Source organism: Diceros bicornis, unplaced genomic scaffold (assembly GCF_020826845.1).
Source record: "Diceros bicornis minor isolate mBicDic1 unplaced genomic scaffold, mDicBic1.mat.cur scaffold_181_ctg1, whole genome shotgun sequence".
NCBI lineage: Eukaryota > Metazoa > Chordata > Mammalia > Perissodactyla > Rhinocerotidae > Diceros > Diceros bicornis.
In genome coordinates, this window is record NW_026691078.1 from 639,593 (window position 1) to 711,681 (window position 72,089).

The 72,089-nt window shown below is 45.5% G+C and overlaps 1 long non-coding RNA gene across 2 annotated transcripts; it reads left to right on the forward strand.

Moving 5' to 3' along the window:
* Window positions 1-7,221: 7,221 nt before the first annotated feature.
* On the forward strand, window positions 7,222-37,812 carry LOC131402597 (uncharacterized). 2 transcript variants are annotated; one of them, XR_009218805.1, is made up of 3 exons: window positions 7,222-7,941; window positions 10,754-11,053; window positions 37,483-37,812. It is a non-coding gene; the product is annotated as an uncharacterized LOC131402597 (long non-coding RNA). The 2 variants fall into 2 exon arrangements; XR_009218804.1 differs by lacking the exons at window positions 7,222-7,941; window positions 10,754-11,053 and adding an exon at window positions 36,859-37,109.
* Window positions 37,813-72,089: the final 34,277 nt, after the last annotated feature.

Here is a 72,089-nt window from a genome sequence, read left to right on the forward strand (position 1 = left end):
CTGCGTTCCCTCCAGGGGCTCCAGGGGAGGATCCTGCCTGCCTCTTCCAGCTTCCGGTGGCCCCAGGCATCCCTTGGTTTGTGGCCACATCACTCCAGTCTCTGCCCCTGTCTTCACACGGCTGTCTTCCCTCTGCCTGTCTCTTCTTATAAGGACCCCAGTCATTGGATTTAGGGCCCACCCTAATCCAGTATGATCTCAACTAATTACATCTGCAAAGACCCAATTTCCAAATAAGGTCACATTCTGAGTTTTCAGATGGATGTGAGTTTTGGAGGGACACTGCTCAGCCCCCTCCACCTGTCAGTTGACGCTAGTCACGCCTGCCTCGGGGTATGGTTGGGGGTCGGATGCTCGATGCTGACCCAGCGCCAGGCGCACCTCCGGCTCCATCGGTGTCTGCCTTCCTGCCCCTTCCCTGCCGCCGAGAGCTGAGACGGAGGAACTGCTAAATCTGGGCTCCATCGTGAGCAGGACAGCCGTACTTTCTGAACATACTACCTGGCAGTTGGTCTGAATATTTGAAATCAGGACCACTCCGGAAGATCTGGGGTGCCTCATTTATTGAATTTGATGTTAATTTGCATATGCAGTTTTGAAAACCAGTCGCCGATGGTTTCATCCTGGTTGGTTGTCATTCAGGAGCCGGGAGAGGGTGCTTTAGAACAAATAGACAGCAAGTAGGAATGTGCACCTGCTGGGCAGCCTGCAGCTTCTGTTTACCCTGCAGGAAGATGAAGAACCTCTAGGCTGGAAGTCGAGGCCCACTCTTACTGGCTGCCACCTCCCAGAAGATTCATGACTTTGCACAAGTTGCTCATCTCCAGGGGCCTCAATTTTCACATCTGTAAAATGGCTATAATGAAAGACCCTGCCTCTGCAGCCTGCAACGGGAATTAAATGCCTTCTGTGGAAGCACATTTGTAAACTGCAGGTTGCTCTGTGTGTGTGTTGTTTTAGAATTGCTGTCCAGTGACTATGGCCTGTCCTCCTGGCTGACCAGGAGGCTGGAGTCCGTGCTTAAGTCTCAGGAGCCACATCCTCTCTGGGCTGCTGTAGACTCTTGTGGATGAGAGGATGGAGCCCGCACTTCCTGGTGACAGGTGAGAGTGAGCCGGGGCCCCCACTGCCTTCACTTCCAACAGTAACTTCGAGTCCTACTCCTGTCCCCATTTACAGAGGAGGACACTGAGGCTCACAGGGGTCAGTTACTTGTCCACAGGCTTAGCTCTGGTGCTGAAATGTGAACCTGGTTACCCTGGGTCCCAAGCCCCTGCACTGTGTGTGTGTCAGACTGGCTGCCAGCAGAGATGGAACCCCCAGCCTGCCCAGACAGCTAGTCCCTGCCAGCCCCAGCTGGCACGTGTCTGTGGCGTTTGCAGTTCACCCAGGTCCTCCCTGTGCCTGATGCCGTGCAGCCCTCAGCGTCTCAGGGAGTGGTGGGGGGTGCTGCAGGTGTCCCCATGGGACTGAGTGTGAGGAAACAGAATACCTGCCACGTCCCCAGGGCCCTGCTGGCTAAGTCTTTGATCTTTCTGTGTCAGTTTCTGCATCTGTAAAATGGGAACGAGACTCTGCTGTCTACTTCACAAGGTAATTACGAGGGGGCGTCCGGCCTGCGGGCTTGGAGAGCTGCGCAGTGGGTGACAGGGATCGAGTGAGTGGCCAGGTGGGGGTCCAGAGAGACTGCCCACGGGGCCAGGGTCAGTTCACCCTCTTCCTCCTTCCCCACCCCCACCATGTTACCACTTATTTTGCACCTTCTGTGTGCCCAGTTACACGCATGTGTGGGCCCTGATAACCCTTGGAGCAGAGCTGGGATCCCTGCTGCCGGAACAGGAAGCGGGGCCCGGAGCTCTTGAGTAGGAGGTGGGGGCTCACAGCGCAGAGCCTGGCTCAGACGGAGCTGGGTTTGAACCCTGGCTCTGCCTCTCACGTCCACATTCAGAGGTTCAGTTCGTCGTGTGCAGAACACGCCTGACAGCGACTCCTGTCTCCTGGGAGGTCTCCGGGGTTCAGTGGGATGACGTGCTCGGTAACCGCCCGCTGTGTCGGTGCCGGCGGCAGAGCAGGACCGGAGGGCAGAGCTGGTAGGAGGGCCGCGGGGCTGCTGTCCCTCCCGCTCCCGGAACGCGGGCTGGGGCTCCGGTCAGGCAGCCCTCAGACCGCTCGGAGAGGCTCTCTCCGAGGGGCGCCCCGGCCTGTGCTTAGAGCGGCCTCTCTCCTTTGGTGGGAGCCTTATCCTGCCGCCAGCTCCTGCCACCTGCGGCCACAAAGAAGCAAAGGAAGAGCGCGGCCCTGCGTCAGCGTTCTCGTCCTGTTATGGCTTGACCCCTGCTCGTTACCGCACGTGGAGTTGAAAAGTCCTGAGGGCTAGAAGGTGTCCGTGGCCAGCTGGTGGATAAACAGAACCCAGAATCCTCCTCACGAAGTGGGTGGGGAAGGGGCTGTGTATGCTTTGTGCTCTGGCGGGAAGACCCGCGAGATTCCCCGCAGTTCACGGCCGCCCTGTGGGGAGTGGGCTTTTCTCCAAGTAGCGTCTTGAATGCCGTGATGCACTGGTCAGCTTTGCTGTGGTAACAAACAGGCTCTGTGCTCGCCACGTGCCTTCCCGTCGGGGCCTTCAGACCTCGGGCTGTGGCCTCTGTGGCTCTTGCTCCCTTTCCTTTGGCCAGAGCAGGTCACGTTGCCACGCCTGACAGCAGAGAGGCCCTGAGGGTACATATCACAGGGCGGGGATGGCATCCCCCCAAGTTGTGTAGCTGGTCAACAGACAAGCCGCCTGCCCTGGTGGCCCCTTTGCACACACACTTCCCGTTACCCCTGTGAAGTCCTGGAGCCGAGGCCGCGAGGCGGCAGGAGGAGCTGGACGCGGGTGGCCTCTGGGTGGACGCAGCTGGGTCCACGTCCTCCCTCTACAAGCTCTTTGTCCCATGGGAGCCTTTCCCGCCTTGTTCCCTGTGCCCCAGTTGTGGCGGGGTCCCCTGCTCCTCAGATGCCCAGCCCTCCCCGCTCCAGGCCTGTGTGCTCTCCCAGCTCCCAAGTTGGGCTCGCCCATCGGCTTGGGGTTTAACCGTCCGTCCTTCAGGTTGCACCTCCCTGACACCCCACGGCCCTGGGCCCCTGTTTTGTGCCCTCGGTACCTGACTGCTCTGGTAGTTACTGTTGAGTGGGGGCTGCGTGAGGTGGGGCCGGGCCCACCCCTCACCCTTCCCTGATAACTATCCCGGCTCGCCGGCTCTCGGCACACATGGGAACTGGACAGGCTGGCCTGGCCTGCGGGGGACACGGCTGCATGTCGTTTGTAATGGAGTCCTTTTCCTCTGGAGCTGGGAGCATTTCAAGTGGCTTTTTCATCGATGGCTCCCGTTTAGATGCACGGTAAATATTTGTTGGGAGACCAGTTGGTCATGCGGCCAGTATTCATGGAGTGACGGGCGTATGCTAGGCGCTGGGCGCCTGTGGCCGAGGCTTGTGATGGGCCTGCGAGGTGCAGAAGGGGAGGTGGCCCGGATTTACCATCATCGTCACCATCATTATTGTCAATAAAAGTCATCTTCACCCCCCAGAGGTGCTTGTAGGTCCTCTGAACCCCACCCCCTCCCTGCCTATTCACCTGGTCTGTGCCATGTGGCAGACCTGGGGGATGTGGATGTGAAGACACAGCCTGAGGGTGAGAATGAGAGAGAGAACCGAGAGCTGTCAGCAGCCGCGTCCCCTCATGGGCGCTCTGGTGGGAGCCTCTGGGTGACGGTGGCAGCTCCAGAGAGGGAGCACCTAGGTCCCTCTGGGAAGCAGTATGATGTGATTTCCTCATTTTACAGATGAGGAAACTGAGGGTAGAGAGACTGAGCGACCTGCCCAAGGCCCACAGCCCGTGTGGGGCCGCACCAGGATTCCAGAAGCATCTGCTTGACTCCAAGAGGCACTGTTATCCCCACTTTACAAATGAAGAAACTGAGGCCCTGAGAGGTCAAGTAACTTTCCCAAGGCACCCAGCTCCTGAGTGGCGGCACTCAGATCCCCACCAGGTCTCTTGACTCCAAAGCTTTCCCTTTCCCCCCGGGTGCGCTGGCTCCCAGGGACCCTGGAAAGTCCCCGCGGCCAGGGGAAGCAAGAACTTGCTGCGCAGTCCTGATCTTGCTTGGCTGGTGTGCTCTGGTGTTTGTACTGCCCTCTCTCCTCCTGATGCCCCCTCCCCTCCGAGTTCACAGCCAAGATGCACTCCTGAAGGACCCACCCCTCACGTGATAGCCACTGTCTCGGTATTCACTACGTGTGTGCAGTTTGAGGGAAAAACGAGGAGTTGGACTGGTGAGGCTTTCGTTTTGGGTCCGAGTCTGGGGCCTGCTCTGACTTTCTGGGCGCCCTCTGGTCCATTTTGAGGGATTGGACGAGACCCGAGGGGAAGCCCGGACCTCGGCCCGTGCGGCAGGTGGGCGATCGCCCGAGAGCTTGGAGACACCGTCAGACACGCTGTGTCTGCTCAGGGTCGGGCAGGCCAGAGGCCGGGGTTTCCTCAGATGCGGGTTCTCGGCCGAGAGGACCCGGTTCCGGGGCCTGTGGGCCGAGCCGGCCGTTGAGTTTCCTCACCGGCTGTGAGGTCCTCCTCAGCACGAGCACCAGCCATGCTTGGAATGGCCTCGGTCGCAGGACTGAGCCATGAGCTCGGCTCTACTGCAGAGTCTCAATTCCTTCTTTTATAAATTTTTATTTTAATCGTATTTTTATGCAATACACATGCATAAAGTTTACCCCCTTAACCGTTTTTAGGGCTCTGAGAATGTGCCCTTGTTCGGCCCTGTCCCCACTGTCCTCCCCACCAGTTCCTTCCGGAGCATTCCCTCTGTCCCGGCATGCACAGCAGTGGTGTCCTTACCTGCAGTGTGGCTTCCGGTGGCTGTCCAGACGCTTGCAGAATTCCCGCCTGGAAGGGGCGTTAATGGTGCTTCCTAAGACTGCAGAGGAAGGGAGTGACGCGAGCTGAATTTTGGCTTAACCTACAGAACTTCCTAAGAGTCAGGTATGCGTGGAGAGAACCGACTGCCCCAGAGGTCACGAGCTCCATCGCTTGACCTGGTCGAGAGCGAGGGACGCTGGTGAAGAGGTGTTCGTGTGAGACCAGGCCCAGCGGGCTCCCCACCCCCCGACTAGGAGCCGGGCCTTTACCACTGCCAAGCAGTCCCTCTTGTTACCCCGCCAACAGCTTCATTTAGAAACCCGTTTCTTAAGTTACTCAGTTGACAGGTTTACTAAGTGCTTTTTTGGAGGATACCAAAGAAAGTGAAGATGAGAGTCCTTGGCAACCCCTTTCCCCTCTACACCCAGCTGACCCCCTTGGCCAGCACAGAAGAACCAGTGAGGGCGGCCACTGTCACCTCCTGTGTCCCCAAGTGAGTCCTCCTGCTTACGTGCCTGGATGAGGCCAGCAGAGCTAAGAGTCAGGCCTGGTCGGGAGGCCAAATTTCAGGGTCCCTGAGGCTCTGTAGGGAACTGCCCCTTCGTGGGTTTCCTGATCCCCCGTCCCCGGTGGAGAGGGCAGCAGCCATCTCTACCCACCTGGATGCCAGGCCCCCAGCCCATTCTCAGCTTCTTCTTGGTCTCTCCCATGGCTGTGGCTGTAGGAGCCTCCGCCGCCTTCTCCAAGGGGAGGGACTGCCCCCTCCCCAAAGAAGGTCATGGGGACATAATGAGATGTGACTGGACCCTCTGTGGGAAGTTTTCCTCTGTCATCTTTGTCGTTTTATGTTCTGTTCATTTCACGTCACCAAAGAATGAACCAGTCGCACACAGTAGGTTTTCAGACGCCGGAATCCCTTCCCCTTTCACGTGTGTCGAGCGCCTGTGACGCACCAGGTTGCCAGGTCTGGGAAGTGATCAGACTGCTTTTTCTTTTACCTGTTTCAGAGAATTTTTGTAAAATGCATGTCAGGCTTTTTTGCCTTCTCGGCTTAGCCCTTTCTGTGCACCAAGGCTGAAATTCTGAGTGTTGATGCTGGAATTGTGCCCTGGCCCGGAACACAGCCCAGCTGCATTTCTCCGGACAGTGTGGTGAGGCTGTCCCCGCCAGTCATGGGCGGGACCCTCGTGACAGCCCTGAGGGGTGGGCAGGCCGGGCTCTGAATCCCAATTCAGGCCCCACGTTGGCCGTCGCAGCTTTCCTACGGAGGCATACGAGCTCGCCCCCGATGGTCAGTTAGTGGACTTGGCCTGTTTTCTTCTTGTCAACACAGCATAGATTTATTAAATAATATTGATTAGAATTTTATATTATGGTAAAATATACATAACGTAAAATCTACTGCCTTAAGAGTATAATTCAGTGAGGTTAAGTCCATTCACAGTGTTGTGCAACTGTCACCACCATCCACCCCAAACTGAAACTCTCCCCATTAAACACAGCTCCCATCCCCCTCCCCCAGCCCCTGGTGACCACCGTTCTACTTTCTGTCTCTCTGACTCCTCTCGGGACCTTGTGTAAGTGGAATCCTACAGTATTTGTCCTTTTCTGTCTGACTGCTTTCACTTAGCATAATGTCCTCAAGGTGCATCTGTGTTGTAGCATGTGTCAGTGCTTCGTTCCTTTTTAAGGCTAAATGGTACTCCATTGTATGGGTAGACCACCTTTTGTTTATCCACTCATCAGTCGATGGACATTGGAGTTGTTTCCACCTTTTCGCTATTGTGAGTCATGCTGCTCTGAATGTGGGTGTACAGGTATCTGAGTCCCTCCTTTCCGTTATTTTGGGAGCAATACCCAGAACTGGAATTGCTGGATTGGACTTTTGCTTTTCATCCTGGACAAACCCACGGCAGAGAGGATAGGCCTCAAGGGCTGCCTGGGTCATCTGTGGGGAGCTAGTCTAGGGGTGGCCACCTTCCATCAAGCCTGCATCCTGTGACCCAGGGATCCATAGTTTTGACATCACCACCTTCTAGGGAACTTGCGTGTCTCCTGGCTGGCTTCCCCGGCCTCTGGCAGATCTCCGCCCTGGGGACCTGGGCATGGGTGGAAGTGGCCACCAGCAGAAGCGTCCATGAAGCCTGTTGGCTCTTCAGTGTGCACTTTACGAAGGGGCGTGGACGTGTTCTAAAGGATTTCTCCCACTAGAGATGTGTGTTGACATTAAAAATGTAGCCCGGTTGTGGTGGTTTGTGCAGACTTTATATTATGTGATTTTTTTCCTTTTTTTTCTCTTATGATGATTAGGCAATGCAGGTGTGGGACCGAGTCCCCCGAGTCTTCTTGTTCATTAACAACAGCTAACATTTGTGCAGCAGTGTTTCGGTGTATCAGGCACTGCCACGTACCTTAACCCCTTGGAACGTCACATTTTACAGGTGGAAAAGCCGAGGTCTGAGGGCTGGTGGGCCTCATCCGAGGCACCGTGAGAAAAACCCAGAGGTCGAGGGCCGAGTGGAGTTGGGAGGCCGCTTCTGAGAGCCTTTATTACCTGCTCCCATGCCACAGCTGCATCTCACTCACTCCTCGAGCCAGGGGTTTGGGAAAGGCATTATTGAAAGGTTCCCCAAAGTCTGCTAATTAAGTGGTTCTTTAACTGTGATGCTACTGCTAACTTCAACAATGGAGTCTTTTCCTAGTTTGCAGAAATGTGCAACTTGTAGCAATCGACAGAACTTTTTCAGTTAAATTCTTTTTCTGGCATTAATAATTCTTAAACTTTCGGTATTTGGGCTCTAGCAGAGGACAGAATGTCATAAGGAGCAGACAAAAATTCGCAGACAAAAATTTACAGTTCGTCAACGATTATTTGGAAGACGAGGGAGGACTTCTGAGAGTGGCCTTGTTTCTTATTTTTGCACGTGGATAAGTGCAGTTATATTTTCCATAGTCAAGTTTTTCCTTGATTGTATCATGGGATTGAATTCGTCAGTAGTTCATGGTGTTCTGCAACAATGCCTCTAGGATCTGCTTCCTGGGTAAGTTTGACAAATGCCTACTGAATCCTCCAGGAATTCCCGCTTCATCATTCCCACTGGTTGAGTCCTTTTTCTGACAGGGAACTCACTACCTCCAAAGCAAGTCCATCCCAGGCCTGGACAACTGATCTTAGAGTGGCCCACCTTATTTTGAGGTCCGTCAGTTCCCATCCTTCCATTCATCTCTCTACCCACTGGGGGAGACCTTTATGATGCATGGACCACTAGATGATGGAGTACGTGTGTGAGTTTTGGGGGGGGAGGTCCAAATTAAGAATTAATTAAGAATTAAGAACTAACCGTAAGCCTCAATGCCTGCCCTCAAGGAGCTCCTCATCACCATGGGGAGCAGTTATATAGCAGCCTGGGGACAGCCGTGATGACCAGAGATGGCAGCCATCAGTGCTGCAGGAGGTCAGAGCACAGGGTGGTTCTTGCTGTAAACCCTGACCCTGCACAGCTCTCCATGTGACCTTGAGCATGTTATTGACTATCCTTAAGCCTCCATTTGCTCACCTGTGAGGGGAGATAATGCAAGCACTTGCCTCGTAGAACTGGGAGTATGAGGTAGAGTGATGGCCGTTCGGAGCCTGGCACAGGGCCTGGCGCACGGCGAGGGCTCAGGAGAAGTGAGTTCTCATTGTGTCTTGAGACCAGGCCATTTTCTTCCAGCGATGAGCTTCCCAGACATCCATCTCCCCGGTGGCCCGCTGGCCTCAGCTCTCACCTCTGCCCCCAGCTCACCACAATCATCTGGCTAATTTCACCTCCTAAATATTTCCCTCACTTTTTCCTGCCTCAGCTACTCCAGTTCCCACTCAGCAGCTCTTGCTTGGAATATTCTAGCAGCCTCCTAACTGCTCTTTCTGCCTCCAGTGTCTGTCTTCCATGCTGTTACCAAGGTTGTTTTTTAAAGTTTATCCCTTACTTTAATTCTCTGTGCTTAAAAACTGTCTCCCACTCCCCGCTGCCCACAGCAGTACCTTCCAGCTCTTCCTTAGGCTCAGATAGAGCTGCTCTGCTTCAAGCTGGGGTTGGGGCCTGGAGCCCCACCATGCAGACTGCCCTCAGGCCCGACTCCAGAACACCGGCAAGTGGGAGACACCTGGGCCTGCAGGGGACACAGTCTGGAAGCCAGGGACTTGAGGAAGAAGATTCAAAAAATTCTTTGTAATGGATAGACAGGGCCTTTCATTTTCTGGCCACAGGTCACTTCTTCAGCCTCATCTCCTGACATGAAACTATTGACCATTTTGCAGACAGACTAGATGCCTGTGGGTCACTGAGCCTTCTTCACTCAGGGCAGCTCTCCTGGCTGGGCACCCTTTTCTCTTTAACAAGGTCCTGTGCATTCCCCAAGACCCAGATCATCTCCTTACCCTCAAGAAACGCATCTCTGGATTCGTCTGGATTGGATCATAGTGGTGGTAGTGATGGTGGTGGTGGTGGTGGTAAGGATGGTGGTGATGATAGTGGTAAAGGTGATGGTGAGGATGTTGATACTGGTGATGATGATGGTGACAGAGGTGATTGGTGATGGTGAGAATGGTGATGTGGTAATACTGGTGATGGTGATGATACTGGTGACGATAAAGGTGATGGTGATGATGGTGATGGTGATAATGCTGACGTCAGTGATGACGATGGCAAGTACCACTTATTGACTACTTTCTACGGTATGTGTGTTTTCTAAGTTATGTTACTAACTATCACAACACCTCTCCACTCCCACTACGGCCTGGAGGAAACAGAGGTACCAGGAGCTAGCACCTGTCAGTCATGGCTTTGCTACTTTGTGGCAGATCAGACTCCTCAGTAACAAGGAGATAATGAAGGGTGTTACCTGTCTGCCTCTTGGGTGCACACAGTTACGTTTTAATTAGTGAACTGTGGGCGTGGGTGTGCCTTAGAAACTGCAAATGTGCTGGAAATGTTTTTGCTGTTACCTTGTGTCCCTGAAGACAAGATGCTTGTGTGTGTGTGTCAAGGAAAAGCAAAAAGCTTTAAAAGTTCTAAAGTCACTGAGGTTGACACCCAAGCAGCAGAGTCCCTTGTGCACCTAGGATGCCCTCCTGGGAACCCCGTACACAGTTAATAACAAGATGATGTTTCTGGAAACAGAAAATGTTTCCAACATTACTTTGAAAGACTGTGAAGCTCAGACAGTATCTTCCTGGGCAAGTAGATCTTGTGTTGCAGTTATTTTTGTGACATCTGCTCTCACTGAGTAGGTATGGAAACCCCAGGTCAGCTCCTTGGAAGTTGTCTGTTCTTCTTCGGGTCTGAGCCTGCAGTTCTGTTGGCTGCCAGCAGGTCACACTGAGGTTCTGGAAGGAAATCACAGGAATAGAAAAGAATACACAATTTTTCTTGAAAATTAAAATTTTAAATGGAAAAGAACAAGATAAACAATCCTGCCACCCTACAAATGGAATTGATAAATTATGGAGCAAGATTTAAGTACAAATCAGCATACATGTCAAGTACTTTCATTGACATAATTGCTACTTATCATACTTAATGTGTATTTTTTTTTTTTTTTTTTTTTTTTTTTTTTGTGAGGAGATCAGCCCTGAGCTAACATCCGCCAATCCTCCTCTTTTTTTGCTGAGGAAGACGGCCCTGAGCTAACATCGGTGCCTATCTTCCTCCACTTTATATGGGACGCCGCCACAGCATGGCTTACCAAGCAGTGCGTCGGTGCGCGCCCGGGATCCGAACCAGCGAACCCCGGGCCGCCGCAGCGGAGCGCGCGCACTTAACCGCTTGCGCCACCGGGCCGGCCCCTTAATGTGTATTTTTTAACTCTCAGGTGGCCCTTTACTTTCAACTACAGTGTTTGCAGGCTTTGCAAAGACTCAGGCCCTGACTGGACCTTCGCTCAGCGTCCCCCAGAGCCTGCCTCTTGCCCGTCTGCATCTGAATCTCCCGGGAGCTCCATTTGCCAGCAGGTGCCTGGTGCCGCCCCATACTTGCGGAATGAGAAGCTCCACCACTGGGCCCAGGAGTGTGTGTGACATGCTCCCCACAAGATCCTGGAGCCCTTGAAGTGTGAGAACCAGGGCTCTGGGTGAGGATGACCCTTTCCCTGGCCGCCTGAGAAAAGGGAAAGGTGTGGACAGCATGATTCTTCAGCGTTTATTGGATCTTTTCCTCTTTTGTGATGATGATGGTGGTGGTTATCGTGGTGATAGAGATGATGGTGGTGATGATGGTGATTATTGTGATATTGATGATGGTGATGATGATGGTAGTGGTGATGATGGTGATTATTGTGATGTTGATGGTGGTGGTGGTGGTGATGTTGGTGATGATAGTGATTATTGTGATATTGATGATGGTAATGATGATGGTGGTGGTGATGGTGATTATTGTGATAATGGTGATGATGATTATGGTGGTGGTGGTGATTTTTGTAAGGATGGTGGTGGCAATGGTTGTCATACCTTGCTAACTTCAGGGAAAGATTGAGGAGATTGGGGTGTGGAAGAGGGGCCCAGCTCCAGGTCCTCAGATTACTCACCTCACACACTTGGGTAAGGTGTGGAAACGTTCTGAACCTCATTTTCCTCACCTGCAAAATGGAAGTAATAATATCTCCATAAGCTATAAGACCTGTGCAAATATTGGTGGTTTTATTATTAAAACTCAGAACTACATTCGATTTTAATTAAGTCTTATGTAAAGGGATAAAAGGGGAAAGAGGGCTAACCGTTCGTCAGTAGTCTGTGATGTTAGACTGTTTTCACTTATATTTTATGACATTGGTATTTAGACGTTTCTGTTTGTCTGCTTTGGTCTTGCTAAGTTGAATTTTAAAGCGTATTTCTTCAAAAATTTTTTTAGAAACAGAAAGTGCAAAAGATAATCTGACAGGCCTCCTTACCTGCCCTGTGGTGGGGTGTTCAGGAATAGGCCTGGGTCCGGTGTCCCACGCCCCGGCTGGTCCAGGCTTGTCTGCTGATGTCTGGGTGGCCCCTCCTCAGTCTTTGCTGCAGTTTCCACGCAGGGGCCCTTGACACTCCTGTGCTGCCGGTGAGCCCCCTGAGCCAGGTGGCCTGGACGGCTGGACCTCCCTGAGAGCCACCAGCCCAGGCTGACAGGCGAAAGGAGCCCAGCTCTTTTTCCCATTTTAGGTTATTGAATACATTTCTCCCCGATTTTGCCTTTGCTTAACGCAGATCAGATGTTATCTTGTCTACTGGAGCAGCGTTTCATCGTTCCGCTGACTTTGATCTCGTCGTCGTGTTTAGACCTCTCCCCTTGCTGGCGTCTCCTCTTAGCCCCGGATGCCTCCTTCCTGACATAGAGTCTGCTGCTCCTGTAATACATACTCACCCCTAATGAGCTACTTAAAAAATAAGCATTGATTTCTAGATAAAAATCACAATTAATTTAAATACCCTCTGTAAACCTTGTTACAAAAAATTGCCAAAAACACACAAAGTCTGAAATTAATTAAAATCGACAGCCTCCTTTGATGCGGGATGTGCTTCTCGTTTTTTAGTTATGGATGTGAGCTGTGTGGATATTGCTCGGGCAGAAGCAGTGGCTGCGAGAAGCCAGGTGGGGAGAATTTGCTGGAAGACCCGCTGAGTTGCCCGGCAGGAGGGGGAAGAACGGGGGGTTGTAGTTGTCCAGACCTGGCTGGCAGCCCTCCGTACTCTTACAGTGGTTGGATGACCCTCTGAACCTCAGGTTCCTCATCTGTGCAATGGGTTCAGTCATACCAGCTGCACAGGGTCTCTGGAAGGTGATGGCGAGGATGATGTTCAGAGTCAATGCTCATGCTTTTCCTCGCCCTTCCTTCCTCCCCTGTCTCCCTGCCCCAGACCAGCCTCGGAAGGCTTACCCTGCACATCTGTTGTTGCAGTCTTATTGTTTCATTCATTCACTCACTTCTGCCATGAGATAAACAGAAGCGTGGCAGGAATCAGAAATGGCAGGGACACTGGACAGTTTCTCTCATCTGGGCAAAAACACTGGGGCTGAGAGTGGGGAGGTGACTTTATCTGGGCCAATCCTAGAAGAACCGGGCAAGAACCCGGGGTTCCCAACCCCTAGCTGGCGCCATTTTTGCCCCACCATACTCCTGTCCTCTCGGCAGGTAGGGTGATCGGGGTTGGCATTTGCCGAGGCAGAGGGAGCCCCCTAAGGGCCACAGCTCTGCTCCTGGTGTAACAGAAGCCCCTTTCTCAGCAGTGGGGAGGATGTGTAGGGGCGAGGAAGTTCTTCAGCAGGATTGCTATAGTAACCGATGCATTTATATGAAGTTACATTCATGGTCAACCTTTTGTCAGTTTCTCTTCCACGATGCTCAGAATCACTCAGCGTGTCCTTGAGCAGAGCACCCCGTAGGCTTCTATTCCCTCATTGGTGCCTGTGCAGCTATTATGTGGGGCCATGGAGGAGCCAGGGCCCCCCCCGCCCCCCCACTTCTGAAGGAGCACAGGTGCAGGGCCAGACCTACCAGGGACCGTCCTTAGGTGCTGCTCTTCACTGATCACAAATGCTGGGCAGTTACTCGGCATCTCTTAGCACCCTGGTTTCCTCATCTGCAGGCAGGGGAGTCACATACACCTCATTGTTAGGCTGTTGGTTCCTTTGTCCATTGAGCCGGGGGTTTCCTGAGCACCTGCCGTGTGCCAGGCCCTGGGGGAGGGCTGGGCAAACAGACCACAGCGCAGGGTCCCTGCCCTTGACAAGCTCATGGCCAGGGAACAGATCAGATGAGGGCACCCCAACCTGATGAGTGAAAGGAAGGGCTCAGAGGTCTGAGGGGACCTGAGAAGGAGCCACCAGTCCAGCCGGGGGCTGCAGGAGACAGTGTCCGTGAGAGGTGACACAGGAAAAGTACAGACTTAGTGATGGCGGGTTCTTGCCTCCCCCCTCTCCCCCTCCTCCCCCCCCCCACCCCCTTCCTCCCAGTCCCCAGTATTACCCCTCTGTCTCCCCCTGTCTTTGGAAGCTTTGGACAGTAAAGGCCGGTTCCTCACCAGATTCCTTGGTCCCAGAGACAAATAAATGGCAACCTCCACCCCCCCCCCCCGCCCCCATGTCCCTGCAGATGGCGGCTACAGAGAACAGAGAACAAAGCTTGGGAGTTATTTATTTCTCACTTTGCAGAAATGTTTATTTGAAAGCAGCACGGTAAGGTGGGATGGTTTGATTTGATTAGCAAGTCTAAATGTATTAGCGGGGAGACAGAAACGCTTTTACAATTAGCGGTAATTAGCTGCGCTGATGACTCTGGGTGGCCTTGCGGGGTGACAGATGTGCTTCCTGGTCCCCGTTAGGCTGGGAGGGCACTTTCCCCTTGTGAAGGGCCTCTTGTTCCCTGGGGGCGTGGGACCCCAGCCCCGTCGCTTCACAGAGACGCGTGTGCCGTACCCGCTTGTGTTGTGTAAAGTGACTTTGTGGTTTTCTGGGGGGGGGCAGTGGGCCTGACTTTTGGGGAGCCGGCGTCCTCTAGGCTGCCCTGATTTGGCACCACCGATGACAGCAGCAGTGGATTCCTTTGTACCCTGCTCATCTCTTTATGGGTCCCTTTATCACAGCCCAGCCCTCCAACCCCCGTCCCTCAGGTCTCCCTGTGGGCTCTCTCTCCAAGACTGGGCCTCTGCCGGGTCCAGGCCCAGCTGGCTGCTGCGAGGACGCCCTCGGGTATGTTTGTGGGTGTTGCCGGATGCCTGGTAACACTGTCAGGTGTGGCGTGGACTCAGACACTGGGACTATGTGACCGCCTCTTACCAAGTCAGTTTATCTCAGTGTGTATTGCAGGGACTTTGAGCAAGGGTCGGGGGGTGGGTGGAAGGGAGACACCCATGTCTCTCCTGTCCCCCAGGAGTTCCCGGTCTTCCGATGGGGGCACCAGACACGCAGACATCCTGCAGAAGGAAGCCAAGTGCTTCCCGTGGGGTGATGAGGATGTTTTGGAACTTGATAGAGGTGGTGGTTGCCCCAACTTTGTAAATGTACTCAATGCCACTGAATTGTTCTCTTTAGAATGGTTATTTTTATGTTATGTGAATTTCATCTCAATTAAAAAAAAAAGAAGCAAAGTGCTGAGATATTTTGGAAATGCTGTAGACTGGGCACATCTCAGAGGCTTTAGTGGGATGAAGTTTCTGAAAAACTGAGCTGATAAATGGAGATGATCATGGAATCTGAGTCTGGCTCTGAGGTGGGAAAGAGCCAGAGGGGTGAGGAGAGGAGGGGCGTGTGCAGTGAGTGCCAGGGGCACAGTGAAGCCCCAGGCCCGGGAGGTGTAGCACGTCCTTTGGGCAAGAGTGAGGAAGAGGCTGGAAAGACAAGTGGGCAGAAGGGAAACCATGTTTCCTTTCTGCCTCTGGCTGCCCTCCAGGGGCTGCAGGAAGGGGGCAGTGTGTGCATCTTTATGGCTGGAAGGAGGCTGCCCTGCAGCCCCACTGCCCCACCTGCCCTAAGGTGCCACCCCCGGCTGTCGTGCCCGTTAGAGACCACGGCAGCCTCTGGAGCGTGTCTGCCTTTTCCGTGGCTTCACGGGTGGACCTGGCCTCAGCTGCAGTGTCTGCCAGGGCTGCTTGGAGAGGCAGCCCTCAGACGGCAACTCCTCGCTGTCCCCCACAACCCCAAACGGTCAGGAGGATGCCCTGGCCTCTGGATCTGTGCCAGGCTGGGACCAGGCACTGTGGGTGCAGCAGAGGGAGACGGACATGGTCTGCCCACAGGGGGCTGTCAGTCTGGAACTGCCCGAGGCTGCGTGGTGGGGGTGTCTGAGGGAGCTGGAAAGGGATACAGCTTGAGGAGATGCTTTCTGAACTCAAAGTGCAATTAGAGTGTAAGGGATTATTTTTATCAGGGCTGGGGGGTGGCAAGGAAAATGTTTAGCTGTGAGCTGGGAAAACGTGCACTCCTGCAAAGAGAGGACTCTAGGTGGGTGGGCCTCACTCAGGGCCTCCGAGCAGAGACCACACAGGACACTGGCCTGTCCAGTCCCCCAAAGGAGACGTGTTTGGTTCCTTGGAATGAAACCATGGTCCAGAGTCTTCCCAGGGCATGATGGGCAGACAGGCCTTCCTAGAAAGGGAAAAGAAGAGTCCATCGACATGTGAAAAGATGCCCAGCCCTACCCGTGTCAGGGAAATGCCAGCGAAAACCACAGCGAGCTTCCATTTCCTCCTCATTAGATTACACTAACTGAGGGAGCTGCCGGTGCCCAGGGCTGGTGAGCATGTGGACCAGCCAGAACTCTTATGAAGTGCTCGTGGGCCAGAAATTGGAGAATTTGGAAAACAATTTAGAGTTACCTAGTAAAGCTGAAGATAGATACACGTATCCTGTGACCCCAGAATCCCACTTGTAGGTATATACCTTAGAGAAATTCTTACACAGGTGTACTAGGAGACCTGCACATTCCCAGCAGCTGAAATAAAACAAAACAAACAAAATGGTGAGGACTGAGATGTCTACTGACGGTAAATAGATAAATAGGTTCATGCGTGCACAGTACAGCTGTGAAAGGGGTGAGCCAGGCCACATGAACCCGAGGAACGTGTCATTGAGTCCAAATAGGAAGTTGCAGAGGAATACTTTGGTATGACGCCATTTATATAAAGTTAAAAAACATGCAAAACAAAACAGTATATTTTTTGATAAACATATTTGGTAAACTATAAAGAAAAGTCAGGGAAGGATAAATATGAAATAGTAGTTACCTGTGCGTGGGAGGGGATGAGGAGGGTGTGCAGGGGTATTTCAAAGCTTAGTTCATTTTCTTAAGCTGGGTGCTATGTATACGGATGGTATTGTTTTTCTTTAAATGTTACACATATTTTATTGTTTCTAATATCTCTTCGGTACTTAATAAAACACATGTACATTTTTAAAGTGAACCTGCATGTATGGGGCATCCTGCCTCAAACCCGCAGAGAGATTCTGGGCTTTAGAGCAGGCAGACAGAGGGGTCAGGGCTGTCCTTGGCCATACACTCTCCGGGGACAGGGCACCTTCCAGCTTCCCAGAGGAAGAAAGTTGTGTGACGTTTGGAAACAAGACAGAACGGTCAACAGTACATGAAACCAGCTGTGTAAATTGTAAGACATAAGTCATAAATTTGCTTTTTTCCCCCTAAAGTAGCGAAAAGGCCACATTTTTAATTTTGTTTCTAACCGAGATACATTCTGGAAATGAAGCAAAACCGATTAGCGCCCTCTCTTGGGCAAGGCGGGGTGGAGCCCTGGCGTCTTGGGCGGGAGGAGCGGCTGGGCCGCGTTGGGTCAGCACCGCGGAGAGCGCCTGCGCTGCCTCATTCTCTGGTGTGGGTGGGCGCGCCTCGGTGAATGGGGCAGCTTTGGGGAAGGAGGGTGACTCTGGAGACCTGGGTTGGGATCCTGCCTCCTGCACGTCTCAGCCGTGTGGCCGTGGGCAAGTCTCTTAGGGACCTGGAGCCTCAGTTCCCTCTTGTTTTCCTTGGAGGAGGAGATGAGGCAGGGAAGGTGCTGCCATGGCACCCAGCACGGGCTCCGTGCTCTGAAGATGGTCGTCCTGGCTAGCAAACCCATTGTGCTGTCGGAGGGGAAGGGGCTCCTTTACACAGCACAAGTGGGTCCGGCACACGTGTCTCTGTGACGTGCCTCATTGGCCAACAGGGTGGTCAAGGGGGCTGGGGTGAGCAGGTCATGGCGGGAAGGGCCAGACCAGTCCTGCTTGTTGGAGCCATGTGACATCTGAGTGGTGACCAGTGTCACTAGGCTCTTCACACACTTTCTAGGCTGGCATAGGGGGTGAGGGGACAGGAGCCCCCTGTGGCTCTGCGAGGTCCCTGCCCGTCTACCACCTGCGCTTCTGCTCAGGACCAGCCTCAAGGTGGCCAGAGCGGGAGTGAGGCCAGGCAGGTGCCACACGTCCTCAGGCACATCCCAGTGGTGAGGCCGGTGGAGGGAGCAGAGGTGTCTCAGCCAGGAGCTTGGAACCTTGACCCTCAGTCCCTGGAGAGAAGGTGACTTGATGCACGTGAGGGGGTAGAGGGATGGTGGTGGTGGCCTCTAGAAGGTTCTCTGCTCTTTTCTCTTTTCTCAGTAAAAGGAGAAGCAAGGCCCTCAGGTTCTGAGAGAGCGGGTGGAGGAGGCATGAAGAGAGAGGAGAAGGTGGGAGTCATTGGCCAGGAGAGCTGGCCAGGCTGTGCTCCATGCTGGAGGAAAAGCAAAGACTGAAGACTGAGGATTCTCTCAGCTTTAAATTCCAGGGCGTTTGCTTCTAATCACAACACCCATTTGTTAATTCATGTTTCTTTTTGACTTATTTATCCACCAGTTGGGTACTGAGCAGTATTATATGATCTAAAAACTCTGAATAACAGAACGTTAGACCGTTAATTGAAACAAATTGGTTGGCATCTTCATCTCCCTGTACCACCCTGGTCTTATTAAATCTAAATCATATTCGCACTCAGCAGCTCTGATTTGAACTGTAAAGCCAGCAGGGGTGGAAGGAGACTTGCTGTTTGAAGAGCCGTCTTTCTCCTCCAGTCTAGGGCTTGATTTGACATACGCTGTTCAGCATCAGGCTGCGTCCATGAGGGCTGGTGAGGTGGTGACCAGCTGTGGGCACAGTGCATTTGTCTGGCGTTAAAACTCCGCATAAGCTGCGTGGATGAAGGAGTTGGTGCTGTGTGGCATCAGGACACTTGGGGATGTAGGTTGTGTACATGAAAATGCAAGCGTGGGTCACACTGGGGCACGTTTGTGCAGACCCTTATGTCCTTACAGACGTATGTGTTTACAGCATCGCACAGCAACACTCCAGGGCCAAGAATGGAACGGATGTTTCACTCCTGTCTGTTGTCAAGACTGCTGTGGCCCCAGCCCAGAGCTTACAGTGCTTCTGAGCAAGGAGGAGGGGTCAACCTAGTCCAGAGGTCTCGAGACACCCGCTCCCAAGCTCCAAACTTGGATAGCACATCAGTGTCTGAAACATGTGGACCTAGAATGGTTTCTAGTAATTCTTCTGGCTTACTCCTGCTAATCCTGTAAGAGCTGACTTGACAGCTCCTCCTCTGAGAAGTCTGCCCTGACTTCACGGTGCTAGACTAGGTCTTCTTCAGCTGGTAGCACAACTCTGGGAGCAGGGGCCAGACAGTCCCCTCCCGTGGTGCCCCCACCCACCTCCAATGGTGCCCTACAAAAGCTGGGAAAACAGTAGGTGCTCGATATATGTTCGTTGTATTTCAAAATGGTTACTTTCCCCCTCCCCTCAACCAAGCAGCAGAGGGGTTTTCTCCAGTCTTTACTGTGAGAACTTGATGGGGTTCCTGGAGGTAACACTCACAGAAGTGTGCGGGTCCATCCCTCTTAGATTGGGCCCCTTGGAGTTTTTTGTGTGTGTGTGTGAGGAAGATCAGCCCTGAGCTACTAATCCTCTTTTTGCTGAGGAAGACCAGCTCTGAGCTAACATCTGTTGCCAATCCTCTTCCTTTTTTACCCCCAAAGCCCTAGCAGATAGCCGTATGTCATAGTTGCACATCCCTCCAGTTGCGTATGTGGGACGCGGCCTCAGCATGGCCGGAGAAGCGGCGCATCAGTGCGCGCCCGGGATCCGAACCTGGGCCACCTGCAGTGGAGCGCGCGCACCCAACCGCCAAGCCACGGGGCCGGCCCCCCTTGGAGTTTTTAACTCTCAAGCTCATCTACACTCAGCCTCCAGCAGTTTGTTGAAGTTCTCGATTAAGTGTTTCTACCAGTTCCTGGTTCCAGCAGCTTCTGTTCGCAGTAAGCCGTGATGCTCTGTAGCCGCCTGTCTCCCAGGCAGCCTCCTGCCTCCCCTCCCTTGCCCTGCCTAGTTACCAGGCCTGTGTGAGGGCCCGAGTTATCTGGCAGCAAAGACACAGTCCCTGCTGTGTAAGGAGCTCCCTATCTCAGAGAGCAAACACGCACACAGCTCAGTGCACCCTGCTTTGGGGAGGGAAAGGGCCATATTGGTCCCAGGAGGTGGTCAGCCCCACCAGGGCCAGGCACGCAGGAAGTGCTACTTCAGTGTTTGTAGAATGACTGAGTGAGAGTTTGTGATTGCCAACTCTGTATCTGACTCTGCCCCAAGTCCCCCTGAGCTGACCCATGCAGAGAGTTTGGACTCAACAGTGTGGGCCACCGCCCTCTTCCTCCATCCACTCGGGAAGTCATCTCAGCCAAGACTGGGTTCCAGACTTCTTTGGCTTTTCAAGGTTTCCCTCCCTTAACAAATAATGAAAATGCACAATAGGCCAAAATGCCCAAATGCATAACTCATTATGCATTTTCCCAAAGTGAAAAAAAATAAAGAAAAAAAATAAAGAAAAGAGTTCTCCTTAATCACCTTTCATATTTTCATTAACAACATCAAAGCGACTAGGTCTGGAAAAACCAATCTGAGTCATCATCATCTGGAAGAAGTTGATGAGGAAAGCAGAGGAATTTGAATTTCAAAGCCAAGCCTTTATCTCTCGTTAATGTTTTCTGCTGTGAGGGCTCCCCCAAGACCCAGCCGTGTCATCCATTAGAGGAGTGCGTGAATCTGAACAAACGTGGCATCCTTGCTCACTTTAAAGCATTCAGGGCCGACAGTGTGGGCAGCCCCACCGTGAGCCCACGTGACCCCTTCTCTCCCCCGCCCCGCCTGACTCGGGGATTCCAGTGCCGGGCTGCTCAGCCTCTCTGAGCCTGCTTCCTTGTTCGTTTGTCAGCGGCTGTGGGGCACCTGTTGCCTGCCCAGCCCTGCGCTGGACCAGGTGGGGTGTGAGGTGTAAGATGGGACACGCCCTCAGTGGGCTCTCTGCCCAGCGGGGAGACACACCCAACCCCGCGTGGGAAGGGTCAGCACAGGCTCGAGTCAGGGCACACAGTGACGCAGAGGACAGCGTCTCCTGGGTGCGTGGGCTCCTGGAGTCTGGTCTGCGTTCTCCAAGGTGCAGGACAGCGTGGGGAGGACAGGGCCACCCGAGGCCAGGCCTGAGGACACCGGAAGTTCTGGAGTCAGTGGAGCTGTGTTGGGTCCTTGGGACGTCTGCAGGCACCTGGGGACACGACTGGGAAACACACATAAAGGCCTGGAGTAGAAATGTACAGCCCTTTGCCCCCATTTTCCTGGCTCTGCAGCGTTGCCACGCTGGTGTGTAGGGAGCCTCGGGGGCGCGTTCCTCTGCTGCCAGCCCTGATTGGCCCTGAAAGAGGCTGAAATCCTGCACAGAGTGGGGCTGTTTACCAGGCACTGTTATCACCTGGAACTGGCAGAAAGAATTCAGGGGAGGACGGAGAAATCCCGAGGATACCTCGCCGGATGAGAGGTGCAGCCGGACTTCAGAGGCACCACCTCGAACAGGCTCTGCTGGCGTGTCCGGGATGGTCGAGGGTGACTCTCTGTGTCCAGAGCTGTGAAGTGAGGGACTCCCTGCAGGGGCATTAGAAACCCCTCCAAGTCCGGGCGGGCCCTGGGGGCAGGGAGGGGACGTTTGGAGGGGAGGCAGGGCCCAGATCCAGAGGCCCGAGTTCCAGGATAAGGAGCGGTTGCTTCAGAGCAGCCAGGGACTTTGACCACACAGGTGCCCAGCCCCCCTTTGCCCGCTGAGCCCACGGCTCTAGGGAGGGCCCGAGAGTCAGGCCTGGGAGCTCTGCTGTTGCAGGTGGCAGCAGTGCAGAGGCCGTGGTCTGTGCAGTGAGAGGTGGCCTGTAGGTGTGGCTGGGGTCACGCTCGCCTTCGTGCCGTACTGGGTTGGCTTAAAGGGTGGGCCCTGGGGGGCCACCGGCGGTTGTGCAACAGCAGATCTGGAGGGGTGGGTGTGGGGCTGCCGTCCTGCACACTTGGCCCTGCCCGGCCCAGCCCTCAGCGGACCCAGGTGCTGCCTTTGGTGTTACAGCTCTGGGTGACCAGCGTCCGCCCAGCGGCTTTGCAGAGTGGACTGGGAATTGCTGGGAAAATAGTGTGCAGAAAAGGATTCCCCCACCTTTCTCCGCAGGGCAGGTCACGTGGCCAGCCCAGCGTCAAGGGAAAACACCGCAAAGTCACATTGCCTAGGGGCGTGGACACGGGACAGTCAGGACTTGCAGCTGGTTTTGCCGTCTCAGGACTCTTTCACTCTTTCTCCCTGGAAGTAAACGTGGCCTTGGGCTGGGCGCACAGCCTCTCTGGGCTCTGGTTTCACCAGGTGTCAAGTGCTGGGATGGGAGTGTGATCTCTGGGCCTTTCCAGAGCTCTCCTCCTGTAGTCTCATGAGATGACCGTGCTGCCGGAGGACATGAGGATGACAGAGCAGTGACCCTGAAGGCCCTCCAGGCACGTGGAGAAATGAGGCAGGGTTCAGAGCTCAGCTCCGACACTTAGTAGCTGGATGTCCTTGGGCCAGTTACTTAACCTCTCTGTGCCTCTGTTTCCTCATCTGTAAAATGGGCACAGTATGGGCCCTGATGGGACTGTGGTGGAGGTTGAATGAGCTGGTGGAAATCCAGCACTTAGCGCCCTGCCTGGCGTATGGTAAGCCCCGACAAACGGGAGACTTTGTTATTCTCATTAAGCACAAGCTGGCTTCCTGGCCTTTCACACACCTGATCCCCTGTAGTCCTCAAACAGCTGTGTTTCAGTTGGTGGGTAGAGGCCAGGGGGTGAACCCCAGGCCCTCCTGACTCCACAGCTCATGTGCCTCTCCCACCTCTGACTAGGAGCGGGCGCTGCGGGAAGGGGGGAATGTACGGTGTAAGAACCCCACAGTTGTTTGTGGGGGACCTAAGGTATAAGAACCCACGCTTGTCTGTGCGGCCGACTGCGGGGTATCCTTTGTGATGGAAACGCCCTTTGTTCTCCTGGTAATTGATGTGAGCAGGGCCAGGCCACGTGCCTATCAAGTGGCGACCACGTTGCTCTGCTCCTGTGTCAATTAGCCGTGTGAAGCCAGGGGTGACTCCAGCCACAGGACGTGTCCCTGTCCTTCAGGGCAGTGGGTGTAGGGAGTCCAGGAGCTGAGCATCTTGTAGTGCCAGAAAGTAACAAACAAACAAAAATCACAGCACTAGGGACATGTCAAAGGGACGAGGGAGCCTCTCAGAGAGTGCCCGTGGCCACGCTGGGGCCATTTGAGCAGCAAAATGTAGTATTGGATTATAACCCAAAGCATAAAATAAATATGGATCAGTCCCTACTGATTTAAATAAATAAGGGAGAAGAGACAAGTACCCTACTCAGAAGAATTCCAAATAAATTATGTGACGAGGACACTCCGCCCTCGAGGAGGTGGGCCGTCACTCCCACGCCTGAAGTGTGGGCTGTGCGTGGTGACGTCCTCTCAGAGAGGACAGTGTGGCCGGCGGAGAGGAGTGAGTTCACAGTGAGAAGACTGACACACGCCTCAGCCTGGTGACCCAGGTCCGCGCCACAGGGATCAGTCATGTTGATAGCACGGGCCCTGAGAGGAGGTGACGAGAAGGGCACCTCATCTCTGTGGTCTTCCTCCCAAACCTGTGACCCCGGTCCAAGCCCAAGTAAAACGTGAGGCACATCCCAGTTGAGGGACGTTCTACAAAACCCCTGACCGGCACGTCTCAGAACGGTCAAGGGAAGTCTGAGAAGCTGTCCAGCCCAGAGGAGCTAAGGAGACGTGACGACGAGATGTGACGTGGGATCCTGGATGGGATCCTGGACCAGAATAAGGGCATCAGGTAAAAGCTGAGGAAATCTGAACAGAATGTGGACTTTAGTTAACAATATGTCAATGGCAACGTGTCGGTGTTGGTCCCTTGGTGGAAACAAGTGTACCGTGTTGATGTGAGATGTTAACAGGAGGGACGCGGGGGGTGGGGCATATGGGAACTCTGCTGTCTTGGCAACTTTTCTGTAAATCTAAAACTATTCTCAAATTAAAAGTTTATTTTAAAAAATTAAAATTAAGTAAAAAGGATTCAGGAGCTAGCAACCGTGCTGCTCTTGATGGTGGCCTGAGCCGCCGTCCCCTGAGCAAGGGGATGCTCACTTCAGGGGACTCGGTGGCCAGAAAAAGTCCCCGATTCAGCCTACACGGCCCTCCACGGGGAAGCAGAGGGGGACTCGTGTTTCATTGGGAACGCACGGAGACGTGGTCACCTCTGCTTCGTATTTTTCTGTGTGCGCGCAGGAACGTTGTGATGTGGGGAGGGGGGACACGTGGAGCCTCGTGGAGACTGTTAGGAGGGAGAGGCTGGCCTCGCTTTGTAAAGCACTAGTCTGAGAGAGGGCGCCACGCCCGCGCCTGTGCAGCAAAGCCACCTGTCCTCACGTGGCCTCGTGCACCTCCCCGGTTCAGAGCTGTCTCCCGTCACCCTTTTATGTGGTCTTCACAGCTTTGCTCGTGGGTCCGGCGGGCGGTACGTCTGCTCCTGTGCTGGGCCCTCACGCTCACACGGAAGCTGGCAGGGTGGGCAGCCTGCCCTGTGCTGTCCACAGCTTGCTTGCCCCCCACCGGGGGGTACATGATGGAAGCATCCGGCTCAGAGGCCCAGGACCCGCCCATCTCCTGAAACCCACCTTTACTCTTTCTGACAGTCTTTCTGCACTCTCATTTGCCCTCAACACCACAACCCACCACAGTAAGTTCCTACAACTTCATGGTCATTAAGATACAAACTTACGCATCACCCACTGCTCTTCAGTATCTACAAAATAAAACTCAAATGCTGACATTCCAAAGCCTCCCTTGGGGCATTCCAGAGCACAGAGAGATTCAGCCCATCTCTCCTGTGTCCGGTGCCCAGCCTTCCCGTGTGGACACAGGCACCACCCAGAGCTAAAGGAGTCCTTATTCTAGAAAGAATGGGCAAAGACATCTTTGGGGAAGATGAGTTTTAGGATAGTTGGGGGAAACCGAGGAGCAGAGGATCGAATCCAAACTTGCTTCTTTGGACTCCCACTTCAGGGCCCTGTTATAAGTCTGACTTCCTCAGGCTCGTAGGTGGTTTAAAGCAGCGTTTGGACTTGTATGAGCAGTGTTGGCGGAGTGTACCAGACATTTTCTGCCTTAAGGAAGCAAAGAACATGGTTTGGCTTCTTAGGAGAATTACTGCTTTTAACGACTTCTGCCAGGAACAACAAACATCAGCTCAGGGCTTGGGATTGAAGCCAAGTTGCTGTGATGACAACAGGTGAAGGAGATAATGTACAATGTGAGTGCCAATGGCTAGTGTTGCTCAGGTGTGCAAGTGAGCAGCTGAGGAGCATCCTAGCGTCTGGTCCCTCTTGGGACCTTGTCTGGGTCAGCACTGAGCCAGGGGCAGCACTCAGCCCGGTGTCTTTCTGAGAAGGCAGATGGGGCGTGCTTCCTAGATACCATCCAGGATGAGGGATGCTGCTCTCTGCACCCAGCGGTCCAGTCGGGATAAAGGGACCTCCGGGAAATAAGTAAGATCACTTTCTGTAAAAAGGACGTCTTTTAAAGAACATCAGACAGAAACGACACTATGTCCCCCATCAAAAATTTCACACCTTTCACACCTTTGGCCCATCTCAGTTCAGACCCAGATGTCAGGGCTGACTGGCTACTGTGGCTACTGTGTTGGACAGCACAGGTCCAGACCCTCTCAGTCCGGCCCCGAGGACAGCTGTGTGGACTGTGGGGCCTCCTCCCGGGGGAGAGAGAAATGCTGCTGTGGAGGAAGGCACAGGGCAGCTGCCCCAGTTTCCACCTGAACCTGGAACTCTGGTCACTCTCTCCTCACTCACCATGTGGCCCTCGGTAGCTTCCCAAAGGTCTTCATGCCTCGGTGTCCTCACGTGCAAATGGGAGAAGAAATGGTCCTGGTGGGTTCTTTTGGACATTAATGAGGAAACAGTTGCAACAGGGCAGCACTTGGCGTGTGGTAAGGATTCCACCAATTGTAGCTACATATTATTTTCTCACACTCGAGTTTAGTGGCAACGCTTTTCCAAAAGGAAGCTGTGCCGCTCCTCCTGCTGCCGGGCTGGGACGTCGGGATGGACCGACTTCCCGGATCATCCTTTCCTGCACAGCCACACGGGAAGCCGTAAACCAAAGGCTCTCTTCTACCTTCCCCGAATGCATCCAAGAGATTCAATATCAACAACATACAGTTAAATTCTTCCAACTTATTTTTTTCACACTCTAAAAACAATCTCATTCTCATATTTTAAGATTTTGTAAGTTCAGTTTATCTTGCTTTTAATTTTTCTAATTTTGCATATTTCTATTTTTATTTTAGTTTCTTAATTTTTTAATCTTTTTTGTGTTTTATAATTATTCATGTTTATTATGATTTTGCTGCATTAACTCCTAGGAGCTACAACTGTTTACACTTCAAATCCCAAATTTTGTTGTGAAACCTCTTCAAAATGTTCAAAAGGTTCTATCCACTGCTCTCCTTTGTGAACACTCTTATTGATGCCTCTCTTTCTCCCTCAAAAGGACTCTAACCAATGAGAAGAATTCTAGGCAACTAGATTTGCTAATTTTCTCTTACAGAAATCAAATTAATTTTCCCCAGGAAGTTATGCTGGCTGACCTGATTGATCTTATGTTCTGGTCTCTTTTAATATGACCCAAAGAGGCTCAATAAGGAGAAAGAGTATAACTCTTTACAATACACTGGTCAAGACCCGGCCCTCAACTTTGTGCAATTGACATGACACCCACGGGTCCACTAGGGGAAGGTGGAAGAGAGCCTTTGGGTTATTGGTTCCCGTGTTGGCTGTGCAGGAAAGGATGATCCGGCAAGTCAGTCCATCCCACTCTTCCAGCCCGGCAGCAGAAAGAGCAGCACGGCTTCTGTCTGGGAAAGTTCTGGTACTAGACTCAAAATTCTGCCTCCTTGGGCCAGTTCTTTATCACCATATTGTGAAGTGTTATATTCTTTCTCCTTATTGAGCCTCTTTGGATCATGTTAAAATTGTCCTCAGCATTTGTCAAAGAAAATAATACTTATCATTGAAAGACCAGAGAGTCAAGCTAATGAATTTTACCACCACCCCGCAAAGCCTGGTGTCTCCCCTCATTCTGTGAACACCGCTGCCTTTCCGCTCTGGTGCAGTGGCAGAGATGCTCCACTGGGGGGCACTGGAAACCTGTCTCTGAGCATGTGGCTGCACTCTGGGGAACCAGTCAGATGAGAAGTCACCCTTATGTTTGCTCTGGGCTATAATTGTCTACTTCTGTAGGTGTGTGGCACCTTGGTTATATCCACGAGACATGCAAACTGAAGAAAGGCTAACAAGATACTATGATAATCTCTTGTACATACATTTAAAAAACATTTAGACTCCAAAAAAGATTTCGTAAAGCTCATGGTTTCTATGACTAAAATATATGTGTTTTGCACAGGTGTGCGCATGTCCATGTGCATATGTGTGTGTGCATGCCTATGTGTGTGCATTTCTGTATGTCTGTGCATGTATGCCAATATGTTTACATGCGCACACATGTGTGCAAGTATGCGTGCACGTGTGTGCATGCGTGTCGACTGAGAAGGAAGGAGCCTGGCTTTTCTCGGGGCCTGATTTATGCCTGATCTGCTGGCGTCCAAAGCCCATGACCCTTCCACTCAGAATTCTGACTTTTCCATAACAGGGACTAGCAGAGTCAAAACCACATCGTGCTGTTAGATTAAAACTAGAACATTTCCACTGTCAGCAACATACGTTCTGGTCGGCCACCTAGTAGCTGTGTGGTGAGGGCAGGTGAAGTTACTTAGACAGGCCTGTATTTCCTCTCTGATAGGCAAGGGCGATGTTTGGATCAGATGGCCTCTCCATTCTCTGCAAGCCCTGGAACTCCAGGCCTGTCATTCCTACCCCCTCTCTCCCCCTCCCTCCCCCCTCCCTGGCTCTCTCTCTCTTTTTTCCTAACCTTCTCCTCCCCAAGTCAGTATTGGAGGCACCTGCCACAGAGACCTGCTGTCTGCCTCTTTGGGAGCATCTGTTCATAAATGTAAGAAATCAGTCCACTACCTCTCATTCTGCTCACCAACTGGCCTTGCATCTTCCTACACTAAGAAGGCAGACATTTGACCCTTTTTAAACTGTCACATGTTATGGCAGCATCATCCATCCATTTCTCCTTCATCTTTTTCTCAAATTCAAACCTGTCTCTGCACCCAGGATCCAAATGTCTTCAAACATTTCCCCCAAGATTTTCTCCTCTCACTTCCCTTTGCACTTTTCCCTTCATTTTCATCCTCACATCCAAACAGAAAGTCCCATTGCTTCTGAATCCAGTGCTTTTTTGTGTGTCCCACTGCCACTGCTTTCAACTAAGTCCTCCTCACCTCTTGCCTCTAGTGTTGGTCCAGCATGTCACTGGTGTAACTGGTGTCACATTCCTAACTCTGCCCCGTCTGCACCATCCTTCTCACTGCTGAGAGTGATCTTTCTAGAATGCAGACTTGGTGATCTCTCTCCCTGGTTCCAGCCATGTGGTAGGTACACAGCTCTGAAAACCTCCCAGAGGAAGCACCAAAGAGAGATCAATATTGTCTTTTAAACCTTTAACTTTTAAACTGCATGGCTCAACGTGGTGAAAGTGGGGTCCTTGCTCTATTGGACAGGTAACGACCGGGGTCTTGTGTTTAGCCTGGAGGAAAGGGAAGGTACCTGCCTGTCAGCCTACATGAGTGGGCATGAAACCTACAGGGGATGTAGAGCCAGGACCACCAAAGTGAACGTGGGAATATAGCCAGGTGGACGTGAGAAGCCTCTCCACACTGCCTGTGGGTGGAAGAAATTAGTTTGCTGTGAGAAACTGAAAAGGGAACCTGTGCCCAAATGGGTTTAGAGTCTGATTTTATACTGCCTGCTTCTTGGGTGTCCCAAGTCAAGAAGGGAACACAGAAATCGGTCCTAAGCTGGTGATATCTCTGGAGTACATGACAAGAGCAAATAAAATTACATTCTGAGAAGATTCTTTGATCATCTGGGTGGAATACTATGCTTTAAAAAAAAAAAAGGGAAAAAGAGACCTGAAAAAAGAAAATACAATACACCAGAGTCAAAAGCCAACAGATTCAGTAACGATTATATTTCACAGAACATAAAAGAAAAAATTGAATAGAGACCTAAAATAAATTTCTTTAAAATGATTAAAGAAATAAAAGGCAAAATAGAAACTATGAAAAAATAAATTCTAAGAAAATTAATAGGCAGATTTGTAAAAAAAAAAAACAAAAACAAATAGAACTTCAATAAGTAAAAAAATGGAATCACTGAAATTTTCAGTTCAGCGACTGTGAAAGAAGCTGAAGGATAGATAGGCCAGAAGATATGAAGAAAGGGCCTGGAGGTCAGCACTGTGGAGTCACGAAGACGGGATGCTAGGCTCTCCAGCCGCGGGCAGCATAGTGGACTGGAGCCCCACCTGCTGCCCCAGACCCACCCCTGTATTTGTACAGAAGCCACACTTCTCTCAGTCTGCTTTTAGTCAGCAACTGAGCCGGGCGAGGGCACTGAGGCAGGCCCTTTCTGGGAGACATAGCCTGGATCTCTTCCCACCCAATCTTTCCCTCTCCTCCTCCTTCCACGGGAGCCAGACCTGCATCAGAGTCTGATGGCTGAACCTCTTCTGCTCCTCACTTGATAAGTCTCTTGCAACATCTGATGCCATATTATAATTCTTTATGAATATAGTTTCCTCTATGTCATTGAGCATAGTATTAATACTTGCGTTAAAGTCTTAGTCTACTATTTGCAACATCTGGGTCAGTCCCCACTGATTGTCTTTTCTCTTGAGATTGGGTCATTTTTTCCTGCTTCCTTGAAGGTTGTGTAAGTTTGGATTCTATCTCAGACATGTGAATATTATGCTGTTACCACTCTGGATTTTGTTATATTCCTTTGAAAAGTGTTCTATTGTTTCTGTTGTTGTTGTTACAGCATACTAATAACTCGGTTGGAATCAAACTGCAGACTCTGTCTTTGGATGGCAGCTCAAATCTCAACTCACTTCTTTTATCCTTCACTGGGCTACTTGAGTCTGTCTTGCATATGTAAAGTCTAGGGGTCAGACATTTTAGGGCAGAATTTACATACAGAATTTGTGAATGCCTCTCTCTGCGTCTCCTTCCCAGGATTTCCACCCAATTTTCCCATGTCTATGGATGCTCCAAATTTTAACCTCTGGTTCTTCAGGTGACAAAGACTGCAGGCTATCTATTGGATTTTTAGTTGTTTCACATGGCTGACTGGGGCCTGGCCTCAGATTAGAAACTGTGAAAATGGGAAATTCATTCAGTGCAAATTCCATTTCTCCAGGTGATAATTCCTCTCCAAAATCTGCCCACTCTTGGGCTTGCTATAAACTTGGGCGGCCATCATGTTATCGGCCATAAAAGTGGGAACCCCGCCCAACGGCTATGGAATGCTGGAGCCAGCTTGTATTAGCTCACAAGAACCGATTGTTAAATATTCTGCAATTTTCCAAGTGGATTGTAAAATCGTTCGTAGCTTGAAATCAGACATGCTGAGAGTATTTACTACAGGGTAATTGACTAGCTTCATAAAAGTTTGTCATTTTCTTAGAGTTTATTTTGTTATAGTTTCTATTTTGCCTTTTATTTCTTTAATCATTTTAATAAATTTAAGTCTCTATTTAATTTTTTCTTTTATGTTCTGTAAAATATAATCCTCGGGCCAGCCCAGTGGTGCAAGCAGTTAAGCATGCGTGCTCCACTGCAACAGATCCCAGGCGCCCACAGATGCACGGCTTGTCAAGCCATGCTGTAGCAGCATCCCATATAAAGTGGAGGAAGATGGGCACGGATGTTAGCCCAGGGCCAATTGTCCTCAGCAGAAACAAAGAGGAGGATTGGCAGATGTTAGCTCAGGGCAGATCTTCCTCACAATATACACACACACAGACACACACACACATATGTATGTATGTATATACATACATACAATCCTCACTGAATCCATTGGCTTTTGATTCTGGTGTATTCTATTTTCTTTTTTACATACTTCTTTTCTCCCTTTTTTTAAAACATAGTATTCCTTCTGGATGATCAGAGTCTTCTCAGAATGTCATTTTATTTGCTTTTATTTGTCTCTTTTTTGGGGGGTGGGAGAAGAGACAACTTTACAAACACACTATTGCCCAACGCCACTTTCTGTTTTATTCCTTCAAATGTTGACTCCCCTCCAGAATATGCCTGTTTTTGATTGTTCTTCATTTCCTCCAGATAGTTGTTGCTGTGTGTGTACGTGTGTGTGTGTGTCTGTAGTCATAGTAATTCTACAAAAGAACAACTACAAAGGAGAGCCTGTCGTTGTTATCTCCACATAAATAGCTCTTTGGTTATAAGAAACACAGTTTCCCAATGCCAGAGGCTAGCCATCAGACTCACGTTTTGGTCAGGAAGACTGAGCTTAACTCCTAGCGGTGAATATATCATTCATTTGAAAAATATTAGTTGCTTAAATAGCCAATAATCAAGTAAGCAAGCATTTTTATAACTAATTACAAGAATTCATATGTTATCAAGTAAAGGAACAGTGTGATATAGTGACCATAATAAGAAAATCACTGGGGAGAGTGTTTATGAAAGGTCTGGCTGTGCAAGTAATGTTTGAAGGATGAAAACAAGTTAATCATAAAAGAGCTGAAGAATTAAGAAATGAGCATTTCAGAACAGAATGGAACATTATGGAATCCTGTACTTAATTTCCCTAGGATGGGAAAGAGTTTTTCAGCATCTTTAAAGAACTGAAAGAAGCCCATGTGGAGGAAGCTTAATCATCACGTGTGAGGGTGCTATGGATGGGGGCAGGGATAAAGTCAGGGGACGGGTCATGAAGAACACTGTAGACCAAACTAAGAACTCTGGGGGTTAAAGATATGGCAATGGAATGACATTGAAAGATTATAGTCAGGGGTAATCTAATATAATGTATAAAATAAAAAGATAACCCTGACTTCTGAGCTACCAATGGACTAAAGAGGACCATAGAGGAGAATAGAATAATCTAGGAGCTCGGTGGGAGGCTACGAAGTTGTAAGGGGAGAGGTTGCAGTGGTTTCCACCAGGGTGTGGCAGTGGAGATGGAGAGAAGTGGACCATTTAAGAAAGACAGGTCAGTGGACCGCATCCTAAGAAACGCTGCTCCAGGATGACAGATGGTACTGGATTATTAAAATCACCTGAATGTATTGATCAGGTAGAAGACAAAGTGCTTGCTATGAAGACATGGAAGGAAAATATCGAAAGGTCAGAGAAAGGGGTATTTGGCTATAGAGTGGTTTTCTGCTCAAGTACAACCTCGTGATTTCCATCTGCGCATTTTGGAGGAAGAATCAACAAGATCTGATGATGGATTGGAGGAAAGTGAGAGACAGAAAATGGCTCAAGGGTTTCTGGCCTATGCAACTTGGTGTAAGGCAGTGACATTGAACTTAGAGCTGTTAACAAAAGTGGTTTCACACAAACAACACAAAGATGTGTATTTTTTCTTTTTATTTTTTTGGTGAGGAAGATTGTGCCAGTCTTCCTCTATTTTGTATGTGGGAAGCTGCCACAGCATGGCTTGATGAGTGGATGTAGGTCTGCGCCCAGGATCTGAACCCAAGAACCCTGGGCCGCTGAAGTGAAGTAGGCAAACTTAACCACTATGCCACCGGGCTGGCTCCAAGATGTGCATTTTTTGATGTGTCAAATTTAAAATGCTGGAAAGACATTTTAATTGGAAAGGTCAAATAGGTGGTTGAATATATATGACTTGAGAATTCTGAGATGCATTCTGGGCTAGAGAGAGGATGCTGGAATCAGCAGCATGCAAATGAGATATAAAGCCACAGTAATATGTAAAATGGCCCTGGCAGTGGTCCCCCTAATTTAATGCATGTATCTGGGTATTTCTTTCCTCTTATCCCCAGTTTGTAATTCACCAGATATAGTGGACTGGATGGTGGCCCCAAAGACAGGTCCACCTCCTAATTCTTGGAACCTGTGAATGGAACCTTCCTTGGAAAAAGGTCTTTACAGATGTGACTAAGTTTAAGATCTTGAGATGAAACCATCCTGAATCATCAGGATGGGCCCTACAGACCGTCACAAGTGTCTTTGTGAGAGAGACATCCAGGAGATTATACACACACAGGAGTGAAGGGAATGTGAAAACAAAGACCACGGCCAAAAAGAAAGCCAAGGAGTGCTGGCAGTACTAGAAGTTAGAAGAAGGAAGGAATGCATCCTCTCCCAGACCCCCCAGAAGGAGCATGGCCCTGCCAGCACTTTGATCTCCGAATTCTAGCCACCAGACTGAAAGAATAAATTTCTGTTGTTTTAGCCCCCAAGGCTGTGTAATTTTTTAAGGGAGCCTAGGAAACGAATACACCAGGTATCAAACAGGATCTGGAAATCTTCATTTTAAACCAAAACCTTAGGTGGCCCTGATTAGCGGATCACATTTTAAAGAACACTGACCTAGGGGGATACTGTGTGACGGGAGCTTGAAGAGAATCAGCATCGTTATAAATTCAGAAGAGGAGGAAGAGCAGGCTCGGACAACAGCCCAAGATGAGAGAGGAGAAAACCACTATTTGGCTTCTAAGTTGTTTTTGTCTGACTGTACCACACAATTGCACCTTGGAAAAACAGTCCAGAAGTGATTTGATTTGCATAATGTTTCTCAGTTCTTCAAGCTTTATGACTGTCTAAGTTTATAAGTAAACATTCCCAGCAGGTGAAAGTGGTCCCACTGAGTGATCTTCAAAAGGCTAAAGCAGTGAATTCTGGTATTGGCAAAGGAAGAAAGAAAATTTGCGTAAGTAAAAGTTCCCACTACTCAACACCACAATCCCTCATTGTCCCATCACAACTCTAACATTAGTTTTAAGCCCAGAACATGTTCCTCATCACAGCTGGATGCATTCTATTCTTTTCTTCAAAGGATTTTCTGAAATTCCAACCATCAGTCTGAAATTCTGATTAATAAACTGTGTATCACAATTTCATCTTCTCACTCATCCACATAAATGGACTCGCAAATAAGACTTGTCTGTAATGTATATGCTGTAGCCTTAGTGAATGTAACGAAGAAAACCAGAAGGAAGCTAATGAAAACAGAGCCCCCTAGCTTTACCACAAACAACACAACATTCCTGTTCCTGGCTCATGGAGTTGTAAATTGACAGTGCTGGAGACTATAATATCCTAGTCTAGAATTTTCTCTTGGCCTAAACTGGACTGTATTGGAATTTGCCTTTCCACTGCTTCCTGAAATATGTCATCACTGGTTTGGAAAAATGTAGTGTTCCAGTTTCCACTGGAAAAACCCACTACCTTAAAAATCAATGGTTTTAATAAAGATCCTTCTTGGGGTATGGCCCCAGGAAAAGAAAGAGGAAAGAGAGAATTAGTCTTTATTGAGCTTCTGCTGTGTGTTTAAAGCCAGATCTTTTCTTAAGCTTCATTGAGGCATAATTGATATACAAAAATTGCAGATATTTAATGTATACATTTTGATGAGTTTGGACATATGCATACACCCACAGTACTATCACCACCATTAAGGTACTAAACATATCTATCACCTCCATAAATTTCCTTGTGTTCTCTTGTGGTGTGTTTTTGTTTGTTTGTTTTCGTGGTGAGAACACAACATATAAAGCATATTCTCTTAACATATATTAAAATGCACAATACGGTGTTGTTAACTACAGGCACTGTGGTGGACAGAAAATCCCTAGAACTTATTTACTTTGCATAACAGAAACTTTATACCCAGGATTACAGCTTCCCATTCCCTCCTCCCCCAGCTCCTGGCAGCCACCATTCAACTCTCTGCTTGGTGATCTCACTTTCCATCACGTCTCCTGGACTAACACATGGTCACAGAGCCATCTCATGGGTCACCTGTGCCTTCTGCCTTGAAAAGAAGACCCTTTAAGGGACACCTTCCACTGGGGTTTCCTGCTTGAGCCTTTCTAAAGTTTGCCATTCAATACTGACCCCCAAATGCAGGTGTGCATCAAATTTCCATTAGAAAAATAAGACTTTCTTCGAATAAAATTTAATAGAAAAATGCATAAATATTTATAGAGGAGAAAGGAATAAATTATAAGAAGCACACATGTGCACTTATACACACAGATGTTTTCTTGCTTAAGAGGAAATTCAGGAAGATTTTAATTTGGAATGGGAGGGCCCTGACGATTGTGGATGTGTTTATTCGAGCTGCGGCCAATTAACAACATATGCACTGTATTTCTGGGGCAAACATCTACATCCTAAGACTCACTTATCCACTTTTCCCAGCAAGCAGTGAAGAGGTAGCAAGCATTAATGTGCTGGAGTTTAGGTGGCCAGCAGATCAGATGGGCCAGGGTGTTCTTGGAGGAAGCGTGCTCTGAGGGAGGAACATCGGTGACAAAGAGTTCACTTGGAGGCTGACTTCTTAGAAGAACTAGCATCCTGCCTACATAACTTTAAGTGGCCTTTGTGATTATGTTTTCTGATGTTCAGAAGGGGAAAAAAATCCCTTATTATGTTTCTTCCCACAAACCTGCCTGTAAGGTTTTGGGCAATATGCTGAGAAGGGATTTCATGTAGCCTTTGGTCATTACATTAGACATATTATGTATTATACACATGGTTTACACATGACCTAAGGTTTTATTCTACTTCAAAGTCCCTTCCAGTGCTGAGGTCTCCAAAGCACCAGTTTGGATTTAGATCCGGGGTGGTGTGTGGGGAAGGTAGAAGGACTCAGACACAAATCAGTGGATCCTGCTCTCATCCAACCCCTTAACAGCAAAGCAGGACTGTGGGGAGACTCTTCAGGGGTGCAAGGGGCAGGGGCGAGAATAATCTAATTTATTGACCACCTGTTTCCTCCTAAGCAGTACCTTCAGTTGATTGGGAGGAAATGCACATGGCACGAAACAAGTCATTCTGCTTTAAACACGTCCTGTGAAATATCTGAGAAGAGAACACAGCCGCCACCGCCCTCTGCTACCACTACTGACATGGGATCCACATCTCTGATTAGTGTTGGCACAGCTACGATAAGAACAGCTGTCTTTCACTGATGTTATGCACCAGTCACTGGGTGTGGTGTTTTACTTATATTATTTTTTCGCTTTCTAGTGAGTCTATATGAGGCGTGCACTTTTCTTATCCCTACTTCGGAGGGCTGTAGATCTTGCCTCAAATCGCGTTGGTTGGATGTGGCAAAGCCAGGATGACAGCCCAGCTGCTGTGCCCTGCTCTCCACCTCTTCCAGCCCCAGTCACCCTGCAGGATCCCCACACACAGCCCAGAGAAGCCCCGTCCTCCAGAATTCCCACAGGGATGGGAACAACCATGTGCACGTTGCCCCCACACTGCACTGAACTGTACTTCAGCTGCCTGAGATACAACACCGAGTGTTTTGAAACCCAGGGACTCTGCAAAGACTTGGTGTCATTGGACCAGGAATGGCATGATCATGGGATGGGGGGGCTGGTGTCCTGATGGAGCACCTTCAGGGCTCTTGCTGCATAATCTGGGATTCCTGCTTCAACAGAAGCTGATGTTGGTAATAGGGAGGTGCAATTCCCCCTGCACACCACACTCTCTGAGCACGTTGGGGTGACTCATGTGGGCTCTCCCGGCCCACGTCTGCCGTCAAATTCTGCTGCAAGTGCCTGGAGGTCAAACCATGCCAGAAAGTCTCAGCTGGGGTGAGACACAGTGCCGGGGGCAGAGTGGGTCTGGAGGGCCACGTGCTGGGCAAGGGGCCCTGTGCCTGCCGCACGGCCCGGGGCAGGGCCTCCTACTGCCAGTGACACGGCCATCCTCTCCTGGTCAGCCACGCACAGGTGTCCGGTGACACGGCCATCCTCTCCTGGTCGGCCACGCACAGGTGTCCGGTGACACGGCCATCCTCTCCTGGTTGGCCACGCACAGGAGTTCCCATCTCTCCTGCTTCCTGTTCCAGCTTGGAGACCCTTTGGGAGACTGTCCTCCTTGGCCACTTGCCCTTCGCCTGCTCTACAACCAGCTGTGGTTCCCCTGTTGCTGCCAGCAGATTGGAGTGCACGTCTCCTTCACCACTTTCTCGTTCATCACTGACCTCCAAGCCTCGCTGGCCTCCTTGCTGATTCTCAAGCACCCTGAGATCCTCCAGCACTGGCCATCTCACCGTGGGCTCCACTCTGCCTGGCCTCCCTCCCTTCTCATCTTAAGTGGACTGGCGCCTTCTGGCCATGTAGATATCAGGTTCATGGCGCCCCTCAGTAAGGCCTTCTCTGCTCACCCCAAAGGGAGTAGCTCGGTAGTCATTGAAGACCTCATCATCCTATTTTAATCCTCTTAATGGAGCACACAGTTATAAGTGTTACAAGAGCACACAGTTATAAGAACTTTTTATTGGCGATCTGTTTGTTTCAGGATGTGCCCAGCGTCAGAGCGGAAACATCAAATCTGTGAGAGAATGTCTGCTGTTCCCCTACAGCCAGCCCACCGTCCCAGCAGGCCCTCACACATGGTTCTGAATAGACAGACAGATGTCTTTTTGCCTTTCCATTTTTTCTAAGTAACTGCTTGAATATTCTTTTTACTGATATAAACCATCTTTGACATTATTTTTCAGAGTTGAGGAATTTCTTCACGTCCTATGGTTCAGATTTCATCAGATCAGAGGAAGATCGTGGCCACCCTGGGCAGGCAGATTCCTGGAGATGGCCTTTTCCAGTCAAGAGATTTCTGATCCACTGTGCTTGCTTCTGCCAAATCCCCAGCCTTGGAAGCCAGCAGCTGGTGAAAAGCCATTGTATATCGATTAATGCATATTTTTTCTAACTTCTTTTCCTCTTCTATCGTTTCATAACCAAGCTATGCCAGGGCCTTGCTTTCAATTTTTAAAGAGCCAAGGATCATTTTCTCAGACTATTTTAAAAATGAAGAGAAGGTTCCAACCAGAGTTATGTAGTATTTTCTTTGTACAGACATATGGTTTCATTCCAAAATCATAGGCACCTTTAATGAACTCTGTGTTCTCCTGTTTTCTATAGCTAATTAGTAGTAGAGATTTTGCATTATTAAAATGGACAGAGATTGGATTGGTGGTTACCAGAGGGGAAGGGGGGAGGGAGGAGGGTGAAAGGGATAATTCGGTACATGTGTGTGGTGATGGGATGTAATTAGTATTTTGGTGGTGAACATGATGTAATCTATGCAGAAATAGAAGTACAATGATGTACACCTGAAATTTTTACAATGTTATAAACCAATAAAAAAAAATGATGCCTCATTCTTAAGGAGACATTTATTTAACTTTGGGAACTTTCATTGTTGAGTACATTAAGAAAAAAACATTTTGTGATAATGATATGAGAAAATTGTATTTAATTATAACAACTAATATACTGAAGCAGATTTACAATTCTGCACATGCAGCAGGCAAAAAGTATGACTTCCTAATTTATTTAAACAATTTAAAATGTATCTATACAAATATACCTTAATTTTATATATATATATGAATATATAAATATATACGCATTTCGTCCTCAATAAGTAATATTATCTTTCCCCAGTGAGTAATGTACAATCAGTAAAAGGTACAGCATTTTCCCAATTAGCAGACATTTGGTCCTGTCCAAAACATCCAGAAGACATTTGGTCCAAGCCAAAAGGTCCTTGATATTTGGTCCTGTCCAAAACATCCATCAGAGATTTGGTCCATAGGACATTTGGTGCATGTCCAAAACCATTTGGCGTGGACCAAATATGCTCATGGATGTTTTGGACAAATGTCTTGTAAGGCATTTTTTTTCACTATTTAAATGAGACAATGTATATTTAAGAGAAGAAGTTTTACATTTCTGTCACTTTTTGGATCTCTCTGCTTGGTTATCTAATTTACTTTACAGAGTCTAGAGACCTTAATTCTCATTAAGACTAGAACATCTTCCAAAATATTTTCTAAAATCTATAATAAGAGTAAACAATGGTATCAAGCAAAATCATTGCATTTCTGTTTTTTAATAACAGTTTTATTGAGATATAATTCACATACCATAAAATTTACCCATTTAAAGCTACAGTTAGCTTTTAGTATATTCACAGAGTTGTGCGACCATCACCGTAATCAATTTTAGAACATTTCATCACCCAAAAAAGAAGCCCCGTTCCAATTGTCAGTCACTCCTCACTTCCCCATCCCACCTCTCCCCCTGAGGGAACCCCTTCTACTTTCTGTCTCTGTGGATTTGCCTATTCTGGACATATCATAAAGTGGAATCATACCTTAACTCAGGGACAGAAAAGAATAATTAGTTAAGGTGAGTTCAAACAAGAGCTGTGGGCTCCAAACTTCTACAGCTCAGGGGCCTCCCAGCCTGAACTGAGGGGCTCGTGCCCACCCAGGGCTCAAATTCGAAGACAGGGAGCTGCTGTAATGTTGAATGTTTTAACATGTCGAGCAACATGAAGCAGTTTGGTCTGTAGCATTACAAGCCACCTGTTAAAAAAATAATTTAATGCTCACTGGATATCTATTAGTAGGAGTAGCTCAGATCTGTGTCATTCTTTAATATCAGAAATTTAAAAATTAATTTAGTTATAAGTACAATTAATATTTGTTTAGGAACTTAGGAACTTCCGAGCATTTCGTGCGAAGTCTTAGCCTTGCACCCGTCCTGTGGACACTGCCTATTTTCAGTTAGGAATATCAAGGGCGGGCTGCCAGCAGGGCCTTTCTTTACTTTCTTGAAACGCAGGGGTTCCATAAATTCAGATTCCAAAAGGTGAAAGGGTGAATGTGTTTCCATCTAGAATCCAGGCAAATTGGTATGGCAGAGAATTTAGCAACTTATAAATTTGCATTTTTTTCTTTGTAGTTTTTTTCTTTTCTAGTTTCATATGTGAATCAAACCATTTGTAATTTATTGCCTTCGAGTTTTTTGGTGTTTTTGTTTTGTTGTGTTTCAGGACAGAAAATATTTGCTGCTTAAGCCTGTGAATAGGCGTAGTGCGGAGCTTGTGCTGGATGGTTTAGAGGCGGAGGGAAAGGACGACAGATGCTTCACGAGAGGAGAAAAGAGAAGAAACCTTCCAGAAAGGGAAGTGGAGACAGGTCACTGGCTCCCCAAGCAGTGGCACCTGAGGCTAAGTCCTTGATCAGGAGGAGAGTGCCAGGGAAAGAGAGGACCCTAAAAGGAGGGCACTGGAGACCCCAAGTGCATCTAGATCACAGGATAGAAGTATCCATCTAACCACCCATTGTTCTCTACCAAATATTGGTCCTGAGAGATCACCCAAGCTCTGAGCACGCAGAGAGGTCACGAAGACTGGACAGGAGGTTTTGATGTAGTTACCAGTGGTCACTTGTATTAGCAAGAGAAATAGAATCAATAGGATATTTATAGGAGATATATTTCTTTATCTTTATTTATCTATCTACCTATCCATCTATCATCTATCTATTAATCTATCATTTATCTCTATCTATCTATCATCTATCTATCTATCTATCAATAGAGAGAGAGATTGAGATTGATTTTAAGGAATTGGCTCAATGACTGTGATGATTGTGGATGCTGGCAAGTCTGAAATCTGCAGGCAGGCTGGGAATTCTGGCCAGAGTTGACTTTGCAGCTCGAGTCTGAAGGCCGTCTGGAAGCAGAGTTCCTTTCTCTTTAGGAAACCTCAGTCTTTTTCTCTTAAGTCCTTCAACTCACTGGATATAGCCCACCACATTATGGAGGATCATCTGCTTACTCATAGTTCAATGATTTAAATGTTAATCTCATCTAAAAATACCTTCACAGTGGGCCGGCCCTGTGGCTTAGCGGTTAAGTGCGAGCGCTCCATTGCTGGCGACCCGGGTTCGGATCCCGGGCGTGCACCGCCACACCGCTTCTCCGGCCATGCTGAGGCCGTGTCCCACACGCAGCAACTAGAAAGATGTGCAGCTATGACATACAACTATCTACTGGGGCTTTGGGGGTAAAAAAAAAAGGAGGAGGATTGGCAATAGATGTTAGCTCAGAGCCAGTCTTCCTCAGCAAAAAAAGAGGAGGATTAGCATGGATGTTAGCTCAGGGCTGATCTCCCTCACACACACACAAAAATAAATAAATAGTTTCTCTTTAAAAAAATAAAAAATAAAAAAATAAATAAAAATAAAAATACCTTCACAGTGACATCCAGACTGGTGTTTGACCAAACATGTGCCAAGTTGACACATAAAATTAACCATCACAGGGCTATACCCCCTGCATGTTTAACTGACTTTCTTGAAATACAAATAAAATCTGTTATCTGCTTGCTTGGAGCCATCAATGCTGACTCACTGAACACGGGGTGATGTTTATCCCATCAGGATGGCCCCCAAGTGCTCCTTCAGGTGCCAAACCCATCCCCCACACCTTCCACAGCATGCTTTTTATTACCCGTCTGCCCCGATTTGTTCATGCTGCTCATTCTGCATCGACCGCCATCTCTTCAGCTGCCATCAAGACCCATCTCAGTAGTGACGCCTTTTCCTGCACTTTTGGAGTAAATTGCTGCTCTCTTTTGCTCTCTCAGCATATAGCACTTTATCTGTCACCTTTTACTAGGCTGGAAGTTTCTCGAGGGTTTATGTCTAATTCATTTTTGTTTTTAATATCTAAAGCAATAAGCAGGCACAGTAAGTGTTAGATGAATATTTATTGCATGCAAAATTTATGGAATAAAGAAGGAAAGAAACAATATAGATGAACCAAGATTAAGTCAGGAGTGGGAGATCCTGTAATGGGGTAGATCCTGGTAGAAACCCAAAAGCAAAGGAAAATATTTCAAAACCAAAGTAAAATATGTAATGAACAGATAAGAAGAGAAGCAGGGCCAATGCCAGATTGTTTTCTTAGGTTTTTTTCTTTCATGTAAGTAGTTCAGTGTTCTCGATTGGCGCTCCATGACTACGTTAATTTGGTGCCTCGCCCAGCACGTATGTTGAAGTTCGCACAGGAGTCTGCAGGCACTGATTTCTTCATTTGAAGCTCGTACTTTTCAAATTATCTACTTTTATTTTTCTGACTCTATATTTTTCAGTTTTTCTCAGAGTATTTATGGTGTATACCTTAACATGCTTAAATAGTCTTTATCTATGCATTCGATACATTACTTTAAAAATCCTTCTATTTGATGTAACTAATGTTAACAATGTCATAGTGCTCCAAAAATCTTAAAGGATGTGCAAAGATTTCAGTCAGGATTTTCCTGTAACAGAAATAAGAAGCTTAGTGATTTGGGGGGGTCAGAAGTTTGGAAAAAACAGGATTTCTATCTGGAGATCTCATTTCCAGAATCCTGAGAACTATGGCACAGAAGCACAGCTGAAGTCCTGGCTCCATTTCTGTTTCTCGCATCTTCCTCCCAGGGAAAGCAGTGAACGAGCAGTAGGAAGGACTGGGCGGCTTTGGCTCTAAACCACCCTGGATCTAAGTCGCTGATTATTACTTGCCTACTGTGTGCAGGGCAGCAGAGTACAGTGTCCGTCCAATGCCCATGAGGACAGTGGGGAGCCAACTCCCTTCAGCCTCTGTGTTCTTCATTCCTTTCCTAGCATGATGACCAGCGGTCTGAGCTCAGGGCTTAGGTGTCTCAAGTTCAGTGCTGGAGGCAATCAAGAGAATTTCTCAAATACAGCCTTGGCCTTAGTCTAATTTGTTAACATCAAGGAAAGAACCCACACAGACTTGCACCAGGTCTCAACAATGTTGGTTACATAATGCAGTGACTTATTTAAGGTAAAATGGTCTTCCAACCTCATTGAGACTTTTAATTGAATGCTGATGAGGGTGAACATTTCTTTATAAATTTATTTATTTAAATTTCTTTACTTTGTTTTCTATTTTAAAACTAAAATTGGTAATGAAACTCAGGAATCTGCATTTTTTCAAGCACCCCAGGTAATTCTGACACAATTCTGAGAAGTTCTGATTTAAGATTTTTCTGTATTCTGTATTCTAGTTAAATGGAATATCTGTTTAGAAGATAAAAAGTTTCTATATAAATTAAGCTTTGTTATTTCCTTTTCATACAGGGAAGAATTGAGGTTGAGTATTGAGTTGAAAAACCTTAATCTTTCCACCTGTGTCAGGGAAAAACTTCAGTTCTTTCCTCCTGTGAGTCTCCTTTACATCCACACAGAACTCTTCACTTCTGATAACTTCCGGTCACCAAATGTGTGAGCTTTATCCCCATAGGAAACAATTCTTTGCCACACGAGCCAGGTGTCCTACAATTCAACTCAATCCTGACGCTGTCAACCTGGAGAAAGCGTCAGATCTCACAGCTCAGGGGCTCAGTCCCGTGACACTCGCCCCTCCTTCAGATGCCAATTGCAGGTAGTAGGTCCCCAGGTCACCCACAATTTCTGGCCAACTTGGACCCCCATCTTGGGTTAGATTAATTTGCTAGAGTGGCTCACAGAACTCAGGGAAACACTTCAACTCATCAGTTTATTAAAGGATAGGATAAGGATATAGTTAAACAGTCAGATAAAGAGAGATGTGAGATGAGGTCCTGAGTGCAGCAGCTTCTGTCACTGTGGAATTGGGTGTGTCACCTTCCCGGTACCTGGATGTGTTCACCCACCTGGAAGCTCTCCAAACCTCATACTATTGGGATTTTAAGGAGGCTTCTTCACGTAGGCGTGATCAATTATTAACTTCATTTCTAGGCCTTCTCCCCTCTTGGAGGCTGGGGGTGGGGTAGGGCTGAACATTCCAAGCTCCTAATCATGGCTTGGTCTTTCCAGTGACCAGCCTCCATCCAGGAGCCCACCCAGAGTCACCTCAATAGAACAAAAGATGTTCCTAGTGCTCTTATCACTTAGGAAATTACAAGGGTTTCATGAGCTCTGTGCCAAGAACCAGGGGGCAGAGACCAATAGATATATTTTCTATACTCTCACATGTGTTAAACTAAGTTTCCCAATATACAGTTAATCAGGTCCATCTGATTCATGAGCTAGTATTCTTTCTACCATGAGATAAATCTTTCCTAAAAGAAAGCCAATAACTGAGATCCTTTACAACCGCTACATGGAATAGAATTTCAAATTTCTGAATTAAAAAAAAACAAAGAAACAAAGCACACTTTTGTGTTTGAGATGGATTATTTCATAATCCATTTGATTATGAAATTCTGATGTAACTGCATGAAAATTTTAACATATCTGGTCATCCTATGACTTGATAATATCTGGCTTGCTGGGGAAAAAGAGAAAGTCCATAGTTGGTTGCTGGGATTTGTGCTGACCCAGTGAAGGACCTGAGGGTATACTCCCACAGCTGCTATGTTGCACTGTGTGGACCACGTGATGTGGTAGGTTTCCTTGGTAGAGAAACTGGAAATCTCTTCTCTGTTAATAAACCATCACACTGGGATGGATACATCTCCTCAACGCCATCAGATAAGGTCAATGGGAAATTTGGAGAGATTGTCACAAATTTGTGCCCAGAAGTCATGGGGCCAAGAGACCCACATCACATTTTACTCTAGGGTGCTTTGGCAAGTTGAGTTCAACATGTGTTCCCTACAGAGAATCAGACTATTTTTCTCTTGACATAAATGTCAGGATGACCTGAAGGAACTGCGTATTCAACACTTCTCTCTGCAGTTTGTAGAGTTCGGATGGTCCTCCAGGAGAGTTTACACGGTCTGGCATTAACCCTGCCTTTGATAAAGTTCAGGGCAAAAATCAACAAATCCTGCAAAGATATTCTAACATCTTTTTCTGCTTGTAATTTTCTATTCACTCTAAATTCCCATAAAATTGACAGAGTTACAATGAAAGAGGTGGAGACTCAGCAGTCAGCAGGGAGCTGACTGCTTGCTTGGCTCCATGTTCTGTGGACCCAAGCCAAGGAGAAAGGTTCCCGGCCTGTCCGCTCTTCCTCACCTAGAGGGAAGGCCCCCTTCTGTGCCACGCCTGCACGTGGGACGGCGTTGGTTTTGTGTATGATTGTGAGGACTAAGTACTAAGTGCTGGTGAAGCAAAGGTCCACTGAAGAGCAGAACCACAACTGCAGTTCTTTCAATGTGTTTCTCTTATTGCCTCGTTTCTCTCTGCCCTTCATCCCAGAGGAGCATTTCCTGTCATTGACACCAAAGCACAGGGCTCATTTGGTCTTTTGACTTTAACCAAAATCTTCGTGGATTCAGGCTTTCACCAGTTTCTTCCAGGAGAGGCCCAAGAGTCTCCACTAAAAGTTGAATTTTACAAATTTCAAAGGGCAGAGTCTAGGTCATCATACTTTTTATGAGGTGGATCCCCTCACGGGTCATTTGATCAGCAAACATGTGCAGTGTAGCTGCTTCATCCACTCCAGTAGGTGCTGGGCATGCAGGTCTATGAAGAAGGAAAACAAGGCTAGTGCTCTCCTGCAGTATAGGGAAAGCCATGGCAAATTTCTCTTGAAAACAAAAATTCACACCATCAAGAGACAGCCTACTGTTCATAAGTGTGTTAACTATTCTTCCCCGTCACTCATCTTGGTGGTCTGCAATGCATTCCGTGAGACAGATTGACCTTGTTAAAATAAACTGTAGAAGAAGTACTACTTACTTTGGTATTTTTGCCATTTAAACATTTTCCCATTAAAAACATGTTTGTAATAATCGGTTGTAATCCATTCAGTCTAGGTTTCACAAGAAAAATTTGTAGATGGTTTCTGTAGCTCAGGATTTGACTGATTCTAGACAATGTAAGGATAACTACATCTGATACACTAAACATATTTAGTATCCATCTATGCCTCGTGTGTTTAAATGATATATAAATGTGTCTGATAAACTTGAGTTCTTCAGTCACTGTAACAGCTCTTATCTGGTACTTAGGCTTTGGATGATTTTAGCCTGGATTCTCTTACTAGAAATCACAGAAAGTTCATTCCAAGAACTGTGTTTATATACTAGCTTTTTAATCAGTTTAGCTGGGTGGAAGTCTTTCCTTGTCTACAGTTGGCTCTTCAAGATGGTGGCTCTGTATTATTTCAGTTTTCCGTCTTTTTGACCTGATCACTGTCTCTTTTTGAGTGCCCTCTGCAGATTTCTCCTGTATTTGTGATTATGGAAATAGCAGTTTAAACCCATTTGATGAGACAATCCACTCTACGTTTGGGATTGAGGCTCTGAGGAGATCCCACTTGGGTGGCAACATGAATGCCTTGATGTTTCTATGGAAACTCTGCCGAGCCCTGGAGAACATCTAGAGTCATGGTTTCCATCCGTGGTCAAGGAACCATCTCTACTACACAAGGTCCCTCCAGGAACTGCTGAAGAGGGGTGGAGTGGGACAACAAGAGGAGAGTGGGGAGCTCTGTTATCCACCAGTGTCAACCAGGTGTTGGGTCTGTTTTATATCTTGGGCTTCCACCTACATTTTTGTTTGAAACAAGGATTCTATACCAAACACTTGCGTGCGTGCACACACACACACTTTCACACACATACACACACTCACACACACACGTATATAATTATAAAATCATGACATCATAACAACACATGATACCTTGCTAAACTGTGAATAGAGACAGGGTCATGTTAACAATAAGAACACAAATTTTACTGGTGTTTAAGGAATCTTGCAAAAGTGCCTGTCTTATATAACTTTAGAAACAAATTGGACCAACCATCGTGAAGTCAGACAATGCCATCATAATTTCTGACCACGTTTCTGAGCAAGGTTGTGTCTACACTACAGGCTTCCCCCCTGCATGGCTGGAGCTCAGAAGCCCTTGAGGTCCAGAACTGAAGTTGTGTCTACACTACAGGTTTCCCTCTGTATGGCTGGAGCTCAGAAGCCCTCAAGGTTCAGAGCTGATGGCGGCTTTGTTGCTAAGTTGGAATGGAAAACTTCCTCCCCGCTTCTGTGATGATCATTCTCAGGAGAGTCCAAAAGCTGTGCCACTTGAACCCTAAACTTCTAGACATGTTGGTGAAAGTGCTGAGGTAGAATCACACATTTTATTCAGTTCAGAACAGCGGAGAATATTAGACTGAAGACTAATTCCATCTCCATCATAAGCCTTCTCTTAGGTTTAGAAAATAAATATTTAAAAGTCTCTACCTTCTATCCAGCTTAAAATGTGATCCAACTGTTTAAATAGTCTCCTGAAGAGGATCCCAATGGTCTCTCCAGGAGAACCACTTGGGACATTCAGGTGTCCCTCCTTCCTCCCGCCAGCACGAGCGGCTCCCGTGGATGCTCCTAGGTGGACGGGGTTGGCCACAGCCATACCACCTGTGATGGAGGCATGTGGAAGCATCCCCAGGTGCCTCCCCTGCCTCTGCTGACCTCTGAAGTGATAGCCCTCTTCCTCTCAGCTGCCTAGTGCTCCGCTGGTGTTTGGTATGAGAGCAATAGGTGCCTTCCCTTGGCTCAGGCAGTGCTGAGTATGTAATGGTCTTTTGCTGACTCCATCCACCTTTGGCTCTTACTGACTGTATATCCCTCCAACTTTCTGCCTAAGTCTCCATCTGGCACCTTGGCCCAGCAAGAAACCCCCAAACTATGCCACATGGTCAGCTTGTCTCACTGTGGGGTCAGGTCCTGTTGACAGTAAAAGTTGTTTCTCTTGACTGTAGTATTACTGTCACATGGAACCAGGGAGACTCATGAGTGTTGAGCTGAGTGTCCTCCTGTCTGAGCAGGACACACTGGCCTTTCCCCAGGCTGGGATGGCTCTCAAAGTACCAGACAGATTACACACCACTCACCTCTCCCCAGTGCAGTTTTTTTTTCTTTTTTGCTGAAGAAGATTCACTCTGAGCTAACATCCACTGCCAATCTTCCTCTTTTGTATGTGAGTCACTGCCACAGCATGGCCACTGACAGACGAGTGGTGTAGGTCTGTGCCCGGAAACTGAACCCGGGCCACCAAAGTGGAGCATGGTGAACTTAACCACTAGGCCACAGGGGCTGGCCCACCAGCCCAGTTCTTAGTATTCCCCAGAACTAATGCTCACATACGTCCTCTCCAAGCCAGAAAATTGGAACACACTTGACTTTTACTGCCACCTTCTCTCTCTCTTTCTTCTCCTACCTTCCATTCCCCATGACAATAATAACAGTATTCTACACCAGGCACATATTAAATCCTTCAATTAATTTTTTACCCACAACAAATTTGAGATAATTACTGCTGCTCTCTTCATCATCTCAACTATACAGTCGAGGAAACTGAGATACAGAGAAGCGATCTGACATCCTTACGATCTCAGACCTAGTGAGTGACAAGCCCGGAGCCCTACTGTCAGGCTGCAGACACCATGCTGTTCACCCCCACTCTGTGCTTCCCCTTATCCAAACCCCATGAGGACACTGACATAGGGACGGTATTGAGCGCACTTTACAGATGGAGAATGTGCCCAAAGTCACACACTAGTGGCAGTGCTGATGAACTGGCATTTGATGAACCCGAGCAGGGTGGCTCCAGAATCGGTCCTCCTAAGCTGGGGGTTGGCACCCTGCAGCTGTGGGAATTGCAGCCCACACCTGCCCAATGTCTTTGTAAACAAGTTTCCCTGGCACACAGCCACACCATTTTTCGTACGTGTGGTCTATGGCTGCTTTCCAGCGACAACAGCAGAATTGAGTAGTCGCGAACAAAACCACATGGCTTACAAAGCCTAAAATCTAATTCCTGGCCCTTTACAGAGAAAGTCAGCTGATCTCTGATCTAATCCGCCAGATCACACTGCTCTCACCACACACTAAGCCTTGACTAAAGGCAGAAGTGTCTTCCTTTACACTAGGGGAGGGCGTCTGAAGACTTCTCTGCACAGCATACTGTCTTGCTAAAGAGGATGCAAGTGCCCCATTCTGCTTTGTGATGACAACTGTTGTAGTGACTGAATTTCTGGGTGGAAGGCCAAGGGAGCTAGATTTAAGGGGTATATTCAATGCACGGCTCTCACATTTGCAAGAACACGGTTGTCTCAGTCTTCCATCGTGTAGCACTTCTGCTCCATGGAAGCATGCGTGAGTCCAACAGGCTGGACAAAGGGAAACGTGTGGATGACAAAAGCGTTCTCCCCTGGTGACCCTTCACCCCCTGACTACCTACACCTGCTCACTGGGACTCGGTGATCACTTCTGGTTTTACTTCCTTTGGTTCTTTGATTTTTCTTCATTTTGGTTCACCCTGGAGGTACTAAACTGTCTTTCAAAAGGGATTTTAGCAGGCTCACCCCTTCACTTTTCCAGATGTGCTCAGTTTTGTCTGAATCCCAGATGACACTCAAGTTGGGACTGATACTATGCTGCATATGCCAGCAACAGAGACTTCAGAGTTCCTCTGGCATAGTGGGAATGTAGCACAAACTGATAATCAATACCCACACCGGTCCCTTCAGAGAGGAGGGGGATAGGAAGCACTAAGAATGTTTATACTTATATGAAAAGGAAAGCGATGAGCTGGATTCCTCTTTGTTAGGTATGCAAGGTCTTGTTGTTTTCACAAGACCGGGACACAAAACCCTTCATTAACACTGATTCATGAATCATAAAATTATCGTTAGGAAAAGTTGGAAAGAGGCACAAGCAAATATCCAAATGACAAAAAAAAATCTATTCTTTGTTTTCATATTAAGTTATATAAATAAAAACCATCTGGCTTTCTACATCTTTTAACAGGCTTTTTAGCTTACAGTAGGTTTTCCAACTACAAGTGGACACAGACGACATGTGTCATGACTTAGAACCGAGGCGTGCAAGCATCGTTAGCACGAAGACTTGAAACAGCGTGCCTCGTGTGCTCTTTGTAATGCTCCTCAGAGACTTGTCAGGGATTCTAAAAATGTTTTTTTATTTCCAACAAGTGTGTTATGTTTTAACAAAGGCCAATTATTTACTGTTTCTCACTAACAAAAGAGATAAGAAAATAGCTGTCATGTGCGAATTTATGATTGACTCCACATAGAACAGACACCCTATTTGCCCCTCAAGACCCTGAAGCCATCACCATGTGCCCTCCAGAACTGCAGAAGGTAGGACACAGCTCACTCCAGGGCTTCCCGTCTCCTGGCTTTTCCAAGGAAGAATGGCCGCCATTTATTTCCAAGCACGCTCTCATAGTCAGGGGGTACTTAGCCTCTGGGAACTGCACATCAGTACTAAGAAGGACTGTGCACGTGAAGGTGCTCCTGAAGCGTCACTGACCAGCAGCTACGCACATGTATGAAGCTGGAGCTGCCCTTGGTCCAAACGGTGATACCACAGTCAGCTCTAAAGGATAAACATGGGATCCTACATTAAGATTTCAACCTCCAAGACTGTCTCTAAACCAGTCCTGCTCTCTGGCTCCTAAGAGGAGCAAATGCAAATCTTCACTGAGGGAGAACATTTTTTCAGTCCATTTAGTATGCAACATATTATGTTGAACCACATGTGAGCTCACAATTAAAAATTACCAAAAACGCTGAAAAAAACCCACTGTGAAAGAGAGTCACAAAAATGAAAATAGCACTGAGACCAAGGAGAAAATGCTATAAAAAATAACCAGACATAATTAAAAATACAAAACTTTTAGACATAAAAATATAATCACTATAATTAAATTCAATGATTAGTTAAAATGAATGAGGAAAGATCAGTAAAATGGAAGATGGCTCTGAAGAAATTACATAAGAGGTAGCCAGAGATACAATGAGATGGTAAATATGATAGAGAGGTTATGTTGTTCAGATCTTTTACGCTCTAGCTGTGTTTCTTTTACTTCTATTAGTTGCTAAGAGGGGAATACTGAAGTGTCCAACTATGATTGTGGACTTTCCCATTTCTCCTTTCAGCTCTATCAATTGTAGTTTTTTTTTTTTTTTTTTTTTTTTTTTTTGTGAGGAGATCAGCCCTGTGCTAACATCCGCCAATCCTCCTCTTTTTTTGCTGAGGAAGACGGCCCTGGGCTAACATCTGTGCCCATCTTCCTCCACTTTATATGGGACGCCGCCACAGCATGGCTTGCCAAGCAGTGCGTCGGTGCGTGCCCGGGATCCGAACCAGCGAACCCCGGGCCGCCGCAGCGGAGCGCGCACACTTAACCGCTTGCGCCACCGGGCCGGCCCCAGTTGTAGTTTTTAATCTATTTTTCCAGCTTTATTGAGATATAATTGACAAATAAAATTGTATATATTTAAACTGTACAATGTGATGATTCGATATACATATACTTTGTGAGATGGTTACCACAATCAGGTTAATTAACACATCCATCACCTCACATAGTTACCTTTTACTTTTTGTGGTGAGAATGCTTAAAATATAATCTTTTAGCAAAGTTCAAGTATACAATACAGTATTATTAACTGTAGTCACCATGCTGTACTTTAGATCACCACACTGTACTTAGTCATCTTATAATTGTTCATTCATGTATCTTGAGGCTCTGTTGTTTGGTGCGTACACGTTTTGGGTCACTATGACTTCCCGGTGCGTTGATCTTTTTTGCATTTATGTAATGTCCCTCTTTATCTCTAGTAATTTTCTTTGCCCCAAGGCCTACTTTTTCTGATATTAATATAGCCACTTCTGCTTTTAAAATTAACTGTTACATGGTATATCTTGTTCCATCTTTCTGCTTTCAAGCTAGCTACGTTGTTGAAATTGAAGTGAATTTCTTATAAAGTACATATAGTTAAGTGCTGATTTATTTATCCACTTTGCCAATCTTTGTCTTTTGATTAGTGAATTTAGACTATTTAAATTTAATGTAATTATTGCTATGTTAGGGCTTATCTCTTTCATTTTATGATTTAGTTTCTATTAGTTTTCTTGTTTCTTATTCCTCTGTTAATTGTTTTCTTCCTTTTTTGTGTTACTTGAAGCATTCCATCTTAATTTATTTATAGTATGTTTGTGTGTATCTCTTTGCATAGTTTTCATAGTGGCTGCTCTTGGTATCAATATGCAGAGATGGCTTATCATAATCTGCTGGTATCAATATTTTACCACTTGGAGTGAAATGCAGAAACGTCACTTCTATTTATATCCCTTTGCTTTCCCTACTTTAAAAATCATTGTCTTGATTATCAGATGGAGTTATAATTTGTGTTATAATCATCAAATATAATTTATAGAACTCATGAGAAAATAGTTTACTGTAGATTCCCATATTTCTGTTCTTTCTGTTGTTCTTTCTTCCATTTTGCTGCTCTAAGATTCTTTCTTTTATCATTTTCTTTATGATTGAAAATTGTCCTTTAGCCAGTCTTAAACAGATTTTCTAGCAATAAATTCTTTTAACTTTCCTTTCATCTGAATATGTCTTTAATTCCATATAATTTCACAAGGTTATTTTTTTTTCAGATATAGAAATTGCAGCTAACAGTTCTTTTCCTTTGACAATTAAAAAGTGTGCCAAAAAAAAAAAAAATGGAGAGAGAGAGAAAGAAAAGAAAAAATATTGTGATACTTCCTCCAGGCTCCATTGCTTTGGAAGAGAAATCCACTGTCATTTGAACGGATGATATCCTAAAAGCAATGTGTTGTTTCTCTCTGGCTGCTTTTAAGATGTTTTCTCTGTCTTGAGTTGTCAAAATTTAATTATGATGTGTTTGGGTGTGGATTTCTTTGGGTTTATTCTATCTGGAGTTTGCTTATTCTCTTGAATATGTGAGTTTGTGTTTTCTGCCAAATTTAGGATGTCATTATTTCTTTGAATTCTCTTTCAGTTCCACTCTTTTTCTCTTCTTTGACTCCAGTAGCATGAGTGTTGGATCTTCTATTATTGTCCCACAGTCCTTCAGACTACTTATTTTTTCTTCAGTCTTCTTTCTGTCTGTTCAGATTGGGTGAACTCTATCTGTCCTTGAGTCCATTGATTCTGTCTTCTGTCATCTCCATTGAGCCCATCCAGGGATTTTCTATTACTATCATTATATTTTTTCAGTTCTATAATGTCCACTTGGTTCTGTTTTATAACTTCTATGTCTTTGCTGAGACTATTTTTTTCTTCTCTTTTTTTATGTTCAGCTAGGATTATTTATTCACAGATAATGTCTATCAGACATGAGTTAGTGTTTCAATAAGCCAGTCATTACTTTAAAGTTAAATTATAGATCCAATTCCACTGTTGCTGACTACCTTCACTCTAAATTTCTTTTTGAAATTTCTACTAATTCAGCACTATGTGAGTAAAACCAAGTTGAGATCATTTTCTCGTTATATACGGAATTTGGTGTTCCACAGAAGGGACTACACTGGTGCCCCAGGTAGAGCTCAAGAGGGATGGTTAGAAGAGAGTCTGCTCACCTTCTCTAACCAAAGAGAGCACCTGTCTTATTTTTCTTATACCTTAAAATTATATGCAGGGTTTCAAATTTAAAAAAATGGAGACATGGGAGGGCTCTTCTGCTAAAATTAGAAAATTACAGGTTTTGATACCTGTGAAATTTTATACATACAACTTAATAACAGACATTGAGACTGAAGGCCCATAAACTCCTATTTGCTGAGATTTTCTACTTTTTCATTTGTTTCAAGAGAATTGGTAATGGATTGTTGAAATATTTTTTTTCTGACAGCTGCCTTAAAATCCTTGTCAGATGATTCCAAGATCTGATTCATCTTGATCTTGGCATCCATTTATTGTCTTTTCTTATTCAAGCTGAGGTTTTCCTGGTTCTTAGAATAATGATGCTTGTCACTGGGTGTCTGAGAGAGGGTGGGGATTCTCAGATCCATTGGGACAAAAGTGCTTCCCTGGCCAGGTACTTGTTGTCATGGAACCCCCATCCAAGTGGCCCTCAGACCCCCTCATGTCTTTGAATGAGGAAGGAGAGCCTCGGGCCTGGGAGACCTAGAAGCTCCTGGGCCAGACCACTTGATGTGGCAGGTCCCTCTTGCCAGTGTCACAAGACTGCCCTACATTCTTGGCAGGAGAGGGGGTGTCAGGCAGCGAGGAGGCAGGGTGATTCCTCTGGCCTCTGGTTGTTGGCAGGAATCCCAGTCAGTCCCATTTCCAGTGGTGGTGTCGTGATCACTTTGTGTGTCACAGGGACGCTGTCAGAACCAGGGGAAGATCCAACCTACCTGGGCTTTGTTCTGCTGTAGGTTTGGGGTCTGGAAATTCTATTGGGTGGGAAGATATAAGATGCCCTGCTGCTGTTTCTCCCATCCTGGGGTAACAAACCTTTTCACCTTTCTCTAACCACATTTCAGAGTTCTCCTTTGGTCCAGTCTTGCATTAATTTCAAGGTGTCTAGTTATACTTATTGGCAAAAGCAGGAAAAAACAGGTCTATACCATCTCGTCCAGACCAGAAGTCTGCTTAAGCTGTAGTTTAAGCTATAGTCTTACAAAATGTCAAGGTAAAAGTCAGTAAAGAAATAGAGTGAATAAATCCTAAATCAGGAGAGTGAAGGGGATAAAAAAGATTAAGAATAAGAACAATATCAAACACTATAGAGTGCTGACTATGTGCTAGGCACACACACTTACACACAAATACATATGCAGCCCCAATATTATGAATATAGTTTTCCATCTCACTGGTTATTTCCAAATTCATATCTCAACATCAAGCTTATTCCTTGGACTCCAGGTCTGCATGAAATTGCCTCATTAAAGTCTCTACTTGTATCAAAGCAGTTCAAACGTAGCATGTCCAAATCTAAACTCTTGATCTTCCCCCAAAAGCAACACCTCCTGCAGAGTTCTCATATTCCTAAATGACTTCTTCCCTCCAGTTGCTCAGGTCAACAATCCTGGTGTCATTACCTCACTCCCTTCTTTCTCTCATCACTCAGATCCAATCCATCAGCAAATCCTGTTGGTGTTACCTTTAGAACATGTTGAAAATCTCCACTTCTTTGCACTTTCACTGCTAACACCCTGCTCCAGGCCATCTTGGATATCTCTGGATGTCGTAATTGTTTCTTACTTAATTACTGTAAGAGCCTCTACATGTTCTCCTTGCTTCACCCCCTATTCCCTTCTGCCCTTTCAACACAGCAGCCAGAAGGATCTCGTTGAAAGTTCAGTTGGATGCACTCACTCTCCTGGCCTGGGTTCCCAAGACTTCCCCTTCCGATGGAGTAAAACCCATCACAGGGTCCCCTAGACCTTGTGTATCGTAACCCCCTCCCCATAACCTCTCTTGTTTCTAATGCTGGATCTTGTCCGTTTGTCTCTCTGGATCAACTCTTAACTCTTTGACATCCTGTTGTGTGCCCAGGAGGATGAACTTTATGACCTTTATCTACAGGGCCCCTTGCCCTCTGGTTTCTGTTGTTGTTAGACTAGGGGCCGCCACAGGACATTGGGGTGTGGAAGAAGAATGAAGGTGGGATTTTATCCTTTCTCCCTTCCTCTTATGTCAAAGGTTGGAGGGCCTGTTCCTCCCTGTGACCACCGGTCCTTTGCAATGACTCACCAGAAGCCGTGGGTCTGGTCGGTCCCGGTAACTGTGCCTTCCCTTCTCCCTTCACACCTACCTTAAATCTGACCACACCTTCATATCTCTTTTTTAAATATGTTGCCTTTTTTTGTTTGTTTTGCAAGGGTACCTTTTCCCACTATGCCCATCCCTTGTTCTTTTTGCCCTAACCATGTCGGCCTCTTTCTTCTTAACGTTAACAGCAAGAATGTGCTTGCCTCAAAACCTTGCCTTCTCTATCCTTTCCACCTGGAATATCCAGTGTCTGCATGGACCACTCCCAGGCTGTCTAAATATAACCATCAAGGGCCATCCTCACAACCAAGTCTTGATCATTTTATTTAAAGTTTCAATATCCACTTCCCACCCCAACACCCCAACTTCCCTGTATCTTGGATTATTTTACATAGAAAAGTATAACAACAAATGTGAGTGACTAAGGAAGAGAGCTGATCATGCATGACATTGTGACCTGTAAGGAAGCAGAATCAATAAAGGTCTTCTAACTAGAAGGCACCACACGCAGAGGGTGTTAAATGTATTATTTCCATAGATACCCATGACATTCCTATGAGGCAAGCACTATTATTATTTCCTTTTAGAAATTATTTCCCAAGGTCAAACAGCACATGGTGTCAGGGCAGGGACTGGAAAAATTTCACCATTACTTTAAAATTTCATAAAACATAAAACTAATGTCATCACTTCAAAGCAGCTAAAAGTTTTATATATTGGAGCACTGGAGAAGGCAAAAATTAATACACATTCTTTGACAGTTAGTACATAAATCGCTTCCGTGGTATTATCTCCCTAAGTCACGAAAACTGTGACAATTGTGAGCATGATAGCATTGCCCTAATTACTGCAGCCTCCACTGCAAAATACTTTCAGTGTTTTCTTGTGTTTGCTGAGCCAATTATGAAAAAGTGAACTACAAGAGTTACTGCTCTCTGCTTACCTAAACTCTTGTCAAAATGCCTAAGCAATGATTTGCAAGGCATTGGAGTTACGCGCTCTAAATAAATTCTAAATAAACTGTGGTACACGGCCTTGCTGACGTGGCTGCGGCCGGCGGGAGTGCGTGTAAGCCCGTGTGTGCTTGTTTATCTGCCGCATCTGCAGCTTGACATGTTTAATTTATTATCCCTTATATAACTTCGTTTTGGTGCTTGAACTCCATTCTCATGACTTTATATTGAAAAACACTTTAAAATCTAGGATTTGCATTTCACCGTAGTGATAGAGCCTGGTTATTTATTGCTCGTTTAGCATGGCATGGCATCCTAAAGAGTCTATGTGAAAGGACTCACTGCCATATTAAAGCAAGATTGATGCCCCTCTGTTGACACAGGTTACCTCTGTTGTAAGTAAAAATCGCCAAGGTCAGGTTCACACACTGTAAAACCCCCTGAGGCAGGCTGTTGGCTCTGGTCTGGGGGCCCTGCTGCCCCAGCCTCCCCTCCCCTTTGCTATTGTTACAAAGTTGGTGTGCAAAGAGACTGTGATGGAATCTGCATTCTCTAGTCAAGTCTCTCTTGGGGTGATAGAACACGTATTTGGACCAGTGTTGTCATTAACAATGCAGTTGGTTGTGAAAAGCGTGTGACAATTAAACCTGAGAGTTTTACCTAATCAGTAATGCTTTAGAAAGAAAAAACCCAAACAATTTATTGGCATGTCTTAGGATTCCAGGTGTGAAAAACGAGCCAACTTGCCTTGTACTTGGGTCCCACGTGCATTTGTACAAGCTGCTCCTACACCACGCTCCTCCTCAAACATCCGCCAGCTTTCTAGGCCATCTCAAGCCGACGTTTTCCAGTTCCCTATAAACACTCTCCAGTTCGCAGCTTCCTCCCCTCTTCTGAACCCCTGAGCACTTATTGTCTTGATGGGAAGAAACAGGATGGGAAATGCATCCTAAGTCTTAATCAACGACCACTAACTGCTATGTGACAGCCGAGACACCTAGGGTCCTCACCTCACCTGTCTGAGTCCGTGTTTCTTCATCTTTAAGATGGCAACAGTAATTTGTACCTTTCCCATCCTATAGTGAGGGCGTGTGTTAGTAGGAAGAACAAATGAAGTGCATTAGCTTTTACAAATGAGAAAGAACCAACAGTTCTTGGGTGGAGGTATTACACCTGTGTACACCTGGGCACCCCGAAGCTTAGTGAGGCCTCGTCAATGATCCAAGACCACATAGTTCACAGCACACAGAGCAAGGCTCTGGACCTGTCCACCTGGTCCCCAGCCCTAGACCTTCATCACACAACTCTGCCTCTGGAAGGTCAAATGATCCATACATGACTTGCTGATTTATCGTTAGTCTTCTGAAAATTATTTCTTCTCTTAAATTGCTATTCTCTTGTGCTTTTATTGATCTTTAATGTGTTAGTTTTAATTCACCAACTAGACCGTGTACTTTGTACTCCGTACAGAGCTTAACCAATTCCTGTAACATACAGGTTTGTAAGTAGAAAATAGTTTAGTTGCTCTTTAATTAGAAAAATTTCGACATTAGAAAATTAAACTCATATCTGCTCATACAGAAAACTCTTAATTTCTCATCCTAGTTTATAATTTCCTGCCTTCTATCTTTGGGTTTAATGTGCTGTTCTTTATCTAGCTTCTGGGGGTGGAAACTTAGATCTTTTATTATAAACTTTTCTTCTTATTAAATATATACACTTAAAGCTATAAAATTTTCTCCAAGCACGATTTAGCTACGCCTCACAGGTTTTGACATGCCATATTTTCATTACCTTTCAATTCAAAACATTTTCTTGTTTTGTTGTACTTCTTTTTCTCATAAATAATATCGACGTGTGTTGCACAATCATTTTAGTTATCCCTCTGTTGTGTTGAAGTTGCATTGTGCAGGAAAACATACTTTCTGTGGTTTTATTTATTATTTATTTACTTTTAATTAGTTGAAACATGCTCTATGGCCCATTCAATTTTAACAGATGTTCCTTGATCATCTGAAAATAGAGTTTATACCGCAGTTGTGTGTATACTGTTCTATATATACCAATTAAGAAAATTTACTTGTGGCATTCAAATTGATTTTCACACCTTTTTTTTTTTTGGTCTATTTATTCTATCAGCTTGTGACAGAAATGTGTTAATATCTTCAACTATGCTTGTATATATTCCCCTTCTCCCCTTAGTGATGGTCAGTTTTTTCTTATACGTATTTAATGATATTATTCAGTGCTCATAAGATGATGAGTTTTGTGTGTCTTCCTGTTTTCCTTATGAAATGTCCCCTCTGTCTTGAGTGGAGTAATATTTTTTTCTTTGTCAGTCCACTCTCACATGTGGTAGGGCTACCCCAGCCACCTTTGGAGAACGTTTCCATGGCTCATCTTTTACAGCCATATTGTTCGGTACATTTTTTTTTGATACATACAATCCTTATCTTTTAATTGGCTTGTTCAGTTTTTCTTTTCTTTTTTTTTTTTTTTTTAATATTGGGGAATTTTTGTTGTTGTTGTTGTTGAGGAAGATCAGCCCTGAGCTAACATCCATGCCAATCCTCCTCTTTTTGCTGAGGAAGACTGGCACTGAGCTAACATCTATTGCCAATCCTCCTTATTTTTTTTTCTCCTTTTCTCCCCAGATCCAAACCCGGGCCGCCAGTAGTGGAGTTCGAGCACTTAACCGCTAAGCCACGGGGCCGGCCCCCAGTTTTCCATGTTTACTATTGTCACTGGTATAGTTGTATTTCTCTACCATCTTACTATTTGATTGTTTCTCGTCTGTTTTTGTTTCTTTGTTCCATCTTTCTTGTTTTATTTCAGATAAATCAATTATTTTCATCAATCAATTTTTCTCTTTTATTACTTTTTAGTTAATATTCTATTATTATTATTTTAGCAGTTACCATAGAGATTATAACATGTATCCTTGAGCAACTAATATTTAAATTATCACTTTTAATATTTCCCTGAAAATGCAAGGTTTCCAACAATTAACTCCATTTACTATACTAATGTCGTAATGTAAGATTTTACTTCTACATACCTTAGAAAACTCACGCCACATTATTATAGTTATTGGTTTAGACAGTTAATATTCTTTTACATTTACACTTTCTGTCATTCTTCACTCCTTCCTGAATATCTGTGCTAACCTCTAGGATCATTTTGGGTTTTTTTCCATGTTGAAGAACTTCCTTTACTATTTCTTTCTAAAGTAGTTCAATGGCAGAACATTTATCAGCTTTTGTTTAACTTGCAATGTCTTTATTTCACCTTATGTCCTTACAGCTTTAAGGAGGTATAATTTTGTTCAAGGTATTGCACATATTTAAAATGCTATTTGATACATGTACACACCCATGACTACATCATCCCAATCAAGATGCCATAGGTGCCATCACCCAAAGGGTTCCTCCTGTCCTAGGGTCCACTCCTCCATCATCCCTGTTCTAGGCAATCATTGATCAGATTTCGGTTGCTGTAAAATTTTTTGCACTTTCTAGACTTTCATGTACATGGAGTATTAAAGTGTATACTCTTTCCTACTTTGGCTTCCTTTACTCCACATAACTTCACATTCATCCATCCAACGCACGTGTCAGTAGCTTGTCCCTTTACATGGCTGGGTAGGATTCTGTTTCATGAGCATAGCACAGTTTGTTTGTTCATCACATGTTGATGAGCATTTAGAGAATTTCCAAGTTTTGGCTATTACAAATAAAAGGTGATTTGAGTATTTGTACCCCAAAATTTGTGTTCAAATATATTAATTCTAGGAGTAGAATGAGTGAGTCCTATGGTAGATGTATGTTTAATATTTTATGAATTTGCCAGACTGTTTTCCAAAATGGTTTTACATTCCCACCAGGAATGTATGAGTTCAAGTTGCTATCTATCCTTGCAACACTGGATATGTCAGCCATTTAAACATTAGGCATTCAAACAGACAAGTAGTGGGATCTCTTTGTGTTCTTAATCTGCTTTTTTTCTAATAACGAATGCTGCTGAGGATCATTCTACTTGCTCATTTGCCAGTTCTGCATCTTTTTGTTGTTACTGAAGTGTCCCTTAAAATCTTTGCCTGTATTTGTACTGGATTATTTGTTTTCTTACCTTTGCATTGTAAGTTACTTATGTATTCAGAACAAAACCCCTTTGTCAAATATTTGTTTTACAAATATTTTCTCTTAGTCTGTGATATAATTATTAATGATGTCTTTTGAAGGGTAAAAGTTCATAATTTTGATTGTTTCATCTGTAATTTGTGTTTGTTTATGTCTGCTTTGGGAAAATTTTGCCAAACAGAAGCTCATTAATCTTTTCTCCTATGGTTTTTCTATAAACACTATTAGCCAACTTGACATTACTGATATTTATAGACGACCTCACCCAACAGCAACAAAATCCATTTTTCTCAGCTTGAAATATTCACTGAGAGAGATGATATTCTGGGCCATAAAGCTAACCCTAAAAATGGTGAAATAATAGAAAATATACAAAATATCTTCTCAGAGCTTAACAAAGTTAACCGGAAATAAAAAACAAAAACATATTTGGAAAATCCCTGAGTATATGGAAACTAAACAACACACTGCTAAATAACTCATGAGTCAAAAAAGAAGTCCCCCACTAAGTTGAGAATAATTTAGGGTAAATGAAAGCACAACATGTGAAAATTCACAGAATGTACCTAAAGCAGAGCTTAGAGAGAAACTTAAGAGTATTAAATGCTTGTGTTAGAAAATAAGAAACATCTAAAATCAGTAATATTATAAACATCTCTGTGCCCATAAATTAAACTACTTATATGAAAATTAAACATATTTCTATGTACAATGATGAACATTTAGAATTTGAATTTTAAAAGTACCACTTACAATATCACCAAAACAAATGGAATACTTAGATATAAATATAACAAAATAAGTGAAGCATCTGTATGCCAAAAACTACAAAACATTGATGAAAGAAAGAAAAAGAATCTAATTAAATGGAGAAAAATGCTATTTCATGGACTGGGAGACTCAGTACTTTAAGATGCTTATCCTCCCAATTCCCCCCAATTTGATCAGTGTAATCGCAATCAAATTCCAGCAAGTCTGTTCTTTAGATAACAAACTGAATCTAAAATTCACATAGAAAGACAGAGAAACTATAATAACCACAGTAATTCTGGAAAACAAGCAAAGGAACAAAGTTGTAGGACTCCCTCGACCCAATTTCAAGACTTACTGTGTAGCTACAGTAATCAATACAGAGTGATATTGGTGCTGTGATAGGAAAATAGATCTATGGAACAAGAGAGAGTCCAGAAATAGACTCATGCATATACTGACAAGCAACTTTTGGCAGAGGTGCACAGGCACTTCAGTTGAATAAGGCAGTCTTTTCAATTAATGGTGTTGGAATTCTTGGATATTCACATGCAAAAGTAAAAAGAACATCGATCCATACCTTGCCCCATATACAAACATTAATTCATAATGAATTATAAACCTAAATGTAAAGTGCAAAATTGTAAAACTTATAGAAGAAAACATCAAAGAAAATCTACGTGACCTTAATTTGGATGATGGGTTTATAGATACAATACCAAAAGTATGACCCACAAAATAAATATTTGCTAAATTTGACTTCATTAAAGTTTAAACAAACTTTTACTTTGCAAAAGACTCTGTGAACATAATGAAAAGACAAGCAACAGACTTGGAGAAACTATTTGCAAATTATATATTTACTAAGGGACTTGGATCCAGAACATACACGCACACACACACACTCTCAACAATACATATTGCCAAAATTAATTTGTTTTTTTTTAAAGTGACAATACCAAAGGTATGGATGTAGTGCCACAAGAACTCTCATTCTTTGCTGTCAGGAATGCAAGAATAGTAAGACCACCTTGGATGACAATTGGGCTGTTTCTTATAATGATAAACATACACTTACCATATGGCCCAGAAATCCCTCTCTTAGATTTTTACCTAAATGAATGGAAAATGTATGTTCCTACAAAAAGCTATTTGTAAATGTTTTTATCAAATTTATTTGTAACACCTCAAATTGGCAACAGCCCAGTTGTCCTTCAACAGAGAATGGATAAACAAACCGTGGTCTCTTTACACAGTGGAACACAACTCACAGTAAAAAGAAGCGAGCAATTAACTCTCAAGGAACATGGATGAATTGAACTTGTTTTGGTTACGTGAAAAAGCCAGACCCCAAAGGCTACATATTATATTTTTCCATTTTTATGACATCCTGAAAAAGGCAAAAACACAGGGATGGAAAAGCCATCACTGGTTTCCCAGGGTTTGGGAAGGGGTTGATGACAAACAAGCCACACAGGGAGATGCTTAGAGGGATGGAATTGGTCCGTGTGGTACTGGATGCTGGATCTTTGACTCTACGTATTTGTCAAATGCTGTTGAAATGCCACAAGCCATAGAAAAGCCAGAGTGAAATTTACTGCATTCAAAGTAAAAAAAAAAAAAATCAATCAGGATTTGAGGGTATGCCAAATGCCAAGACAAAATGCAGATTGTGACAAATGAATCTAATTGTATCACAAATGATAACACAACTCAAAAATTTGGCTCCAGAGTCGGAAGAATCCGGTAGTAAATTCCACGAGGACAGCTTGAGGGGCAGTTAGGTCAGCCACTTGGTGGTGCCAGAGGATCTCACATGAAACGTTGCAAAAATTTTTACATGAAATGACCTATTACAGCAAAGATAGACTGGCCACTCTAATCATCAATATGGGTGAGGAAATTTTACTGAAATTGCAGAACATAATGCTGGAGCATGTCTTCTCATAAACAGTATGTTACTAGTGTAACTGAGAAAGTGGGAAATGCACCGGATCCTGAGGCTCAGGGTTCTTTCTTGGCTTTCACACAATTAAGCCATATAAGTTTCTACTATGTCCTGGTCATTGTTTGATTTTCCTCAGAACTGATTGGAACTTTCACTTGTCAGAGATCTATGGCTTGGACAGTAGGAAAACATGATATATAAATAAATGTTATTAAGTTGGTTCCCAATGTAGAGAACAAATCTGTCTCCCCATCTCCCCATTGTTGCCAGCATTGTCATTAAAGAGCTCTTAATAAAACCTGTCACTTACTAGGACACCTCATCACCCTCCTTGGATAGAGATATCCAGTGGCGCTGTAGAGTTCAAACCATCCAAAATACCTGGAAATCTTAGGTTTCCTCGATGAAAACTGTTCGCGCTCATGACCGTGAGTCCACACCCTCTGGCGTCAGAAACTCTCCCCAGGTGAAAGTGTCAGAGCTTTCACTGCTATGTAAGGTGCTATCCCCACAATTCTCAACTTCGCCTCACTTCACGCAGACAGAGTAAATTACTTTGCAAGGTTCGTACATTAGCCTCAGTCTCATAGCCAGTGAGTACAAGCTGCCTTTTCTCCATATGCTCGAACGAAGCTTCTACTAGACCTAGAACCTGAAGATTTTGTCTTTTTGAAGGGATGAGAAGAAAAGAACAGGCCTTGGAACCATGTTGGAAGGGTTATTGCTTATGACCTCTAGCAGAGCAATTAAACTCCAGAATAGAGACCTCTGGAGTTATGTCTCCCAGGCGAAAGGCCACAAGATTTTATCCTGAATCGCCTGGACCACCTTCCCATCAGGAAATTTTACAGCAAATGTTGCCGGGGATGTGCCAGAGCCGATGATTTTTGGGAGAAGACAACTTATCCCAAGAACTTCAGATGAAGAATAAAATTGTAAGAATTGGGTAGTTTCAAACCAAGACCCATTGACTATTTTCCAGATGGCCGGATCTGCATGGTTTTAGTCTCTATTTTTCTGGGAATTTTCACTACCTTTTGCTTGTGTAAGGTTCTGTGTGTTAACAGACACTTATTCCCTCTCAACTACAATGTTCCTGTCTGTAATATGCCTTTTCATCCCTAGTCCTTCTTGTTATAAGTCTAATTTCTGGTTTTAATATTCTCATAATTTACCTGATTCACACAATCAAAACAACTCTGAGGTTTGTTCTTACTTCCTCTGGGTGCCATACAGACTCTCTTGGTAACAGTGCCTTGTAACACATCATTTGGTTTTCCCAGTAATTGTGCTCAATCAAGGGACATTTTAGATGTGACTTTAATGGTTGTTTCAAGAAATTCTTGTAAACCGATTCACCAAGGGAAACAATTTGCTCATCTGAGCAAAAGTCTCTCCATCAGGACAATATATTCCTAATCTGGGCAAAAAGTTCATTTGTCAGACAGCAGTGTTCATATGAAGACGCAGCCAAAACTCTTGTTTCATTGTGCCACCTGTCCTAAATGATCAATTACCAACTACCCAATCCCAATCAATTTTCACCTTGAAAGCATCACTTAAACCTGCACTTTCTTTCTGTTCTGACACAGTCAGCTAAGACTCTACCAAGTGATATTCCATCTTTTTTTCCTGCAATAAATCTAATAAACTTAACTTTGCTTGATCAACAAACTTTGGTCTTGCATGGAGTTGATAAACACTTAATCCTCGCAAAAACATTAATTCAGGCGATTTTAATGGCATGCATTGGATCTCCCTATATTTGTCTTTTTTCCGTTATTATCTTGGCTCTTCCAGGATCCCACCTTTATAGAGGATGAGCGATGCGAAGTCCTGAGTACTCTAACCATCCCTGGGGAGACTTTAAGGCCTGAAGAGTCTCAGGAAGCTACAATATACATTTTTTGTTGTTTTCTTTTATTGTTAATTAGTTCTTATAGCATACATGTGTGTACATGTCTCATACATTCGTTGTGTGTTGTATGCAAAAACAGTATTTTTCTTTTTTCTGTCTTTCTGAAAAGTCTTCCCAGGAAGAAATATGTGTTGGTTGTGTGAGTGTGTGTGCATTGGCTCATATGTGTGATGGGGGAGTGGTGGTGGTATTATCTTTATTTTGGTAGTGAAGGTTGTATAATTTGCTCAAGGTCACACAATAAGTTTAAGAACAAGAATTCATAGCTTTTGAAACATTTGGTAAAAATGGAAAAAACTTCAGAAAATTAACTCAAACTCACCTAAAACTCAAATCTCCATGGAAATGTATTAAATAGATTTTACTCATTAGATTTCATTCAAGAAATTCCAGTAGATCCCAAAATACTGAAATTATAAGGGCTAATCTGTTTTTTTGTCACTGAATATTTTAATGATATTATTGAGATATAACACATACACCATACAAGTCAATACTTTTTAGTTCTTCTCAGTGTTGTGCAACCATAACCACAATATAATTTTGGAACATTTTTATTCTAAAAGAAACATTAGTAATCACTCTCTAATCCACTCCACATCCCTCCCCCCTGCCCTAGGCAGCCACTAATCTACTTTGTGTCTCTGTGGATTTGTCTGTTCTGCACATTTCACATACAGGTAATCTCACAATGTATGGTCTTTTTTTGTATCTGGCTTCTCTCACTTATTGTAATGCTCTCAAGGTTCACCCTTGTAGTGTGTATCAGTACCTCATTTCTATTGATTCGACTGATTTTTTTTTTTAATCTTTCAAAACTCTGCATTTTCCCTAAGTATGTCTCTAACTGAATTCATGAAACCTTTGAAATACTGTATAAGAAAAGTTTTGAGTTACTATTATCAGAAAGAGTAACACACAAGATTTGAAAAGAATCCATAAAGAAATCTCTTTGAAAAGCTGAACTGTTGGAAGTTAAAATGCCTTGCCTTAAAAGGAGAAATAAAATTAGGATGAAGAAACACTACTTTATACTACATTTCATGATGAGAAAAATAGAAGATGTTTACTAGGAAAATCAACTTCTGATCATGCATAATAGGGCATAAGCTCTGGCCACAGAGCATTTTGAAGAGGTTACATGATAATATTCATTAAGTACATATATGGGAACCAAATTTTATTTTAGGAAACAAATTAAAATATTCAAATCCATGCACGGCATGAGAATTACATCCTTATGGGGAAGGAAACAAACTTTCCAGAAAAGGACTGAGAGAAAAAGAAGAGAAAGTCAGAAGGAAGGAACTAAGTTGAGGCTGTGACTTTTCTGGTTCTTCCTCCCGACCCTGCAATTCCAGTCTTTTCCTTACCCTCTGAACAAATTAGAATGTATCAAATTCCCCTCCAAATGGGTTAATGCGTTTTCCATACCTCTTTCACTCAGTCTGAATATAGAAACAAAGCAGAGTGGAGAAAGTTCTGACACACACGGCAAAGTGTTGGTTTAATCTTCGGATTCACTCTTGAATCTTGGACAAGTCACTGTAGTTCTCTGACCCTCCGATTCCTCATTTATGAAACACAGCAAAAATTGAGAACTTTCCGATAATGATGAATTCATATGGTAAATTCCTAGTCTGGGGCCTGGCTCGCTGTAGACCCACCATACGTGCCACTTGAAGTAGATCCCAGGGGCTCTTCTCTTCGAGACAAGGACAGTTTAAGAAGAGGAGATTTTTAAATCACTTACCTGCAATTTCTACAAGAAATTTTAAGCACATATGGTTTCCATCTCATTCAGATGAACCATAAATCGTAATTCAATCTCTCTCACTGGCATAGGGATGCTGCGGAAGCAGACTCCAGCCCTCTCCTGTAGCTTTTAATGGACTACTCTCCTTTGCCTCTTCACCTCCCTAAAACCAACTGTTTTAAGGCTTTTAAAATCCCATAATTTAGGCAATTTCCTCACTCCCAGTTGTTGCAATGTGACGCTTTTGGGCATGTAGCTGAGAAGTCATTTTGAAAAAGAAGAATGGATGCTTTTCTTTCTTAATAAAAGCAGTGCTGTTCCTCAAAGGAGGGGCCTCGCCTGGAGCTCAGCGGACACCGCAGAGAAGGGGCCTCTCTCTTTATACCCGTGTGGCTTTATGGAGAGGCTCCAGCTCTTGGGTTTGTCAGTGTTTGACAGGTAATGTCCCACTCTCAGTCTTTAGATGGAGTCCTGGTCATCATGCTGAAGGCCACAGTCCTGGATACAAATGGGTTTGAATTCACTATGCACACGTGAGTGTCCTTCCCCCATGTCCTCACCAACACTTAGCATGGGCAGTCTTTTTAATGTGAGCTGTGTAATAGACAGCTGAACCCCAATGTAGCAGCACCTCACTGTTGTTATAATGTACAATTCCTTAATGGCTAATGACATGGAGCATCTTTCATGTGTTTATTTTCCATCTATATATTTTCTTTGGTGACATGACTGTTAAAATCTTCTGCCTATTTTTGATTGGTAGTTAGTTTTCTTATTATTGTGTTTTGGGAGTCCTTATATATTTAAAGTATAAGACTTTTCTCAGATATGTGATTTGCAAATGTTTTCTCCCAGTTCGTGGCTTACATTTTCAATGTCTCAATATTAGAGTCTTTTGACAGACATATATTCTTCTTCTTGATTTTGTCCAATTTATCAATTTCATTTCTTTTATGCATCAAGCTTTTGCTGTCAAATTTTAAATATCTTTGCCTAACTCAAGGTCACAAAGATTTTCTCCAATGATTTTTACTAGATTTTTATAGCTTTGTATTTCACATTGTCTATAATCTATTTTGAGTTTTCTTTTTTTTTACATTGTGTGAGATATAGATTAAATTTAATTTTTGCATAGGATATCCCATTTTTCTGGCACCATTTGTTGACAGGCTATTTTTTTCCTCCCCTGAATTATCTTTGCATCTTTCTTAAAATCAATAGACCACAGATATGTGAGTCCATTTCTGGACTGCCTATTCTGTTTGTATAACCCTGTGTCAGCATCACACTGTTTTGTTTACTGTGTCTTTATAGTAAGCTTTGAAATTAAGCAGTGTGAATTTTGCAATTTTGTTGTCCTTTAAAGTTGTTTGGGTAATTTATGTACTTTGTATTTCCAAATAAAGTTTAAAATAAGGTTTTCAGTTCTTACAAAAAAAAAAAGCCTCCTGGGATTTTGACTGAAATTTCATTGACTCTATAGATTAATTTGGGAAGAATTCAACAACATTGAGTCTTCAGCACCATGACCATAGTGTGACTTTCCATTTAATAATTCTTCTTTAATTTCTCTCAGCAATGTTTTATAATTTTAAATGTACAAGTCTTGCACATCTGTTCACAGATTTATCCCTAAGTGTTTTGCACTGATGATGCTATTATAAATTATACCATATGTTCAATTCCAATTTCTGATTGTCAATTGCTAGCATTTGGGTTATACCTGATTTTTTATATATTTATCTTGTATCCTTCAACCTTTTTATACTCACTTACTTATTCTAATAACATTTCTGTGTTTTCATAGGATTTTCTACATAGGTAATCATCTTGTTTTCAAATAAAGTCAATTTTACTTTTTCATTTCCAGTCTGGATGACATGCATTTCTTTTCTTACCTTAATGTACTAGCTAGAACTTTCAGTGCAATGTTGAATAGAAGTGATGAGAGTGGAGGTCCTTGCCATTTTTCTGAGCCTGGGGAAAGTGTTCAGTCTTTCATCTTTAGGAATTATGTCAGCTGTATGTTTTATGTAGATGTTCTTTATCAAGTTGAGAACATTCTCTTCTATTCCTTGTTTGTTGACAGTGTTTATTAGAATGAATGTTAGATATTTTCAAATGCTTTCTCTGCATCTATTGAGATAATCTCATGTATATATATTTTTTTATTACTAAGGTGATTTGCATTAATTGATGTTAAAATAACTTTGTATTCCTGGGCTAAACCTCACTTTATTATGATTATATTACTCTTTTTATGTATTTTTAAATTGTATTCAGATCTTTTGCATTATTTAGATGAAGAGTGTTGGTCTGCAAGTTCTTTTCTTGTACTGGTTTTGGTATCAGAGCAATCTTGGCCCTGTAGAATGAACTGGGGTGTATTGGTACCTCTTAAGTTTCTGGAAGAATCTGTGTAAAATTGGTATTGTTCCCTAAATGTTTGGTAGAATTCACCAGTGAAACCATCTGGGCCTGAAATTTTCTTTGTAGGAAGAATTTTAGTACAAATTTATTTTCTTTAATAGGTTATCTATTTCTTCCTGAGTGAGCTTTGGTAGTTGGACTCTTTCAGGGGTTTATTTTTTTAATTTCATTGAATTGCTGAATGTATTGGCATAAAATTGGCTATAATAGTCTCTCATTATATATTTAATATCTGTGGGATCTGTAGTGCTTGCTCCTCTGTCATTCCCAATATTGGTAGGTTGTGTCTTCTCTCTCTCTTTTTTTCCTGATCAGCCTAGGAGGAGGCTTATCAATTTTATTGAACTTCTCAATGCATCAGCTTTTTGTTTCATTCATCTTTCTCTCATTTTTCTGTTTTTCAGAATTTCACTGATTTCCACTCCGATCAATGGCATTTACCTTCTTCAGCTTACTTTCGTTTCATTTGCTCTTCGGTTTCTAGATTCCTAACCTGGAAGCTGAGGTCATTGATGGAGAGCTTTCTTTTATTCTAGTGTGGGCACTTACTGCTGTAACTGCCCCATCTGTCCATCACTGCATCTGGCTGGTTTGGACATGTCCTGCGGTCATTCTGTTACAAGCATCCCTTATTTCTTGCTTGATTCATTCTTTGACACATGGGTTATTTAGAAATATTAACTCCTTTTCAAATATTTGGGGATTTGTAACATACCTTTCTGCTATGAATTTTCTGCTATTAATAACTCAGTTAATATATATTTTTTCCCTCAGAGAGCAAACTTGTATGATTTGAATATTCTCAAACTTATTGAGACTTATCTTTTGCCCAGAACATGGTCTATCTTGGTAAATGTCCCTTGTGCAAGTGGAAAGACGCCGCATTGTGCTGTTTTAGTGTGGAGTGTTTTCATTAGGCTAAGTGGGTTGATAATGTTGAGCAGGTCTTCTCTGTCAGTGTTGATTTTCTGTCTATTGTTGTATCAATTAGAGATTGGTACATACATACTTCTATGTACTTCTTCACACACTGAAATCTCTGAGTCCACATGGATACTTATCATCATAATCCAGCACCCAGGGTTCATTCTTGCTTCCTCCTTTTCCATATTTCCATATTTGTAACTTCTCCTATGTGTAAATTTGTAATTTTTCTGATGTGTGCACTCCCTGATGTGTTCAGTCCCACTGTCACTTAACCTTGACCTCCAGGAGGACACCCTCCTCGCCCCCTGAAGCCCCACATCCCCTGAGGGACCACTGCCCCACTCTCCCTTGCCACACTGGTCCGGGCAACAGCTTGGTGTGGAGGCCCATCTCCTACTGTGTGGTGGCACACACACCAGGCACCCAGTTCCTTGTATGTCCTCACCCACCTCAGGTCGGACCCTTCCACGGACCACCCCCATGGACTATGCTGTGGCTGGGACTTCAGAGTCCACGTGTTTATTAGAAAGCCATATCTGTGAGAGAAAGGAGGAGGAAGCAGGAATGTGTAGTGGGAGAGGTTGCCGTGTAGGCCTGGTAGAACCTCAGTGCACGCACAGAGAGCTCTGGAGCAGATATTTACCTGACAACCTTATCTCGGGTGAACCACTGTGCCTGCTCTCTACACCCTGGTGTGGCCAGGTCACTGGCTGTGGCTGCCTCAGGAAGAGTATTCCCTCACATCAGGCTGGCTCTGGAGCCAGAGAAGAGGTGGAGGGAGCTGCAGCCGAAGGCCTTGGCTCGCCGCCTTCCCTGCAGTTGGGCAGCAAGCCTTTCCTCAGGGGAGTCAGGTGGTGGTCTCCACAGCCCTGCATAGGCTGTCTCCTTGCCATCCTCAGCCTGCCTGTTCCCCAGCACTCTGTGCCAGGCCACCCCAGCTGGCCTGGACACCCTCCTCACACACTTGCCCTCTTTCACCCCAAACTAGCTGGCCCCTCCTGGGACCACTGTCCTCACCCCACTGTGATTCTGACACAGCATTGAGCCATCCCCACATGTGGACATGTGGGTGCCCTCCTCACCCTGCTGGGGTTCTATCCATCCAAGCCAAGCCCCGTCCATGGGGATGTTCACTCTCTGCACTTTGCTGCCCCCTCCCTACAGATACCCCCTCACCTGGCCTGGGCCCTGGCACCCCACGCTGGGCTGCCCCTTCCACTTGGCACCCCCTTCTTCGCACAGCAGGCTTACACTCCTCCCTAAGCCTCCATAGCTCCTTGCTCATAGCTGAAGATGCAGCGCCACCAGTAGCTCAGGCACTTCATGCTCCCAGGTCTACTCCCAATCTGGATGTCGTTCAGAGAGCCCGGCGGCCCACTGGTCTCTTCCACCAAAAAGCAGATGGTGTACATTACCCAGAACAGCTGAACTGAGGACCAGCTCCAACACCGAGTGGCCGGCGACCACAGTGACGGAATCAGCTTCACACTCCATGGCCCCGGCGTGTCCGGGAGGTAATCACCTCCGCAGCCCAGAGGATGGCTTTGTTGTGAATTCTGAGATGTCCTGGGTAGCCTCAAGCTTAAGGACTAACGGCTGTCTTTATTTTGTAGTAGACTTGTTAGAATTTTTGTCAGCTGATAGAATTAGGGGCTGAGAAGCACTCTGCTCTGGGGAGAGGTCCAACCAGTGCCGTCTGAGTTCGTCCCCGGGGGAGGGTCCTTGCTGAAACCAGGAGCAGAGGTGAGCACTGTCAGAGGGATCTTCTCTGAGGAAACTCATCTGGTCCGTGTTTCCTCACCATGTGTTGGACTTCCATAACTGGCCCTGGAGCTGGGAGGGGACAGGGAGCAGGGATGACCTGGGTGGTGGAGGAGAGGAGAAGAGAAGGTCTGGAAGTCCAGCCTCCCGAGGATGCCACCTGATGAAAGGGGAAGTGCAGAGAGGACCGAGTGCCATTTTCTGACTCCGTGTGTGTTGGTGATTAGC